The 72,089-nt window shown below is 34.9% G+C and overlaps 1 protein-coding gene across 1 annotated transcript; it reads left to right on the plus strand.

Annotated features, from left to right (window-relative positions):
• Positions 1–26,897: 26,897 nt before the first annotated feature.
• LOC146440153 (uncharacterized) lies at positions 26,898–43,802 on the plus strand. Its single transcript, XM_085056574.1, has 5 exons — positions 26,898–27,004; positions 27,106–27,265; positions 42,913–43,017; positions 43,287–43,426; positions 43,675–43,802. Exons 2-5 carry the CDS (start codon positions 27,208–27,210, stop codon positions 43,681–43,683), a joined length of 312 nt encoding a protein of 103 aa, XP_084912700.1. The 5' UTR covers positions 26,898–27,004; positions 27,106–27,207; the 3' UTR covers positions 43,684–43,802.
• The last annotated feature ends 28,287 nt before the right edge of the window (positions 43,803–72,089 follow it).

Here is a 72,089-nt window from a genome sequence, read left to right on the forward strand (position 1 = left end):
AATTCTTGAAAATACTACTGCCAAAATAATGGATAATAGCAATTTTCATAATCACAACTAAAAGCCTCTGAATATTTTTACACTTCTTAAACGTTTACATTTATTATGTCATAGTCATGATTGCTGAATATTGCTCCATAATACAGGCATTTTACAGCCACTTCTTAAAAGCTTTTTATGGAACCTTCAGTTGCATGTCAGTTTCTTTATTTTTCTCTCAATAGGTATTAGCTTAATGCTTTTGGTGTCCAAATATTTAATTCTACTCATGATCTGATGACTTCCACTCTGAAGGAATAAAATATGAGGAATTTGACAAATCTACCTAATATATCAATGCATTATATCTACATCAGTCCAACATCTTTTATACGATTTCTTCTGATTTACACTAGATTATGTGAGGTGCCATTGAGATAAATCATAATTAAACACAATCATGAGTCCCCCAAAAAATGGGAGGCATGTCATTTTGCACAGCTTAATTAAGAATAGTGCAACAAATATCACTTTGCCAAAGAAAAGTGTGTCAAGAAAGCACTCATAACAAATTACTATGCAAAGTAAATCTGTTAGCACAGATTTAACAGTAAGTTTTCAAAAATATATGGTGGTCGTATGTATTCTACCTTCTAAAATTTTTGTTTATCAACCTATTTTAGTTTGGAATCACAGAGACTTTTTTATTTTAATGAAGAAAACTCTTAGTATAGTCCTACTTAGCATATTGACTTGATCTGTTTTCATTTAGGATTTTAATAGGAAGTGTGTTTCCCATTCATACCTTTAGAAACCATGTTGGGAAGCCTCATGCATGATGCTAGTCCATTAATTCCAGGTGAGACCTCATCTCTAAGAGGTGTAATCCTTCAGAATTTGGAAGTATTGAGTTTCTCACAGAACTTTCTGAACCATCAGGAGCATGCTTTAAATTTGAGTATAGAAAACATCTTAACATTAGACAAGCAGCTGAGGAATTGAACAATTACTTTCTGAAGAAACAGTTGGCTCAGAGAAAGGAATGTTTAATCATTACATTTTTAAAACCACCTTTCCAAAAGGTGTTTGGAAAGAACACATATCATTTTTATTGTAGTAAAACCCATGAAGTATTAGTGAATTCATTGTTATTTGACACGTTTAGATTTTCTTTTGTGTGGTGAACACCAGCAGCTGGCTGCAAAGAGAAAGACAATTTTAAATCTAGACATTTTCTGAGTAGGCAACACTGGTGTTCTTAACAAAAGTCACAACTGTCAATCTGAACATTATGGCTATTATCCCAATGCCCCTAGCAGCCATTTGAACACCCCTTTCTGCAACAAACTGAGGCAATAGGAAGTGATTTTAGGAGAGGAATAGTATATGATCTCTTACACTCAGGGTGATGCCCTGCTCTTGCTCCAGGGGAATAACAGCCTTCCAGAAGCAGGGACAGGTTATGCACACTGCCTTGGCAGTAGCTGGGGTGGCATCAGCTCAGGATCAGCCCACATCTGTTAGCTTACACTATTTTTTCAACGCTGTGCTTAGCCAAGATAAGAAGTAAAACTAAAAGTTTACAAGGACACTTGAAGAGTTTTTCCAGCAGTACTGTAATTTTCTCTCTAATAGGCTTCCCTCTGATGGAAGTCAATGTTCTTCCCATTCATTTACTTCTAAAATGTCTATTTGCAAGTATGCTGATTGGAGCTTTTCTAAACAGCTCAGCAGTGAGCTTTGATGTTGCCTATTTGGTCTAAAATTAAGATTATAGCCCTTATAATCTTTCATGGAGATTTGCACTCCATGTAAGAGCTAGATTTACAGCGCCTAAAGTAGATTTCATTTTGATTCATACTTTACTGAAACTTCATGTACAAGGAAAAAAAGGTATCATTTGTTTTGATTAGAAATGTATATGAAAATGCAAATACTGTATTAGTATTTAAAAGATTAATGATCTTAGTGCACTAATAGAAATATTGGTCTATTTCATGGTCTAGATATATAAGACAAGAACTTGTGATTCAGTGATGTGTTTAAACAGAAAACATAAAATAATTCCACAGAAGCAACTTTTAAAAACACCTTTCAGTTTTACATTTAAATGGAAGGACATCTGACTGAGTTCATGAAGGTAAAAACAAAGAGTGGACTGGAATGGACTAATTTTAATGAATCGTTAAAGGAGCTATACTGATAGGGATTAGTTAATAGTAGAACTTTTTTCACAACTGAATCAACTGAAATCTGATGGTCAGATTAAAAGAGTCATGTTTACTAATTTGTTTTAAGATAATAAGGGTGTTCTGTTGCCTAATACATATTAATGACACACATAAGAAGGACATTATGTGGGTTTCTATGATTCTAGATGTGAAACTGAACATATTAAAATATTTATAAGGGTTTAAACAAATAAATTTTCATACTTGTCTTCATACTCAGCCTTTATTCTGTTTACTGCCTATTGTGTATCTTGGTCCTTGATTGTATCAATTGGCAGTCACGTGCTTCATTTACACTGAAAATTAATCTCTCTCCCTCTAAATACTTCATTTTTTATCCTAACCCTGAAATATTTTTGCTCCATTCTGACACAAATACAAATAATTGACTGTAATATATGCTGTTTCCTGAACCAGTCTACTCTGCCTTAAAACTTTTCTAAAAAATACTGACTTTTCATTAGAGGAACAACAAAACAAAATACTTACATCATATTAAATGTAGTATGCTAATATGATCTTCAACATATTTTGCTGCTTGGGAAGAGAAATGTTTGCATAAATCTGAAGTCCAGAAATACTGCAATTAAAAATAGAAACTACTTATTTTGATCAGTAACCTCAGATATTTATATAAATGTCACTATGTGGTATCTTAACAAATTGAGTGATGTTTGTCAATGATGTCAGGAATGTCCTTTGTCTTAAATGGATTATCATTACAACATGGCAGTGAAACCACAGAAAACTAGATGGTATACAGTTAAATCGAACAAGGAAGAGCAGGGGTTCTGTAATTTGTTTTGGTTTCGTGAAGGGTGTTGTTCTTTTAATGTGTAAAAATAACAGAAAATGTTGGAAATAAGGTTCAGTTCCTTAAACTAAAATTCATATTGGTCTATCAGATAATCTTTATTAATTTTCTCCTGCTTTTTAATCTTCCATAATTTTTATTTTATTGAAGTAAACCAAATGAGAATTCATTATATTGAAAGACGAAGATGAGCTGATTTTACTGATGATGTTTTCAGTTTCTTGGATTTTCATCTTAACCAGGGTATTCAATCAAACTGCTAACTATTTCTTTTCATATTGAAGTTTCCGGAATCAGCCATCTCCCATTAGAAAATGGTTTCCACATTTACCTCCCTGAGAATTTGAACAAGTTTTGAGTAGCTGATTATTCATCAGTAAGCACTAATGGGACTTCAGTATTTTCAGCAAATGTCTTTTTGGGTCTGGCTGAGGGAAAAATTACTTCTGTTGAAATTGTTGGCAACAGAAATGCACAGCCTCTAGGACATGTACTATGCCTATAATATTTTTATATTGATATCAATGTAAAATAGCAGGTGATGTATCAAATCTATACAGTTAAGACAATTTGCTTTGCACTTTCAAGAAATTTTTAAATTTAAGTGTCAGGTCTTCAGAACAGGTACAAACATTTCAAATATGCATGTGCAAGTTGGACTGATGCACTGATCCCAGGTGCATTGTTCATTGCTTAACCATTGCCCTCTCTCTGGGGCTTGCATTTGATATCAGATTACAAAAATCTATTTTTATTCTAGTCCCTCTTTACCATGCTTCTAACCACAACATTCAAGAGGTCAGTAAATGTTAGTGTGAATATGAATTTAAGTATTTATTTAAAACTGTCTGAACAAGAGATACTGATAATGACAAAAACGTACATTTTATAATAGAAATTTAGAAATAATTTCTGATTTACACAGCTTTTAAAAGGGTTTGTATACATCTTGATTCAAAATAGATACATAGATTTGCAAGTTTAGAGCACCAGTCATTCACCTCTTCTGACCAAAGCTTTTTGTATTTCATAAGCCGTCTTGTGTATGGTTGTCTTCTTGTATATAGTTAAAGAAGTATTTTTCAAAATACATTGATGTGAAGACATCAGCAACTGTAGAGTTCAATTCTTTCATGGTAGTCAGGTAAAGACATCTTTCTGGTAAAAATATGTGAGGTGTTTCTCACGTTATATTGTTCTGCTTCTCTCTTCAATCATTTGCTTTCCTTGCACTCTTCTCTCTGAATTAATGATCCCTTTAGTGCTTAATATTTTCCCCATCCAAGAGCTATAATCAAGTAACCTTTTAATCTTATTTAGCAAATAGATTGAGTGTGACATAGGTTGGGGAATGATAGAATAAAAATCTCAAACCACTAATCCTCCAGAATTCCATTTATTGACATGATTTGTCAAAATCAGCAGGCATGGATGTTTAGGTGAAAGAATGCTGCTCTTGTTCTTCACACAAGATGCTGAATACAATTAATTATTTAGTAGAGGAATATCAAAGATATTATCAATGCCAATGATTAAAGGAATGTTCCAGCTCAAGACTGAATTCTTCCTAAAAGATATAGGTAGATATGTTTTACAAAATGAGTCATTATCTTCATGTAAATGAATACCCCTCCACCTGGAAATAGGCTACCAATTTCCACTAAATGCGCTGTTTTTGCCAAAACATCAAAAATATGTTTTTTGCTCCCTTTACAAGATGCCAAGGAGAAAAGGAGTAATAGTTTTGTTTGGTTTTTTTGCCATCCTTGAAGCATACATTTTTCCTTGATACATCTCTCTCATGGTGTGATTGACAATATTTGCTTAACTGCTTTCAGCTTTTTCTGCATTCTGCTTCTAGCTACTTTAGTCTTCCCTTAAAATTAGAATGTTGCACTATCACTCTGTATTTTTTTGGCAGAACAGTACCCTTTTCCTAGTTTTGTTACAAATGAGCATAACATTACCAAAGGCACTTCTTTCACCTGGTCTTCCCCACTGGCCTTCATTTTTATGTCCTATTTTGTTCATTTAGTCTTTCTGTGTTCCAATAATCCCATTGAGAGCCATTTTTTAACAAAAGGCTAAGAAATGCTTGGTAATGGTGGCACAAAAAATGGGCAGGAGCAAATGGACTCAGGGGTAGAAACAACGGCAGGAAAAGCTCATTATTGCATTCAGCCAGTGAGACTACACTTTCAGGCATTCCTTTGGGTAGACCAAATGGGGTCACTGTTTTGCTCATTTTCCTTCTTCTGGTTATTAATATGGATGGCACAGGAGCACCCATTCTTGTCAAATGTGACTAATAATGGAGAAAAAATAGGCTTTGCATTGATACATAACCTCATCTATGAGTACTGCTGGGGTATAATGTTACACTGAAGTAGAACAGGACAGCTAGATAGTAAATTGAATAATAAGAAATAATTTACCAACCCCCTCACTTCGCGTTGCAAATGTTCTCTTATATACGCATTAATATACCAATCAATGGTTTTGTTCTGAGGAATGGCCTTCTTAATTTTTCCTATTAGCAAGCCCAAACATCTGGAAGTTGCAATATACTGTAATTTGGTTACTATGGTGATGATGGATAGAAAAAAATTTGCGAAAGGTTCTTTGAATGTCCTCTGATGCTAAAGAGAAGTGAATAATCTATCATAAAAGATAGATCCAATTCAATTTGACTTTTTGGAATAACTATTTTTACTGAACTGAATGATAAAAAAGAAAATGTGTTTTGACCCTTTTTCTGTTAATGGGATTTTCTTGTACAGTGTTTGTTGCATTAGCTGTTCTGGTATATAATAGAGAGAGAATGTGATATTTCAATCTCCTGGTAAATGTTGTTCCACATACTCACAGTTGCTTTAGATAGCTAGTATATTCATAATGAAATTATTAGAAGTTCACATACTTATCTATTAAGTAGTTCATAATTAATTAGTTTTGTTTATCCTGCAGTTTACAATTTGAGTTTAAAGTATTCTGTTTACCATTTCAAAATTATAAGTATTTTTGTAAAATATAATATATTCTTTTATGAATGTCTATTTTTAATTCAGTGGATTCAAGTGACTAACAGAATGTTGAATCAATACATATCACTACTTCAGAAGGGATTTATTACAAAGTTAATGTTGTTTGCTACAGCAAATTGCTAAAACTTTTTTCTAATATAATTTGTAATTATGTATCAGGGAGGTGGTTTGAATCAGAGCACCAAAGTACAAAATATGTAAAAAGCATATTTGATAAATAATTTTCCAGAATTAAATGGAAAAAAAAATCATAACTGTTATAATTCTTCTTTACCTTTGATATCACAGTATCAAAAAGAGTTAATTGTCCAAAACACTTAAACAGTTAATAAATTTTAAGGTATGCAGACAGATCAGTAAAGTCCTGCCTAAGGTTACAAGAATTTAAGAGAACATGGGATGCTACTGAACATACTGTGAGAAACAGCTGAGTTTAAGAATAACAAGGTAAGTGGCTGACAAATGTTGCAGAGACCACCATGAGCAAGGACTGGATTTCATAGACAGTAAAAGGAGAATTTTGTTAGAGACATAAGAACTTCACAGATACTTAAAGAAGATGACTTGGGGAAATTTTACAGATTATTTTCTTTCAAGGCAAACAGAGCTTGGGTAATAGTCTCTTTTCTTTGCTACTTCTGTGTGAACACCTCTCCTGGTGGGGACCAATGGACCTTTAAACTAGACTAGCCAACAACCAGAATGACATCCAGATCTGGAATGGCTCCAACTCTGAGCCAGCAAGTCAGCAAGAGGTTCAGGATCTGGATTTTGACATCAGACAGACTTGAAATCTATGCTGATTCTTCAGGAATCCACTAATGAGGGTTAATCTTCGTATTTAGAAAATGAGAGAGTGTGTATGTTCATTCTTGAACATCAACTAACTAGAGATGAAGAAAATTTTGAGCCATCATTGCTGTTTTTGCTCCTGTGACTGCTGTTGGTGTTTATATAAGGGAAAAGACACCATTCTTCATGCTGTTACACACGGCCAACATGCTTGTAGGGCTTGTGTGTGTGATTGTGTGTTTGCTTACATTCAGGTTCAGTACTGGCTGAATCTACAAATAGGAATAAGAGGAACCTTCCTGGTCTGGGAGTCCACTGGATTTAGCTTCACTTACTAGTAACTGTTTCCAGATGTTCAGTGACTGTTCCACATCTTGTGGGGTTATGGCACTACTTCATATCCTTCCTTTGCTACAGTTCAGACTAGTCACTCACAGAGATTCCTACAAAATGTTAATTCACAAAAACAAACAAAGCATACAGGAATATGTTAAGTTCTTTGCTTTTTAAATGGTGATAGCTTACAGATGTCCCAGTCAGTAACTAGAGCTTCACAGCATAAAAAATTTTAGAAAAACTCAATTAATAAAAGCCTCTTAATCCCTTAACAAAATTAAAAAAAAAAAGAAATAGGGAAACACAACACAGTAAAAAACCCACAGTCAAAGAGCACTTCAAGCATCACTCCAACAATCTGTAATTTTTTTATGTTTATTTCTTTAGGTCCATTTTGTGAGGAACCTGGTGATCCTTGTGTCTCTCAGCCATGCAAGAATGGGGGTATATGCCAGTATAACCAGTCTGGATATGTTTGCAATTGCCCTTCTGGTTTCCTTGGTCACAACTGTGAAATTGACATCAATGAATGTTCTTCAAGGCCATGTCAGAACAGAGGTACATGTATTGATTTGCCAAATGTAAGTATAAATGTTAGAGATCCCTATCTGAACAGTGAATCATAGAATTGCAGCATCATAGAATGATTTCGGCTGGAAGAGATTTTTAAATATAATCTATTTCCAACTTCTCTGCAGTGGGCAGAGACCTCTTACACAAGATCACGTTGCTGAAAGTTGCATCAAACCTGACCTTGAGCACTTCCAGGAATGGAGCATTTATATCTTTCCCCCTATCTCATCAATTTAGCAACAATGATGATGTGTGGGATGATGTCTGAGGCCTTACAGAAGTCAAGGCAAATGGTATCAGTTGCTCTTCCCTTACCCATCAACACAGCTACTACACCATTTAAAGCCATCATTAGTCAGACATAATTTACCCTTTTTGAGGCCATGCTGTCTGTTTCTAGTCATCTTCCCATCATCCACATGCCTTGACACACCTTCCAGGAGGATCTGTTCCATGGAAATGTCAAAACATTTAATTCTAAAGTAATTTTTGTTATTAGTTTTGCATGATTCATGAAGAGACAGCATTTTCTGAATGTATCTGTTTAAATTTTTGTGGTAAAGACCCCCAGATTCCCCCTTTCACGTTACTTGCTTGGTGATCACCTAAGGAAATACCCATGCTATTTCCTTTCTTTTTTCCTCCGTAATAAAATCTTCTAACATAAACATAAGGCATCATGTGATCTTTACTAACTAGTGACTGTCTCTTGTTCTTGCTTTTCATTCAGTATAAGTTTTTTAACTCCCTTTCTTTTCTTCCTTTTTTCTTTTTGTAAAATAAATTCATGCCGACTCACAAAGTTTGGAAAATACAGTCATACCTAGTTGCATGTCAAAATAAATTGTTGATGTTCTTCCATCAGCATGACTATTGCAAATAACAGTGATTATACAGCGTCAAAACAGTAAGAGTTCAAAAGCTATCACATACCATTGATACATACTCAGAGAAAAAAGACATCTAGATTGCTGAAAAATTTAAAGATTTTTAAGTTGTGCAACCTTTCTAAATATTTTGTCTACTGCATATACTAGCACATGCTCTTTCATAAAGTAGACAAATAGATGCAGCAGTTTCACACATGTAAAAATCCCTCAATAGAAGTTGAAGTTTCCTGATTATACCTTTAAGACCTATTTTAAAGAAACACCTAGGCACTTCCAATTTCACTAGGAGAACAAACTCCTTTATTTTTTCCTTTACTTTCTGACTTCAAAAGGCCTATAAAGAGCATAGAAGAATAAGGGTGGGAATGTCAGCTCTAAGAAATATTTCGTTCTGTAAAGTAACTGACTTTTCTTGCTGTTCAAATTAGAGATTGCAGTAACTGAGAGATGCCTTTCACTGTTAAAGAGAAGCATTGACTGTAATTTATACTGAAGGGGGAAAAGGATTCACATTTTTTTCTTTCCTCCTCTAGTTAGTGACATTATTTGGTGTCTGATGTACCTTGTGTATTGTTAATGTTTCATGGATATAAACATTACATTGGAATAAAACCAGAAATGAGAAAAAAAAGTAAATTAGTTATAAAACTCTGTCTTGATTCAGTTATAAGATCACAAAACTGCCAATTTTAAAGTTGGTATGTTTCCAGCTAGCAAACTTAAATCTGGTATAATCTGTGCTGGAAGGCCTGTTCTACTTGTCCTAAATTAAGATTGTAATTTATCTGAGACTAGAACAGCTTTTTGTTCTGTCTTTGTGACGGCTCTATTTGATGAAAAATTGTTCTAGTTAGGGCCTCTCTAGTAGTGCATGTAAACACTATAAACACTAAATTTTGTATTGTCTTGGGTACAACAAATAATTATTTCTAATTTCCGTCTCTTCTATAGGATGTGGCATGCATCTGTATGCCAATATTTACCGGCAAGTTCTGTGAGAGAATACTGAATCCCTGTGAATTATTGCCTTGCTTAAATAATGCAACTTGCATAGCTCAACAGCAAAACTATAACTGCCGGTAAGACTGGAAATTAATTTCTTTCAGAACTTTGTTGGCTTGCTTGATTTCAGAAAGAAAAGACTTCATCATTCAGAGAGAACATAGAAAACTATACAGTTTTTAAGAGAATTATTTATTTTTTCTGCATTGCTCTGTTAGGCTTCTCGAAAACTCTGGAAGTAATACAAAAATATTTAAAGCATTTAAAGGCTATAAATTGCTTCATTATTAATACCGTAAGATAAAATATATAAATCATGATACATTGGTGAAAACTGAGACAGTCATGCTCCAGGTGCCGCTATATACTATATATACACTATATACAAATGAGACAGTCATACTACTTTCACTGCTAACAGGTGTATGAAGTGTCTGTTGTTTATGAAAAGATAAGAAAACCTCTTTACATTCTAGTTCACAGACATACATTAGTAGACCTTAATCTGATCCTTCATGCAGCATATGAAAAACAGTTTTATTCAGAAAGACCACACTAAAAATTATCCATTTGAAAATTACAGAAGAGGCCCAACACATAATTTAATTTAATTTTTAAATAGGTTTTTAGATTTCTTTATATTTTACATACTCTAAGGTGTACAATTTATCCTCTTCTCCTTTGCTTGTCTTTTATCTGGCTACCTGAGTAACTTCTCACAAGCATTACTGAAGCAAAAAAATTTCAAATTTTAGGATGTTCATAAAAGCAGAGAATTGAAATCTGTGATACAAAAAAGCCTGACAACGTATTATGAATGAAGTTAGAAATTGCAAAAAATACAACAGAAGTATAGAACACAAAGTTATAGTGCATCAGCAGAGATTCAAAAGAAGACTTGAAATTTAAGTAGAACTATGTTTACAATTTTCCCAAAGAAGAAAATCATAACCATTTTATTCATACACATTCCTAAGTACAGATGTACATACAAACATGTGCAAGCCCATATACAGTTAGATCTTCTCATATAGATATGTATAGCACAGAAAAATAGTGTTATCATTCATTTTCCAATTCTTCAAACCAAGATATAAGCAATTTATTATTATATAACCAGTCTTTCACAAAATATGTCAGCGCATGTGTTAGTATGCAACAATGTGTTGAAGTTTATATGCAGAAACATGCATAACATGAGCAATTAATATCCAGATGTAGATTGCTTTTATTAAAGACAATAAAACAAAACAAAAGTAATAAAATATTGTCCTGGCCCTGTTACGTGTATTGAATAACTTACAATTTCACAAATTAGTAGAAATTATCTGTAACATGAACCACATTGTACCACTGAAGTTGTTTAATAAAAATATCTATGGGAAGACACTGAGGTTTAACTGTCTTTCCTTTGATAATATTATGTGAGAATAAACATGGAAGTCATTATTTAGATCAATATAACAGAAAATAAAAATGGTCAATTAAGAACCCATTTTACATTGTTGTAGATTGTAAACTCATTAACACTAAGAATGCTCTAAAAGGCAACTAAAAACCTAGAGACAACACAGTGAATAGAGTTCAATCCACATAGTTTCCCCTAGCAACCAGTCTGTACACCAGATATTCTTGATGAAGGAGGAAAACTCCAGAAAATTACTCATATCTTCCAGAGACAAATACCCAGGACAGGTGACATGACATATCTTGCACAAGTTCCTGGTTTTCTTTGTACATGTACGGGGTTACCATACAATAATAGAATATTAGAACTCAATAAATTTATAATATTATCAGAGAATCATAGAATAGCCCAAGTTGGAAGAGACCTTGAAGTCTCTTGGTCCTTTCATGGAAAAGGGAGCTTAGATGAGATTTTCTAGTATGCCGTCCAGTTGCATATTGAAAATCTGTCGTATTCATCCCTAATTATTGCAATAATTTTTATTATTATTGTTAATAAATAAAAATATCCTATTTTTTGTGAAATTTAAGTCAGTTTTCTACCACTTAATCTGAAATAGTTAATAAATATAAATTCTGTGCATATTTATGCCTCTGTACTTGAAAGGAGGCATTTAGGTGAGAGAAAGCATTTTGAGATAGTATGAATTACATATTTTTTGCAAGGAGATTACATTCAGTAGTTTCGTTTGTGAGAGCTGCAATCCTGACAGGGTGCTGAAATGCAGAGGAGGTGTTGACTGATAGAGAGGTCCAGCAGTCAGCAGGCTTTACTACTTTTGGGATTCAAAATTTTCTTTTTAAATATATGTCCTGCATTCACTACTTGACTAACAGAGGATTTCAGAAGAGCTATAGGAACAGTGGTTAGACAGTTTCAGGTTTCTAAAGTCACAGACTTGGAGGCTTTCTGACTGGAATTCATGTTTTAATTTACTTTACTCAAAAGAAATCTACCATTAACTATGTTGCTTTATTTGGGAGATTTGTAGTTGGTCTTCAAAATTTTAAGGGAAGATTTGATTCATTTTTGGTAATCATTGTCAAATACTGTATATTATGTCTCTGTGTAGTCTCTCCACAATAAACTGCTTGTGTTTCATATTACATTCGGTGTAATACTACATGTCATAATTGATTCACTTTTATAGCATTTTAACATAATAAATAAATATAATGGTGTTTAGGTCAGATGTATATACAAGTTCAAATAATGGCTGAATTTACATCTTTCCTTAATTACAGATTATGTTGCTTGCTCCTATGTTATGTGGTTCTCCTTATGCCCAAGCTACACTCTTATGTCCAACACAATCTCAGCTTCTTTTCAAAATATCCTTCCTTCTTTGGGAAAGCAGTTGTTTTCCATTCTAAACATACAATCAAACAAAATCAATTTCATTTTCTCCACTTCAGTTAAGATGTATGACTACCTTGTATCCTAATTCCATCTTTTCAGTCTTGATGTCATATATAACTTTGTGCATTTTTTCTAAAATGTCAGAATTTAAGGTGAATTCAAATAGGCAGTGAACAAAGATATCCATCACAATAAACTATGATTGTTTGATTTCTATCTTCTTCTTCTATTATCCATATTCTTTAGGACAACAAAAATTCAGAAAAAATGTGTGAGGGGGCTCTGAGAAAATATGTTCTGTTGGTGCCTTCTTTGAAACTTTACTGTTAACTTTTTTCTTTTAGCTTATACTTCCCTTCCCTGACATTGGTATGTTTATTGCAAAGCAATGATAAAAACAAAAACAGAAAAAATGAGCAAATATAAAAATTAGAAGAAGTAGCTTCTAAAACTGGCTTACTAGATTATCTGGCTAATGAAACAATCATAGGTTGAAGCAAAAAAGCTATGAACTCTTTCACTTCAGAATATTAATAAAAAGAAAATCAGTAAAATAAACATTGTAATTGAATTGTTCTAATTAATTTTAGATGTTATTTAAAAATTAAATTATAAGAAAATATACAAAAACTTTTTTATTATTAATTTGTAATCCTTTCACATGTAAATTGTATTCTGAAAAACTCCTTTTAGCTACAATATATGAACTAGAAATCTGCTAAGAATTGAATTTGTAAGAATTTTGAAGTCAACTACTTGAAATGGTAGAAATATAACTGCATGCAACACCCTTTTCAAGAGGAGGGTGAGATTTATGTGGTCCATTGCTACTTGCATGGAGTGTCCTCATGTGGTTGTGTCTATAACAGCCTCAAAGCATACAACCATTTACAGAAGGTTTTCCATAATTATCTACCTCTTTCCAAATGGTCCTATACATGAATTGTGGTTGGTTTCCAGGGATTTTTGGTTAAATCCGTCAGTTTAAAAATTAAATAAGGTTAATAAGTGACTTAAGCTTCTGGACATGCTAGATGTGTCTGTGCATTGCTCAGACTCAGAGCTATACCCACTGATAAACAACTTTAACTGGTTTAGAAAGTATGGTGAACTCAGATATTTTCTGTTGAATATTGTTGCCAGAGAAGTTGTTTTTGAAAATACATCCGTTACTTTAGTATGCTTCATAACTGTGAGAAGTTTCATCCATTTTGAAACAAGGGATAGGATTGTTTTCTTTTTGTCAAATGAGAAAACATAAGCAACACATCTGGATCTCATATCTATTAGGAGCAAGAATATAGGAAAACCACAAGCAATTCTGTATAATCTCCATAATTTCCAGCTTCTGGACTGAATAATTTCAAAAACTAACCCTTTGAAATAGATAAAGAAATGTCCCATCTATTATTTTGGATTCCTTCACAAACAAAAATGTTCAGTTAACTGGTCATTTCCTTTCTCTTCTTAAATATTTTCTTTCCACAATACCAGAAATAGCTTTTAGACAGAGGAATATGTCATGTCTGTAAGAACATGGCAAGAGAGTTTGACAAGGGTTATGGATCTATCAAGATATAAATATTCAAATATTTTTCTAGATTGTTCCATTATTGCTTTTGAATAAGGCATCTTGACTATCCATTTGAATCTCATCTATTTTATTTGTGTATATGAGATTTTTTTTTGACATTGGAAAGCTACAGGAAAGGATTTTCTTCTACTAATAATAAGTGCTGACATGAAACAGAAGAAATTTCTGCAGTTCTTTTTACTACACATGAGTTATCCGTCATTCCATTGGGGTCACATGGAACTAACAAACAATCACAAGAATTGAATGTTAATTTTCTTCTTTAAAGAAAATGGTGAAATTACTGAAAATACTGAATTACAATTAAGCAAACACAAAACCAGCTATGCATTGTTCTCTCTATATTGTTCCTTACATAACTGAGCATGTCATTATTTACGGCTCTTTAATCATTAGCAGTGATTGATGGTAATTACTTATCATATTTTTTTTCCTCTCTGATGCTTTAATTGACCTATCCTTTCTAATACTTTTCCAAAACCTTGTTACCTTGTCCATAGCTGTTTATTAAACATTACTTCTTTGTAGATTTTTTTTTCCTGGAAGATCAAATGAAATATTGGTGTAAAATACTTTAGTCAAAAAAAGAAATTATTTACAAAAAAGCAAAATTATCCAGAATCCTGCAACAGATTTTTATTGCTTGAAAATGTATTCTGTGTATTTTAAATAACATAAGAGATCTGTTTTGTTACTGAAAGAACATTATTTAATAGAATAATGGAACATAATTAAATACAATTAATTTTTAAAATGCAAGTTCTCTAAAATACACTGGTGTATTTGCAGCTGCATGCCAGGATTCACTGGAAAGAACTGTGAGGAAGTAATTGACTACTGCAGGCTGCTCAGCATCAACTGTCTGAATGAAGGATTGTGTCTTAATATAATTGGAGGATTCACTGTAAGTAATTTAATACATGTTAAACTAATTCAGTGTTTCAAAGTATAAAAGCTTCAGACAAGCAGAACTTGAAATGCACTCATTACTCTAAGAGACAAGAGTGGCACAATTTTATAGGTTTTATTTATTATAATCAATAACGCAAGGGCAATTCACTTGGGTAATATGGATTTTTGTATTACTTTTCTACTGAGACCATGTTTAGTACTTTATCAAGTAAGATAACTGAAGGATATTTTTATACTAAAAAGGATATACAACTAATTGTGGTCCAATGTCATTACCCACAAAGATGATAATCCCAGCTGTGTTGCAGCCTTTAGAAATACATTGTTTGAATTAAAGATCATCTGTTGCCATTATTTTAGCCAGAATCAAATTACTTATCTACACATAAACGTGCAAAATTAATACAAACTTAAAATTTGATGATAAAACTGTAGTGGGCTGACATTCATTTCTACTGACAGTTTGGGAAAAAAAAAATTAAATCTGCACCTTTTAACTCTCTAAATCACTCCTGAAAATGTTAAGCAAGGTGCAGAATCTGGCACTTATCCTTGTTAAATTCTCTATGGCTGGTGATTCCCATCCCTGTAATTTGTCAAGGTCTCTCTACAGGGCATCTCTGTCCTTGAAGGAGTCTAAAGCTCCTCCCACCTTAATGTCATCAAAAACTTAGTATTCTTTTAAGTCCTTTGTCCAAGCAGTTTAGGAAGATATTGAAGAGCACAGGGCTGAGGATGGAGCCCTGTGGAACCCCACCAGTGACAGGTCACCAGCCTGGTGTCACCCCATTCACTATAACTCTTTGTGCCTGACCTATGAGCCAGTTGCCCACCCATCATGTAACTTGGTTGTTAACATTTTGTCCAGAAGGATCCTGTATGAGACAGTATCGAAAGCTTTGCTGAAAAGATTACATCTACTTGTTTTCCTGGAAAAACTAAGTGGGTTTCCCCGCCATAGAAGGAAATCAGGTTTGAGAAGCAGGACTTCCCCCTCATGAAGCTGTGCTGGCTGTCATCGATGAATGTGTTGGTCCTCCAGGTGTTTTTCAATACTTCCCAGAATAATATTTTTCATAATTTCACTGGTCACTGAAGTGAGACTGACAGGCTTATAGTTTCTGGGGTCCTCCTTCTTCTGTGTGTGCAGATGATCATGGAAAATGGTAGAGTAGTTAATAATAAACAAATATGATAACTATTTCTTCATGAGCTGATTACTTTAGAAAACGTGTGTTCTAGGAGAGGCAAATTCAATGCTGTATACATAGGAAAAAAGAATATGAATTACACAGTAGTGACTGTTTCTGATAGTCAGTGACAAGGCAAATTTTGGCTCAAAGTGAATACTAAAACATGACATCACACCATCGGTGAAGACAGAAAGACAATCCCTGTAGTCAAAAATAAGCACTTGTATATATAGAAGCATTTTTCAGTAGTCAAACTCCTTTGACTGCCAGTGAAGAGTCATCTTAGGCAGCTAACAATCTAAATTGTTTTAAGAAGGTTGCAAATGAGGAAATCTCTATTAACAATGAGGTTTATGAAATAAAATAAATCAATAATTTAAAATTATATTCTTAAACGTACATACAGATTCACAGTGTTAAGACAGTCCACAGTCTATCAGTTTTTCTCAGAAGAAAAAGGAACAATTGTATTTAAATATTCAACTGCTGGTACCAAAAATTTTGAAGCCACATTAACAATGGGGTGATAAAAGTATTGTTCATGGTTCTGAGCAGCTGCTTCTTCCATGCACTATTGATTATATCAGGAGCATTTTAAAAAACTTTCTAGGTAATATGGCGCAATGCTCTGTTTCAGCAGTTTCCCATGAGATCAATGCCAGGTCACATCTGTCCTGTCCTAGTGAATAATTTCACCAGACATTAAATTTCATGAGGATCTTCTGTGGGATCCAAACCACATAATTCCCACAGAAGGCTGAAGGCCTTATTGCAGATTGCTTCTAGTAGTCAATGCAGCAAACTCATTTCACTGATATTAAAAGGTTAGGAAAAGGATTGTATTTTCCAGAGTTGCCATGAATAGTGAAAACATAAATCCCCCCATTTTATTTGGGCTCTGTAGAAGGTCAAAGATATGACATCTAGTTTGTTAGTTTCTAAAACACAAAAAGAGAACACTGCAGCTTTGATTCAATTTAATAAATACAGATATCATTTGGACATATAATTTTAACAAGTCACAAACAAAATTTTTGAACATGTACAGATCTTCCACTCTCAAAAAATACTGATATTTTCTGGTAATTTATCGATAAAATTCTATTATTTTTACTTTTCTATTACTTTTACTTTTTACTTTACTATTGATTTATCAATTATAGCAAGAAATCTGCTATTGAATTTCTCCTGTTTTGCAGCTGCAATGTTGGAATCACTTCTAAAAAGAAATATAATCACTGTAAAAGTTCTGAAGAAAATAGAACATAGATTTTTTTTTTAATATCCAAACAATAGAAAAGTATTTAATTAATGTTGTACTGATTTGTCAATTTTATAATAAACAATACAATTCCACCTACTTGGAAGACAGGGCACACTGTTTCAAAAAAACAATTAAATTAAAACAGTTTGAACATAAACCATACTTATACAATTACTGAAGTGTGAACAAATTTCAGATTTCAGCAGAGTTTTATTCAATAAAAATATTTATGAACATTATTCTGATGATATGATAACCTGCTTCTTAAAAATAACTTTTAAAAATCTGCCCACAGAAACACTTTTCAATAGATTTTTCCATTTTAATGGCAACTTTTATTTTTCTTAAAAGGATTTTATAAGTGAAAAGTCAGTATTCTTGTTTTGCAGCTGATAGCATTTTCTCATTGCTTTTAATCTGATTGTCATAAACAATTTATGGCTGTAGGTACCTCTTTTCCTTATCTTTACCTGAAGACAGGGAAAAGATGAGCAATGCCCCAAAGACAAGTGACAGGGAAGAAAGAGCTGTTGTTTGTTTCATGCTAATCATCCTGCTGCCACATGCAAACCACCTCAGGGTATGGAGTGGTTTGAGTAGAGTTCTCCCAGTGATTTAGAATGGCTCCAGCACAGCCTCTGGCACAAGACTGGGCGGTAAAAGCCGATCAAGAGAGCACACAAGCAAGAAATCACTTGGGGATGTAAAGCTTTGCCCCAGGTCCCAAGGGTGGATCAAGAATCTAACTATCTATTTATCCACAGCAAGTAGTTTAGATCATGGCAAGTATTATGTCTGCTTAAGATCCCCTGTTTCTTCCTGAATCATTGGCATTAAACTGAAAAAATCTCAAGACCAAGACCAAACAAACAAAATAAACTGAAAAAATATACTAAACTAATCCAGTGCAAATTCTGAGGGTAACAGAACTGTGATTTAGTGGATTTTGGAAGCCTGGAAAGGAGCAGAGTTTTGAAAACACAATAATGGAAAAGTTGAGGGCATGAAAACTGTCAAGTCTTTGGCATACTACCTTTTCTTTCTAGCAAGAAACCACTGAGTTCCATAAAATTTACAGAATTTAGAGGTTACCTACAGAAGTGCATTTAAAGGACAAGAAAGTGCAGCTCTACAGTGGCTGCAGCACACTCACCCATTTGTGATCTGCCAAACACTTCCTCTGGAAGGGCATGCAGATTAAAAATGCTTTCCAATTCTTGTAGGGTGTAAAAATTCTTTTTTTTTTTTTTTTTTTTTTTTTTTTTGCCTAACAGCTACTTACCATGCTACAAGAAGCTACCTTTCAACTTATGTGGTCTGCATAGTCTTTCCAGGTCTATTTTGTCAATATGGCTTTCTCCCATCATCCTGAAAAACCACTGATTCATGCAAAGCTATGTGCTTACAGCTAACAAAGACACGGAGTTATGTAGACACAAAAACTGAATCTGAGAGATGAAAACAATGTCACTGTAAGGCCCATTTCCATTTGCCAGCACTACATGTGAGACAAGGTCTAAACAAATTATACATATTGCTTGAAAAGCAGAGCTGTGTTGGCAAGCAAACACACACTACAGCAGCATTAAAGAAAGATAAAATAATCTCTGGTATTCTGAGTTTTAGCCCTACACCTACTGTTGTCATTCAAAAAAAATGCTTGAAATTTCTCTGAGAAGCTGTACTGGCACTTGCATGTGAAATTTTATGTTGGAATCATTGTCAATGGATGTCCTGGTGCCTTCAAAAAGAGCAGCAGGAAAAGCTTTCGATTTCTGACTAGAGTTCCTACAGTGCAGTGGAAGTAGACTGTGCTGTTAAGGGAGAGTGAAGCTAAGAAAAAAGAGGTAATGGTTTTAACCTCTGCAAATAATTTGTCTGAGGAGCACTGATTAATGAGAAGAGGTACACAAGTGCATTCCCTTCAGAAAATTGTTCCCCATTAACCAGAATTTTGTTTTCTTATATGGAGGTACATTTAATACTGTTTATCTAATAGTATAATTCACTGTAAGGTAGAAAAGTTAATAAAATAGAAAAGACTGGTATCTGAAATCTTGCCCTGCAGATGGCTCTGTGGTTGCTCATGTTGTACTCTTTCGATTTTCTTCTCATATCCACATAACAAAGCCATAGCTTTTATATTTGGAGCTTTATGGTGAATCTGAGATATTTCATCAACAAAGTGTGCATCAAGAGGATATGTGGTTGATAAAGTAAAATTATGAATGTACTTTAATAATTAGTAACACCTCATTTCATTCACACTGTTGTAGTTTAAGTTAAAAACCCCAGCAAATATGTTCTGCCCGAAGACTAGTCTGTTATCTAGAAAAGCAGGAGACTTGTATATTAACAGAGAAAATGGTCTTCACCAAAGCTAATACAATCCTTCTGGGGCAATGAGAGAAGGAGGAGAGAGAAGGGAGTGATTTTTCCCCATGTCAAGCTGGTATGTGGCCCTCATTCAGCAGAATTTGTACAGAAATTACAAGCAGGCAGACAGAGGTCCAAGTTTTATCCCTTCCAGATTAGGTTTGCCTTTGTGGGTGCAGAACCAGGCCCATCAGCCAGCTGTCAGGCTGGGAATCAATCTACTGCTTTGCAGAAGAGCAGAAGAGCAGTGCCAAGCCCCACAGGCCTGTCTGAACAACCCTATGCCAGCCTGAAGAACCTTTCTGGAAATTCTGCTGCTCTGGTCCCCTTGGTAAGCTCTTCCCTGAGGAGACACTCTCAGTCCTAATGCCTTTTGATGATACTTTATCCCCAGAAGTCTGGCTGAATATATAACCCAGAAGCAAAGCATCTCTATGAGGAATTAGCAATAATCTCCAAAATGGAGCTCTGTCACACTGCTTAGATCTCATAGCCCTAAGAAGGCCTCCAACTTATTCTTAAGAGAAGCCATTTTTATGTATTGCATGAGAGGAGAAATAACTTCTAGATCACATATCCAGAACTGAAAGGCAGTATAGCTGAGAGAAAATATTAACTTGTTCAATAAATTCAGTTCTTTAAAAAAAAGGTATTAGGGCTTTTTTAAAGCCCTCTGCACTGTGTCAATCACCATTTGTTTTCTGAGTATCCAAAAGCCATAAGGAAAGAAACATTTAATATATCTGGCATATTATATATTAAAGTAGTTGGTTAGAGTGATAAAATTGTTATGAATATTTATAATAGCTCTACTACCAATGCTAGAAGCAATGAAAATTGGCATTGCAAAATCTACTGCTCTCAATGCAACTTTTATAATTATGTATAACATGTAAAGTAGATTATTGTCATTTTCCTTTTAAGAAAATCTACGGTCTCTCCTACTGTTTCTCCCCATGGACTATATGAACATTATAGTCTCATCTCTGTGAAGCCACTTTGCCACTATCATTAATTCTATTGATGTGTCTCTTGTGTTTGTCCTTCCAGCTGAGTGTTCAAAACAGCAGTAGCTCAAAGTCAGATACTTCCATTAGGGGCTAGTTTTACACAAGTTAATTAGTCAATTTTCTTTCACACAGTAGCAGTAATTCTACAGAAGAGTTCACATAAATTTTAAAATGTCCTAAACAGTTTTTTCTTCTTCAGTGTTTAATTTGGACTGTATCAAAATACATTTTCGTGCTTTCTTATTCTATTGAAATAAACACCATCAAAGGACCCAAGGTACATTTCATATGTGCTGCTAATTATCTCTGAGCTGTATAGAAGTTAATAAAAGTAGAAATCTTCATGTAATAAACTAAATATCCTTCTTTTGAAGAGTTAATTTAAATGAAAAATATTTAATTAAACCTGTGATCATGTAGTACTTTTATATGTCTTTATACAAAGCATCTTAATTTATAGACTAGAATATCATATAATTAAACATAAATGGACAGCACAACACCGTTGATATAACCAACAGAAATGTTCTGATTTATTTTTAAATTAAACTTCTGTGAAGTTAAAAGCAAGCCTGTGCTCAAGTTTAAACCACTTTTCAAAGATACAGAAATCCCCCAAATTTCTTCCTTACTGACTTCTCTATGTAATAAGGGGCTGGCCCCTTGAGATAAGGAGAATGTCTGTAGAAAGAGTCCATAAAATTTCACTGAGCCAACTCAGCACTGTGTATTTCTGAAGTACATAACTTATAATAATTTTTTTTTACCTGTTTATTAATGCCAGTAAGATCAGACACACATTCTCCATGTGCTGTATAAATTTTGCAGTGCCCTTGGCAGCTGTTTCTAATACTATACAGTAAGTTTCTAGCTTGAGCTTCTTGATGATTATTTTTCATTGTTCATATTTTCCCTTTTGTCATCTACTACCAAAACCTTAAAAATGCACATTCTTAATTTGCCTTTAAAAGTTATAATTAAATATTAATAAAATTTCTTTATTTTATGAAGTCATATGTAAAGAGCGATGGCACCTGCTCAAACCACACAAAAGATAATTTAATTTTCCCCTTTTCTATATGAGATGTGTGTGGATAGAATTCCAGTTTCTGTTTTGCCTATATGTTCACCTGAGGAATGAAAGAATATAATCCTTGCTAAAATTTATCAATTAATTCAAGCAATGACATATTTCTGCCCAGACCCCTACCTGTTTTACCTACAATCAGGATTTCATATGAAGGAGCATATCATATCATTACATATCAATCATATCGTATCATATCATATCCTATCATAGATCACAGTACCATAGAAAGGTTTGGGTTTGAAGTGACTTTTAGAGGTCATTAAGTCCAACTCCCCTGCAATGAGCAGGGATAACATCTACTACGTCAGATTACTCAAAGCCCCATTTAACCTGACCTTCAGAGTTTCCAGAGATGGAGCATCTACCACCTCTCTGAGCAACTTACTCTAGTGCTTCACAATTCTCATTGTGAAAAATTTCTTTCTCCTATCTAATCTAAGTCTACCCTGCAAGGGTTTCAAGAGACCCTGGCTGTGGTTCCTCCACGCTGCTCCACCCTCCATTCCATTCTCCTTAGCAGGTGCTTATATTTCCAGACCAAGTGTATCAGGAATGATAGTGGAATAGGTTTTGGGCATGTCAACTGCATTCCACCCAGGGAGCAGCAACTCTATTTTACCCCATAATTTCCATACCTAACTTCTATTAGGATGGGATATAACTTCTCAGTTTCCTCTAATTTTACTGCCAGTTATCTTTCCACAGACCTCTTTAATGAAAGGTCACAGGAAGATCTCCCCAAAATCTTTTTTGCTCCAGGCTGAATGACCCAAACTCTCTCAGCCTGTCTTCATAGGAAAGCTGCTCCAGCCCTCTGTGGCCCCATCAGGCCCACTCCTATAGGTCAATGTCTTTCTTATAATGAGGATCCCAGAGGTGGGTGCAGCACTGCAGGTGAGGTATCACCAGAGCAGAGCAAAGGGGCAGAATCCCCTCCATTGACATGCTGCTCATGCTGTTTTTGATGCAGCCCAGGATACAGTTGGCTTTCTGGGCTGCAAGCACACATTGCTGGCTTATGCACAGCTTTTTATCCACCACTACCTTCAACCCTCTCTACTGGACTATTCTCAACCCCTTTCCCACAGCCCGTGTTGGTACCAGGGGTTTCCTCAACTGATGTGCAGGACCTCACATTTGGCTTTGTTGAACCTTGTTGTGGGTTCCTGTGGACCCACTTCTCAAGCTTGTTCAGGTCCCTCTGGTTGGCATCCCATACTTCAGGTGTGTCACCTGCACTGCTCAGCTTGGTGTTGTCTGAAAATTTGGCACATATAGTAAGTTAGGACCAATTAATTATCTTTTTTAATGTTAAAAGTCACTTTTGTGCCATGGTATATTGTAGCTTATTGATCAATATTGTAAAGTTTTAAGACCTATCAATTGGAATAATGAAATGAGTGAAAGGTTCTCCCCAGATAAGTTCCTCGTGACTTCTAGAATTTCAGTTAGGAATGTACTTTACAAACAAAAAAGTAACCAGAATTTTAATTCCTTTTAAGCTAAGGATTTTGTTTTCTTCCAATTTTCCATCAGTGCAGAAAAATAAAAATACTGGGGGGGGTTTTGTCATTTGACCAAACAGCATGTTCTGAGTTCTTGAAACCTTTTTGTCATAAACCATTCACTCCAGTTCCTAATCTGTAGAAAAATTTGAAAATTTAAACCCCTGTAAGGATGTACACATAACTCAGATTGTATTTGTGCAATGGGGTGCAGCAGGGATGGATGGGAAAAGAAGAAAATCTGAACATAGGAATAAACAACATAACAGAATAATGTAAGATAAATCAAAAATTGATAGCATTCCTACCCAGTTTGGGTATGAATGCCTTGAGTTTGGGTTGAGTTGGAATTTTCTCCATGCACTTTAAAAGTGGCAGAGCAGCCTAACACATGAACATCCTCATTTTTCAAGCCATCTTTCCAGGTAATTTAAAACCAAGAAGGAGAGAAAGAAAGGTTATTGTACCAGTATGCTGTTGAGATAATTAAAATTAAGTTTTAAAAAATTGCTTAATGTTTGTGGAAAGTGCTGGCTTAAGCATTCCCAAGACTTGTCCTTCAATTATCCTCAAAATGATTCAGGCATAGTCTGGAAATAGTAGTTCAATTCCTGAATGCTGTCTTGCCAGCCATACATTTCACCCCAGGTGAAGAAAAGTCACTTTTCTAGATGAAAAGTAAATGTAGTTTTCACATCTACAGTCACATTTCCATCTCTGAGAACCTATTTTTTTAAGTTAACATGTATCCACTAGAAATAGGGTTAGACTTCAGTGAAGTTATTTGAAGTGTTTTCTTGCAGAATGGACTTAAGATATGTAAAGAAAGAAAATACTATCCTCATGAAAAATAATCATAAAGGAGAAAATATCTTATAAATCCCACTTGTAAGTACAGTGGCAGAAAAAAATGAGACAAAGGAAAAGGTATGCCCACTGCTGAATGATGTGGATGACATTCAGTTAGTTTGCTCTCTTTTGTACTTACAACAATATCTGCTTTCAAATTTCCCAAGTCCCTATGCCAAGTGGTGAAATTTAGAGGAATGAAATACTATCAATGAAAGAGGAATGCCAAACTAGGAACAACATAGGCAAAGAGGATATTTATAAATGCCCAAAGTGCTTGACAGCATACATCTATAGAAGATGAGGGAGCAAGTCAATGCAAACAGACCATGATAAAGGATAGGTAGCTTCAACAAATACTGCCTTGCATTAGTAAAAACGTAGATAGCAGATCAAGTAAAGTCATATGTCCCTTCTGCTCAGCACTTGATAAGCTACGTGTGGAATAATCTATGAGGTGTAGAATTTCAATGCACAAAAACTAAAACTGACTGACAAAATTGTAACAAGTCTTGTAGAGAGCCATCAACATTGTGAAAAGTTTGCAGCATATGATGTATGGGGAAAGGCTGAAAGATTTGTCTTTGTTAAGCCTTGAAAACAGAAAGCTCAATGGGGACATAATTCTTTTCTTCAGCTCCTCATTGGGTGATCATAAACAAGACGGAGCAAATTTTTTTCTCAGAAGTGCACGACACTGGAGTAAGAGGCAACTGGCAGAAGTTGCAGTAAAGAAAATTATGGCTAGGTATTAAGAAGAAATCATTCAAAGTGTAGTGTGAGTGTACTTAAGCACTGCAACAAGTTGCCCAGAAAGGCTATGGAATTGTCATCGTTGGAGATATTCAGACCTCAAGTAGACAAGATCCTGAGGAACCAGCTTGCATTTAAAATTTGACTGGCTCTGAACAAGGAGTAAGACTATACGACCTTCATAGGCTCTCTCAACCTAAATCATTCTGTAGTAGTATGAATGTAAAATATATTGACATACAGAATAAATCATGTTTTTATAGGTTTGTCTGGGGTAAGCTTTATGTACTGACAAACAAAGTTAGTCAGTACACAAAGATAGACAAACACATAGATACAGTTACCTTAAACATGCCACCTTGTTTTTACCTTTTATTACCTTTTACCTGGTAGTGTCAAATTTAATCAAACATATCATCAAGGACAAGGGCAGGACATAGCAGTGAAAGATATTCCTGGAGACTGAGGGGGAGGAAATCAGGAAATCACAGGGACATGTATAGGTATAGTTACAGCAGATTGATGCAGGGATAGAAATGCAGAAAATACAAAAGAATATACAGCTGCTGGAGAACATTGTGTTCTTCCAGGCTTTGGAAGGTAAGTCATGCTATTTCTGTAGGCTATCATGCTCCTCTTATACCTATGTCACTTTGGAGATGGCAGTCTACTCCAGTTATCTGCTGTTTCAATAGCTGAATGCAGAGATTCACAGTAAGGGATTCTCATCAGTGCATTTTTCTTAAAGCCTTCTCTTGACCACCTAAGTACTACTCATTTTTACAAAATGTATATGTCAGCTAGGGAATCAAAGATCACTGTAATGGGAATGTTTAGAAGACTGAGAGGTCAAACCAGTTTTAAACTTTAAAACAAACCTGAATGAATTCACAAACAGCATAGTTAATGCTAGTAGTTTTCAAGATTGTTAGGCATTGTCAGTACACCTGCGTACTGTTACTCTGTAACACATTCTAAATTCTCTGTGATCACGCAATGCTGTGGAACTGACGCTGTAGAGTTACTGCTTATGGCTGTGGTCCCTGGTGATTCTTAACAATCAAGGTCAAGGTAATCTGTCTTGTGAGCTCTTTGATGAGAGAAGTCATTACTGAACTGAGCTTGTCTTCTGTCTCCATCCTTCCTCTTTATATTTGATGATTTATGATATTTTATCTCCCCCCCAAACACTCCTCCTGCCCTTCAAAAAATTATGGTCCCCTCCTGGTATTACTTGCCTTGGGGCTTTTTGTGTCTTTACAGTATTTTTTTCTCTGTAGTCAGCAATAGTCTGACTATTTTTTGTATCTCATGCTAATCTTCTTCTTGGACAGCTTTCTTTTTAATTGCATGAGTCACTAGGACCCACTTCTCTGCCTTTGGTGGTCACATGTGAACAAACTCAGGTGAAATGTTTATGCCTTGTGAGACAGGTACACCACTGCAGTGTTCTAAAATACTTTCATGCTACTGTTGGGTACACTGCTTTACTGCCCTTGTAGTGGGATTCAAGGCAAGCCACTGTTGACTATATTTGATCAGGGCACTTATGTATGTTTCACAAGACTCTTTTGAGAAGTTAATATAAGCTTCAGATTTTCTCCTTTCCTCTAAATAAATAATTTTAATTTATTTTATTTAAGAGGTAGGGTCTGCATGTATAACAGAAATACTGGTTGGTGACAGTGTTTCTCTTGCAGGCTTTGTTAGCACTGACCAATTCCTCCCTCACCTCTAGACCTTTAAAATCCTTTTTGCACACTCAGTTCTTCTGCTCCTGCTGGCATTTTTTTCCCTTACAGCCAGTAATTTTCTCACCAATTCCTCCAACTCATGTGTCCTTTTTCCCTACAATTTTTCAACAGACATGGTAGATGAGCTCTGACTCTCTCAACTGGTTTATCATCTGTAACTACAGGCATGAAGAATAGTCTCAGCTGGATGCAACACTCTACATAAAATTTTACTTGGTAGTGAAATACAAGACCCTAAGAAAATTTTACAAACTCTCACATTGTATTTTCATTTTGGGTCTTCTGTGTGTGCTTGTTTGTGTGTTTGTTATATCTAGTGCCTCTGTGCACCTGGATGGACGGGAGAATTTTGCCAATTTGCTGAAAATGCATGTTTAATTTACCCAAAGAATTGTTCTGATGGAGCAACTTGCATTGATATGAGTCAACAGAGAGAACAGCCTTTGTTTCAGTGTCTGTGCCCTCGTGATTTTACAGGTAAGGCATATACAAATCATGTAGAAATTTGTTTTTTCATTTCCTTTTAAACATTCAAATATAAGAATGCTGGATTAAAAAAGAAAAATGAAGGATAAAGAGTATTTGGAGGAGCAATCACACCTTTCTGCATTTTCTGCCCTCTGCTGTGATGCCTATAAATCTAAATGGAATTTAAAGATTACTTTTGAATCTTCCAATTAAGGTTACAGTAAGAATAGAAGAATAGACCTAGAATAAGCTTCAGCTTCAGTTTAAGAGACTAAGTGTCTGTCTATGTATAAAAGTTCTGCATGTGAAGTATATGTCTGATGTCTAAGTATAGTTCCTGGATATCTAATTAATGAGAGAAATGGAATTCAGGAAGTTTGTTAGTTTGTATCAACCTGTATTTACTCAGGAAACTTTACCTACTTTTTGAGAGCTGAATTCCACCTCCTATTTAAATTCCTTAGTGGACCACCAGTGATTTATGAAATTAAATTTTGTGTGGGATTAACTGATTCATTTCACTTGACTAAAGTCTAGTCTTTGAGGCTTTCTGTATTATCAGTAAGTCAGTCTTTCAGAGGGGGATTACAACCACTCTGTCAGATATTTGTTATTCAGTGACACAATTTCTTCAGCAGTGTTTCTCTTTTAATTAGATAAAAAAGAAGCCTGAAAAAGCAGCTTACATTAACCACACTGGGTTTTTTAAGAGGCAAAGAAAATAATTTTTGATGCTTTCCTCCAGTCTTATCCTTTAAAGGAAGCTCATTGAAGTTGGATTCTAAAATCCTTCACTAATCTTTGGCTAGAGAGGGAACCAAAAGAGAAGATTCAAATGTGATTCACTGCAGGTTTAGATAATATTATGGAAAGAGATATTAACCATATGTACTTCAATTTAAAGTGCCAAAATTATTAACAGAACTTAAAAAAAACCCAGTTGAAATATAAAAACAATATTTATTACCCAAAGAATGAAAATTAATTTAATCTAAAGAACTGATGGCAATACACAGAGAAAACAGACTTTAAATCTACTATCATTAAAAAAAGAAGTAACAGAATAATAACCCAGAGTTTTAACTATCAACCTTTCTTTTCACTTCTCCGTTATCCCCTCCCTTTAGGGTTTTATTTTTTTAATCTATGCTTGACTTTTTTTTTTTTTAATTTGTGTTACACATAAAATTAAAGGTTTGTTAATAAAAGTAATATTTCGCTAAAACACCTTAAGGCTTTTGAGATAATTCAAGGTCTTTAGTGGACAATATGATCATGAAACAAAAGCTAAACATGTCACAATAAATGGCAATAAATATATGCACTTAATAGAATTAAACCTTACTAAAGACTGAATTATGACCGAATTCAAGTAGAAACAACTTTCTTGTCCAGGGACATCTTGCTATGAGGCCAAGATTCTTTCTTTTGTGGATTCTAATTGTATGGGGTTTTATATATTGCAATAGGCTTTTTTTTTTTACTTTTTCTGCTTTTAAACAACCAGTTACTTCTTCACTTTTGATCTTGAGAAATTTTCATTTATACCTGTTCATTTATGGGTTTGGAAAGGAAAAGAGGGAAAGGAAATGCAGCAGCAATTTTGGCTCATTTACTTACTCTGAATTACATAGTTTCTGCAACCAGAAAAGCTGTTGTAGTTTCACATCTATTGGTTCTGATTTGTGTTTTAAGTTATAAACACTACAGCTGTAGCTTTTACATTAATATTTAAGTCGTGCTTGGAACAGACATCTTAGGGAACACGAAATATGACATGATGTAATATCCTCAGCTGTGAAAAGAAGAACTTTGATTTAAAAAATAATAAACCCACTTTAATTTGGTTCCACTCCTTAACAAAACCTGGTAGAAACTTAACATATACCCATGCAATTTTAAACTATAGATTTTGTTTCAGTTTATATGTAAAAAAATATTTTCGGTCATTTACTCAGAAAAATATACCCATGTTTTGTTTAAATTCTCAAAGGAGAATAAAGAGTTATAAAATATAGTTATTTTTGTGGGATAGGTGTCATTCTTTTTATGCTTTCAATTTGCTTCTACAGTTAGTTCCTTATTTTCATTTTCATTTTTCTCTTCTCTGAAAGTGGATAAAAACCTTTGAATTTTCAGCAGTGCTTGTAAGTAACACGGCTTATGACATTGAAACAATCCATATCAGCAGTTTCTCAGGTCCTGCACAGTAGACCAATTGTCCTTGAATAAGCTTCCTCTAATTTATTGCTATCTTTCCTTGTATGTAGAGCAATCATATTGGCAGGAATTGATTGGACATGTTAGACACTTCATTCTCACTTCACAGAATAGTCCTTTAATTAAAATAATCTTACTACTGCTAAAATGAACTGAATCCAAAGAAAACTCACCAACCAGAATTTAAAATACTACTTCAATTACATACTTTTTCCTCATCTTCAAACTATCTTCTTATAACAGTCATTAAGATTGTTCACATTGTCATTACACAAAATCATTAAGATTTTTCCAAATTTTTTTTTCTCTTTGATTGTTTTATTGAGACAGATCTGCTAATTTTTACAGGTATATGGGAAATGTATATAGATGTACTTTGATGGAGATTGCACCATTGAACTGTGTAGGATACTTGAAACTGTATTCTGTAGAAAATATCTCTTGTGCCACAATAATTAATGTCCCAGAGAAGGAGATATGGGGTATAAAAGTTCCTATATCTTTCACAGTCTAGTTAACACAACGTTAATACTAATGAACAAAGAAATGACATGGCCTAATTTAAATCACTCTCTCTGGTTAAATCCACATTTTTAAATTCTTTTGTTCTCAAGGATAGAGCCTTGACATATTTTAACCCTGGTGGGCAGCTAAATACCACATACCAGGTTGCTCACTCTTCCCCAGTGGGGTAGTAGAGAGAATCAGAAGCATAAAAGTTGGAAAACTTGAGATAAAGTTAAATCATTTGGTCAAGCAAAAGCTTGAAGGTGGAGCATTAGGTGAAGCAAAATAAGGAATTAATTCAGTACTTGCTGTTAGCAGGCAGAAGTCAAGCCATTTCTAGAATATTTGGGGAAGGACTCTATTTCACATTGAAGTACAGTGGTAATGTCAGAAGTCTTAAAACTCAAATAGATTTAAAAAGTAATATTTTTTTCCACAGCTTTAATCCCTGTAGTAAAGGTGAGCAAGTAAAGGAATTTTTGAAGCATCATGGGAGGTCCCTATATCACAGGAGTGTCACTGGAATTACACAGCAGTATCTGTCTTAGCAACAGATGCTGCCATTTTAAGCTTTGTCCATTGCACTTTATATGTTATTGCCATTGTCACCTCTGAAAGAGAAATGGTTAGTGCACATAGATCCCAAACATCAACGACCATGCAGTGAAATAATGGAATAAAAGAAATCACTCTTTAAGTACTGCTACAGGAATTCTCTCAGAATACTTACATTTGCAGGTGAATAAAGAGAACACCTTGTTGCTTTTCAGAGGGCTCAGTTTTTTATTACAGAAGAGCTTTCAGAGATAACTGACAGAATGCAATAATAAAAACTGAAGTAATTCTCTTTCTAATCCTCTTCAGCAGATGCCCAGAAACATTACCTGCTGTTTAAAATGCCTTTTAGGAGGTCTGTACATATACCATTGACCAGGGTGAAAGTAAAATGGTTTTAGCTAGTCTGTTCCTTTAACTTTGCTCCCAGTGCAGGTCTCTCCCAATGCCAGTAAAAGTCCAAGAAAAAACATGAGTTACACACACTCTACCAGTCAGAATCATTGCATTTACTGAGTTGGAAGGGATCCACAAAGATCACCATGTCCAAGCCCTGTCTCAGCACAGGACCATGCCAAAAATCCCACCATGTGGCTGAGAACATGGTACAAACACTTCTTGCACTCTGTCAGGTTTGGTGCTGTGATCACTTTTCTGGGGAGACTGTTCCAGTGTCCAACCACCCTCTGGGGGAAGAACCTTCTCCTGATATTCAAACTAAACCTTGCTTGACTCAGCTTTATGCCATTTCATCGAGTCCTGTCACTGTCACCACAGAGAAGAGATCAGGGCCTGACCCTCCTCTTCCCCTTGTGAGGACGTTGAAGACCATAATGAGGTCTCCCCTCAGTCTTGTCTTCTGAACAGAACCAGTGCTCTCAGCTGCTCTTCATTTGGTTTCCCTTCTAGGCCCTCTCACCTCTTTGTGGCGCTTCTTTGGATGCTCTCCAATAGCTTTATATCCATCTCATATTGTGGTGCTCAAAAGTGCACACAGGGCTCGAGGTGACGCCTCACCAAGGAAGGTGTGTTGTAAGGACACTGATCCTTACAAAGACCTCTCACCTAAGTTGGCAAATTTAATTACAGGAAAACCCAACAGTGTCACCCCATCTAGGGCATTTGACTGTACTAATTGCAATGAAAGGATAGAGAAGTAAGTAATTATAAAATAAAAAGGACTGAGTAAACCATACTGGCATAATATTTAATTTGAAGTGGATGAAATCCTGAACAAGAAGTGAGGGCGAGGGCCGATGTCTGATGTTGTAGCATTCTTGTAGTTACACCAATCAGACAGTGATCTACAGTAGTTCAAGTCAGCAATTTTTTCTCAGGCCTTGATTTCCAGACAAAATACTAAGGTTATTGAAATTTTCCTGCTGGAAAGACTTCTATTATTTTGGTATGCAGCAATTATATGAAAATTCAAAATATATAAATATATATATTTATATATATAATGTGGAATATATATAAAAATATTGTACATGATAATTAAAAGAGAAAGGTCACATCAGTATTTAAGCTCCACCTGCTTTTAAAATGGAACTAAGTGTTCCCAGTACAGGGGGATATTTATGAGTATGCTCATATTTCTCAATATTTCAGTTTCTGGTTTAATTTGCTCTGCACAATATATTTTGCCCATTTGAATAGGAAAGAATTTTGATAGAGTTTTTGTTCTTAAAGAATTGTTATGGTTACCTTAAAGTTATCTTGAAGTCATATTTAAGTTATGGTTAACTTAAAGATGCTGTTCTTTGCTGAGAAGCATAGATGTATCAATATGTCAGTGGATTTCTAAGCATATAATTAGTAAAGTTCTCAACTGGAAGGCAAGCTTTAAAATGACATACTCTTAAACTTGGCATATGGAATCCTCCAAATTGCTACCTCTGCTCATGAGCTCAAAAAATGACTTTCACCTACCTCTTTAAAACTTGTGTTTTTTAAGAGAAATACAAGCCACTTGACCTTCTGGGACTATTAGCCCAGAACTCAAACTAAACAGGCGTTTCACATCATTAACTGAATATTTAAAAAGTAACTAAGTTTCAGAGACATAGCAGGAGTATATCCTATTCACAACGTGTTCCTGTGAAAGTCTGACCTCAAGTCTAGGTGCATATAAAACAACCTACCATTTTATTCTCCCGCTTCCCACTTCCAACCAATGTACCTTGCCTCATTTTATTAAGGCACACAACTCTCATATTTCCCTGTCAGGGAGTTAGAACTATACTAATTTGCTTTAGTTTGTCTGACTCTTCTGGGTTTACAGCTATTGATGTCTATCCTTTCCTTTTTTACTCATTCAGAGTAAAACTTAAAAGCTTTTTCTTTGTGAACAGTTTGTAAGTCTCATAGAGAACATTATTCATTCTCATTCCCAAATATATAAATCTGCTGCTAGTGACAAGGGAAACTAAGGATTTTTAGCTTTCTCTAAGCATTCAGAGAAGTAACTGGATAGACAGTGAACATTCAAATAGCTATAAATCACCCCCACAAAACCTCACATCATCAATATGAAATATGAGGTATTTACACCTTTTATGTAAATTCAGTCAAAATGTCTTCTGAACAAGTTGAAGGGGTTAAAAAAGTAAATAATCTATAATAACCATAGAGACTTTCTTTTCTGATTCTCAGCTGAACCTGTGTTGATTAACCCAGCCAAGTACATTTCAGATCTTACCAAGGTACAAAAATTGTCATCAGTGTTATAAATCACCTACCACACTAATGGGTTTAAAACATGCTAAGGTATGTGGTGTAGTTAAAATTATAGCATGTTTAAACATATGTAATGCATTGGAAAAGGTGGATAACACTATAGTGTAGATCTAGTGACTGTTTTCATTAGAGACTAATCCCTGTAGGTCTGTTCTACTTCTTTAAAAAGACCACAGACTTAAATCTTCTAGCTCTGAACATCAACTTTCCTCTTTAAAGTATGGATAATAAGGCTAGCCACATATTGTTCACATTTTCTCAGACACAATGTACAACATCATTAGCTGACATGGTCTACTCTATCTCCACTGAAGCTGGAAAAATGCTAATATATTAACAAAATATTCTAGACTTTCTTATGCTATATCTCAACATTTGTGCTCAGTAGTTGTTTCTTTTATTAAAAAACCCCAGACCCCAACCCCATTCTGTTGATATATGGTACACAACACCACATTGTTACAGACTTAAAGCATGACTTCACCTGCATTAATGATGTCTCTTGTTGATATATACCTATTTTTGTCACATAAGCAGCCTTCTTAAGAACTTCAAGACCTATTTTGTTTTGTTTTTTTTAGATTTTGAGATGTATGACATCAGAAACATACATTCAGCAGCAACTTCTGGACTTTGGTCTTCACTCTGGGACTCTCTGAATAGCATAGGTTTACTTTTTCTGCAATATACTTGCTTCAGTTTGTATTTACTGGGACATATCTCCCTTTAGACACGTTCCTTCAAAATATTTGACTTCTTAGATCCAATTTCATTATACCTTTCTCCTCAGCATTTGCCACCAATTTAGTATAAACTCTGTATCAGAGGTTTAATTTACTTTTCAGATCAGAACATTTCAGATAAAAACATTAAATAATATTAGAACTGACATCAGGGTTTTGCATCCAGCCCTTTAGCCCTCAGTACAGGAAAGACATGGAGCCAGTGCAGAGGTCTAGAAAAAATCTCCTCTGAGGAAACGCTGAGAGAGTTGGAGTTGCTCACCTTGGGGAAGAGAAGATTCCCTAGACATTTTATTGAGTCTTTGCAATACTCCAGCTTATAAGAAAACTGAAAACTTTTTACAAGGAACTTTTTACAAGGGTCTGTAGCAATAGGAGAAGGGGTAATGGCTTTAAATTGAGAATAAATTTACACTAGATGTTCAGAACAAGAGTTGAGAAACACAAGACCAGGTTGCCCTGTATGCATAGAGATGGCATAGATGCCTCATCTCTGGCAACATTCAAGCACAAGTTGGACTGGACTCTGAGCAACCTGAGTTAAAGAAGTCCCTGCCCATTGCATGGACTAAATGATCTTTAAATGTCTCTTCCAACCCAATCTATTCTATTATCCCATGATCAATCCTTGTGTCACCCACTCAATTTTGAACTGCTGCCTCAGTACACTGACATTTACCTTTGCTCTAGGCTCATAATCCATTATCTTGTTCTCAATCCAGAATCCTTGTGTCTAAATAATTAGACTCAATTTGCCAAGAAATTTTTATAAAACTTTTAAAAACCCACCTTCTCTCTGGAACATCTCCCCAGCTGTGATGTTCAAGACTCTTCCAGAGAGCAGAGAAACTTGCAAGTATGGTGCTTTTCATCCAGGCTGGGTAGGATGCTCTCTCTGGAATTTTCCCTCTCTCTTTGAGTCTCTGTGAAAGTTTTTTCTGTATTATTTCATTATTTCACATGTGATGAGGGAAAATGGATCAAGCTAGAGGAAATTTCTGTGTTCCAGACATGAAAACTGTTTTGCATATTCTTCTAGTATCCTGTGTGGTTTTGGTATGAACCAGATCTTTAAGTGAGACATATAAAAGACACTTTGACCAACAACAAAACAAACAAACAAAGTCCTCGCAAGAGCATAAGTGAGTCTTTGAAAGAGAGGTCTATAAAAGACTTTGCCAAGGGATAAATCTTTACAACCAGATTTCCAGCTAAATCCTGAATGCAGCTAAGATAAAGGACAGATAATCTATTAAATGGTCAAACGTCTAATTGTATGTTCCAGAATAATGAGTTCATTTAAGAGCCAAGGTTATTAAAATACATCTCAAACAAATTTAAAGACATTCTATAAAAAGTAGCTCAACTAAAGACAGTGCTTAAACAACAGTTGCAGAGGAACTTTCAGGAAGGACTGTTCCTAAGTGCCCTTAAATGATTAATTACATTCTAAACCAGGGGAAGGTAAAATTTTAACTGCATATTTAACATTTGAGAATATCTGACCATGTTTATAATAAGAACAACTGCACTAAGTCATAAGCTGACTGTGGCCAGTGGAAGTCTGTTTGATAATTTCAAAAAGCTTTAAATTCTACTCCATGTACGTAAATTATGATAGCCGGTAAAATTTGAAAATAAGCATAATAATGTTCACTTGAATTGGAAAATGTTCATAATAAAGTTTGGATCCCCTTAGTCTGTGAAACTGGGACAGCACTTAATGAACATATATGTTTGACTTTGGCTGCTTTACTGTGGCTTCTCCCTTTCGAGTTCAGGCAGCACGCCCCGAAGCCACACAGAAAGGGCGAGCCGCCACGCCGCGCACCTGCCGGGTGTGCCCTGGCAGAGAGGCTCACTGACAGGTCTGCTGAGTCCCTGGGGAATGGAGGTGAGCAGGAACCGAGGTGGGGCAGAAGAATGTATGACACAGAGTCTGCAGGCTTCCAGGGATTTATTTGAATGTCTTTGGGTGAGGGTCCAGGGACGGCGAGAAGGGACGGAGAGACGGGTATGGGCTGAGGGCTGGAAGTCCGGAGGCTGCGAGCCCCAAACAGTCAGTGACAAAGGGTTATATGGGGAAGGGAAAGGGGAGTGGTTTGGTGCGCAGACCAACCGGGACAGTCAGAGGGAAGAGGGACAGGGACACAATTCAAATGAACCAATGATACACAACTCAAGAGGGAACAAAGGAGAAGTCTCTAGAAATAATTTCTTCAACCGCAGGGGCTCATGGTTGGTTTCCACAGGTCTCCATGACCTAAACAGTCCAGGCTGTCACAGCCCCCTGCGGCTGGTCTCTTGAGCACTAGAATTTGCAGGCATGCACTGCAACACTTTACCTATTGGGACATGTATACCTTTATCTTGTAAAGATTATGTTGCTTTCCTAAAAAAAGAAATAGTTTTCTGGAATATTGGTCCATGGTATGGTGTAAATGTGCCTAACTACTTACACTTAATAAAAATTTAATCAGAATTAGTGCATGATGAGTTCCAGTCTTGCAATTGTTACCTCCAACCCCAGTGAATTCTTGTTTTTCATGAGTTAATGGAAACTATCCCCTTTATATGTTGATTAGAAAAGCTGCATCATTAGAAAATTAGTGTTGCATTTTTCTTGGGTATACCTTAATTTCTTCATCTCAGAAGAATAACTTCTTCATAGGAATTTGTGAATCACCATTCTAAAAGAGAGATACAAAGGAACTTTGGAAGTAAAATAACTGAAAAAAATATAATTAGACCTGAAAATTTTGACAAATTAACATTTTTAGATATTTTTCAAATACTATTGTAGATAAATATGTTCATTCTGATGCCGGCTGCCATTTCAGATGGCTGTATCTTTTTTTTTTTCATTAAATACAGGGATACGGTAGTGATAATCAATGAATGAGCTACTTCAGTATGATGTAATTTAGAAGTTTAAAGTTTAATAATTTAGTCTAAACAAGTTGTCTAGATTCCATCTACAGCTAGTGAAGATTGTTCAGTTTCAAGTTCCCTCAACCCACCTATAGCAAAAATGCCTCCACTAATGAGAGCAATAACATGGTCCCTTTTATGTTTAACTATAGATAGTCAAGAATAACTCTTTTTTATCAGTATGAAATTATATTTTGTTCTGACTGAAACCCACATATATTATTCTTAAATAAATCCCCATTTGAATATTTATGCTAACTAGTTTATAAAAGACAATTTTTTCTAATGTCAAAACCAAGTCATTTAAACGTGATTGTTCAACTGTCAGGCAGAACTCTGAAGACCTACATATGTGAATGTAAGATCACTTCTTTATTTCTGCTTTTTTTTATTCTTTTCTCATTCACTGAAATTAGTTTACTTTTAAAACCACAAAAATGTATCACTATAATTAGATTTATGTAAGAATACATGCACTGCACAGTTCTACAGAACTCCAACAGAAAATGAGAAAATATTCAGAATCCATGAAAACCTATCTTGAACTTCTAGTGGTCCCAATAAGTACTACTGTAAGTGGATTTAGTGTATTTCTAAATAAATAAATGTAGACTTTCAGGAAGTGGGACAAAATGTGTAATTTTTAAGTGCTTACCATGTCTGTATCAGGCCTGTCACACTGTGATTTCTTTAGGATATGTGGAAAGAATTGAGGCTTTTAGAGGGCTCTACTCATATGACCTTTTTTGGACCAAATTCAGGATGAGACAAATCATACTACAAAAGTGGAATTTTTCATGACGTTAAGTGTAACACTATGGATGTAAAGGTTGACATTTCAGAGAGTAAACCTTAACTGTCCATGCTCTGCCAAAGAGCATGTATTTTAAAGCTCCTAGGAGCTTCTTGGTATAAATGGTTGAAAAGTAATGGGTGTGTGAGTATTTCCCGCACATGCACATGTGTGTACATGTGCACTAAATTTAATTGGGTGTTATAACTACCTTCAAAGACAGGGAATGAAAAACCACTTAAAAAAATAGGCTCGAGTTGTAGCTTTATAAAATTGATTTAAAGAAAAATAATTTTAAAAATAATTTTAAAAATAATTATGATACAATTCAGTCTTTGTGCACTGAAGAGAATTGTTAGGTCATGTATTATATTTTGTTTCATAAACTTGTTGCCATATGGAATAGCAAATAGAAAATGTTTCGTGTAGATCATCTTTATGTACTCTTTATTAGCATACTGGTTGTTACGTACATAGATTCTGAAAAAAAAGATAATATTAAATTGAGAGCGGAAGTACAAAAATAGACTAAAGGAGATCACATAATACTAAAAATATCTCTAGCAACTACAAGTGCAGCTAAAGTCCTGAGGAATGCAAATTCTAGTTTTTTAGCTTAAAATGTTTGGTTCAGTTAAAAATAAAACACACTAGAAGTGCTGGCTTTACTACACTGTGCAATATGGAAGGCAACTGTGAGTTATATTCTTTATAAGAAACCCCAGGAGGTTATATGGTAAAGTCAGACTTAATGGTACATAACCCTCTTGAAGATTCTGTTGAAAATCTTGGATATGTGCAGGGTAGAAGCGCACCATATATGCACATAAATCCAAAATTTTATTCATAATGTAACTGAAATATTAAAATTAAAATAATTATCAGGGCAAATCTATGTGCTGCAGAAAATGAGTGAAAATGCAGCTTTAACACAATTTTTAGTTTCTGTCCATTTTTATGATATTACACTCACCCTTTTCCCTCCTGCAGATCTTAAGGTCAGTGGTTTCATAGTGCTGCTGTTGGGAGCAGTGTTGCAGTACCTATAGTCCTTCACTGGAAGGAATGTGACATTCATACTGGTGGTTTCTTCTTCATCTCTAGGATCTGCTTAGGGCCACTTACACTTTCTCTTCATTGCACTCCAGCTCTATTTTGGATCTTAATTTACATTTTATGGTGGGTCTAAAGTATATTAGCTGCAATTTCTTTGTTCTTTTTGTTACTCTTAAGACCAGTTTTGTCACCCTTAAGACCAGTTTTGTCCAGCTACAGGTCTTCATGCTTTAACTGGGCACTGGTGACTTCTCTATCATTATGGGGTTTCCGATCTCTGATCATCCCAGTGTTCCTCATATCACATCCTATGGCTGTACTACTCAAGGTCTCTTGCTATGGTACCAGCCCTGTATTTGTATACAGCATCGCATTAGACTAGTAAATACAATCGTACTTATAATGTCTACTTGTCCCTATTGTCTATTTAAAACTATGGTAATTCCATGCAAGTTTTTGGTATATTCCATGCAAATATTATGGTCTATTGCTAGAAGAGGCAGTGTTGTTTTGCAGGCCTATGGGGGAAAAACCCCTTAGTTTATTTCTAAAATTTTTACTTTGCCGCTGTGGCTAGCACAGGTCTTTCCCATGAGAATTCTTTTTGTGTTTCATAAACAAAGATAAAGTTTGGATCTTTTTTAAAACAGTGTCCCAAGATTTGGACAGCTCAGGCCTGGCCAATCAGGCCTAGGGGGAGGTCTCAGGCTGACCAATCGGGGCGACCTCTGAAAAAACTATATACATATTGAAATCAAAACAATAAAGGCCATTTTCCTTCTTGCCACTGAGAACTGGGTTCTTTTCTCTGCTAGCGGCTCAACAGCAACATGCCACCTTTCCTTCTTCTGGTCCCAAAGTCCATTTAAAAGATTCCTCACTCTACTGATGTTACATCAGCAATGTCACACTTTAGTCTCTTTAGAATTCTTTAGTGAACTTTACCTAGATTGGGTTATTTAGGGTTATTTATTTAAATAAACTAGTATGTTTATTATCAGATGCAAACATAAGTATGATAATTTATCTTTTTCTTAACTGGCTGGTACCAACCCCAGAGCTATATAATTGGTTTAGTTCATCATGGATTCCAAGCTAACAAACATACAGATGAGAAGCAAAGTATATTCTTTCAGGTGTAGTGTGTTAATGCAATTAATTGTCTTATTCCACAGTAATCAAAAAGTGGAAGTTGGAAGCTGCATAAAAGGAACATAGAGAAATTCATTTTGTGTGTATGGATGTAGTAACAAAACTTAAAGCTAAGCTGGAAATTAAAAGAGAAAGAATCTGGGAGGACAAGAAAGTTTTCTTTAAATATATTGGTAGCAAAAGAAAAGGAAACAAATAATCTATTTTATTAGTAAGGAAACTAATAAAACTATTTAACATTTAAGAACACATCCTCAGATAAAATATGTGTAAGGTCATTTATAAAAATAAACAGTGAAACAGTATCTTTAATCAAAATTTTCCCCTCATAGTTTTGTAAAATTTCTTTCTTTTTCACTTTGATCCTTGTGCCTGCTGAACTTATTTCTGATAGAAGAATAACACGCTTAATTGTGCACAAAAATCTTGTTTGAGTTCTCTAAGTACTGCAATTCTCAATTACTCAGCCCTTACTCACTATGAAGTGATAATTAGACATTAAAAGCTAAGTGGATTACTGTGGAGATCTCTCCTGATATCCATTTATCACTTAATCAGACTTTAATACCATAAATTATGCATTTCTCAACAGTATTCAGATTCCAATAAATTTTATAACAGTTTGGAGTTACTAGGTTTTCTTGACCTCATTGTGGCAGGGAAAAGTCATAAAGTTTGCTTAAAGGATACAGCCACTATAAGAATTTCAGATTTATAGCAAAATAATTCTCAAAGCCTGTTGGGTTGCACTAATATTTATTCATAAGGGTTTCTTGGACAAGACAATTTCATCCTCATGAATAAACATGAAAAAAGAATGATCCAACATACATATTGAGTTGAAACTTTTTCCTTGCTTTTTTTTTCCTCCTGATTTTACTTTCCAAACCTCATTAGAAAAAACCCCAAGAAAACAAAAAAAAACAAAACCCCTCAGTTCCTAGGAGATTGCAACTTCCTCAGCACATTCAGTTGATTTTGGAATTAAAATATCTATTTATGTGTTAGCATGCCTTTTTGCCAGCCACTATTACAGAGAGTGGCTTTCTAAAAGTATTAATCATGATGGAATTTCCCCAGAAATACAGACACTTTGGGTTACCATTAGAGTCAATACAAAAAGAGCAAATGAGAGTCTTGTAAATTTAAGGTCAGTCTACCCATAGTTTCTCATGTAATATTGTATATAATAATAATAATAAACAGCAAGAAGTATCTAATTTCCTATTTTCCTATGTTCACTATTATTTACATATTACTTAAAAAATACTTTTAACTCAATAAGCTTCATAAATGACAGTAAAACATAATCTTGGCTGTTTAAAAATTGATAGATGTTATCTTTATTTTTTTTTCAATTTGGAGAAATTTGGGAAATTTTTGACTGAGGAGTGAAAGGATAAAATAAATATTAGAAATCATTAGAAAGATGCTGGTCAACCTCTCTGTAAATACATGAGATTGCACTTGTGGTTCAGTACCTGTTGGCCCCAAATAAAAATTTCTGGCCAACAAATCACAGCATATTCTTGTTCGTATTTACAGAAGTCCATAAAAATCAGTTTTTAGGTCTCAGTTTGGCATTCCATTCCAGCGTATTAAAAGGGAATGAAATTGGCAAAAAATACTGAGAGACAGTCATTTCCTTACCAAATTTTATCCTATTAATTTATATTCTCCTGATGTCTCTAGCTTTAGATCCAAATGAGAGATGAGTAAAAATTTTAAAACTATTTTATTATTTGAAGTAAATTTATTTTTTTTTAACATATGAAGAATTGAAAATAAAATACTAACTTCTGACTCAACATTTGACAAACATTGTCTCATTTGAGAAATTATCCACAGTTCTAGTATATTCCTTCCAAACATTTTTCTCCTGTACAGCTGTCTATGTTTTGTGCTTAAGCCATAGAGTGAAGTAACACTGATTACAAACAATTTGGTGGTAAAAAACAAGTTGGTGGTAAAAACATCAGTAACCTACACTTACTGTGTTTTCTCAATTTTCAAAACATCCCAAAACTTCTGCATCTTCTAGTTTTTCTCAGCAGTGAAGACTTTTTCACTTTTTTCTGTTCCTTGTCTTTCTAAATTTGGAAATAAAAAACAAACCTGAACTCCTGCTGTAGAAATGGTAAATTAAAAAAAAATAAAATCAAAGAAAAAGAAACAAAGCACTTCAATAACAGGGAAAATAAAATCAAGAACGTATACACAGAATTCATTAAATTGTTTTCACTATCAAAAAGAATAAGAATAAAAAGTGAAAGTGTTTTGGTTTTGTCAAATCTTCTTGGTTTCCAAGACTAATTGTAAACCTGATGGTCTTCCTTATTGATTCATATCACATTTCCAGAGATATATTTATCTTCAATACATTTTTAGAACCATCTAGTCATAAGTTCAATTATTTCTTCCTGCTGGGCTAAAAACAGTTCTCAGCTAAATGAGCAAGTTGTTCAGTGAATGACACTAAAGGTTACCTCAGATGAATGTGGGCCAGTCTTTTCCTTGCCAAAACAGAGATCAGAAAAGACATAATGAAGTATGTACACAATAAATTCAAAAGTCTTGAAAAGATATTGAAATTGACTCATGCAGTAGGAAAAAGAACAAAATACAAAGGCATTACTTCCATTTCAGTGAATTATTTCGAGGAAAAATCAGCCCTCTTCAGCTCTGTATCCCCATGCAAATTGGATGCATTCTAAAATTGTTTCAAATGCTGACGAAGTATTGATTTGAGCTCTTTTTTTAAGACACTGAGATTTGTTTTTTGTATGTATAAGTGGAGAGAAAAAGAGTCCAAAAACTTACACAAGATTTTTAACCAGTATTCCAGATATCTTACTTAAAGCAAGTTATTCTATAAATATTACCATTATGACTTATGGTGTTTCTTCAAGAATGTGATAATAATTCCTAACATTTTTAGGATTTTTTTTTTCCTAACTCAGGAGAATTCTGTGAGGTGCAAATTAATAACTGTGGTTCCAATTCATGTGAAAATGGAGGAACATGTATTGGCTATGAAGATCATTTTAAGTGCATTTGCCCTATAGGTGAGCCATTGGAAATTTATTGTATTTTCTAAACAGAAAAAATAAAATGTCATCCAAATATTTATGTTAAGAAATAGCAACATAAAAACAGCAATGTATCTCAACTAATGCAGTGAACATTTTTATGAAGAAACCCAGTTTTTCTCTTTGTTTAGGAAATAAAACTGCCAAATAACTCTACTTGAATGGTGTTAACTGCTAACACCCTGAACAGACATAATGTCAATATTCTGAATGAACTGTGATTAAACATTCTCTTTGTGGTGCAGGTTTTGAAGGTGAAAGATGTGAACTCGATATTGATGCCTGCCTATTCAACAATATAAGCTGTGCCCCAGGAGCACTGTGTATGGATAAATCTCATGGATTTAATTACACGTGTTTATCACCATGTATTGGAAACACGGAGGTAGGATAAAGAGATATTTTCTCCCCAGTGTTTTTTGGGAAATCACACATCTTTTTCTAATAGCAGTGCCCTGATGAAGCCTCATTTCCTATGGGTTTCCTAAACATAGTACTCATTCTTGATATATTCTCATGCTAACATTCCTTTTTCCTGTTTAACATATGCATATAAGTGCCTGATGTGACTAGTCTGGTCATTGTCCAACAAACTGTGTAATGCCTGAGCTCTGCATTTCTTGTTCTTTATAGGTTTATTGACTGATGTCTGCTTCTTCCCCTACTTGCTGCTGCTATATTACGAAACTTGAATAACATTAGAAAAAATCTCTTTGCAAAAGTTACCAGATAGAAGGCTGATGGTACAGCAATGCACAGAAAGAATGACAAAATTTTCATTTCCATTACAAAAAAAAACCAAACCAATATTCAACAACAACAAAAAAAACAATTCTCATTGCACTTCAATGGGAGATGAAAGTGCAGTTAGAAAAAAATCTAAATTCTCCTAGCAAGTTATTCTTCAATGCTCACAGCATATTGCAATGAATATTACTTTTGCACTTTCAAAGTTTTCTTGAAAAAATGTATTTGTTGTATCCCTCTTAGTTCCTTTAGTGACTTTTTCAAGTAAATTTGGGTAGGATTCATTCACATCAGGGTGGACTACAAGATTTCAGCATGGGTTAAACTAAAATACTGTTGCATTATTCTATTATGATAGTTATTTTAAAAGCTATGTACATAACAATAGCCCTTTCAAACAACGACACAAACATGATAATGAGTGTTTTAAAGGCTTTATCAATTCTTTTATTGAAATATATGCACCATAAAAATATACTATGCATAGTAGGCAATATGCTTACAAAGAACAATCAATATTTATGTCACTTTGAAGTCCATGGCTAGACACTTATCAGTGAATATGAAATACAGCACTGAAATACTCAATGTCTCAAAGGTTTATACTTAAATTGTTCAGCATCTGGTAAATTTTAACATTTTTATGATTAAAAGTGTCATACTGAGTGCAAATATATTGTACATGGCATAGTACCATAATGGTTCAATCATGATTATGGCTAGTTAGTATGGGAAGTGATGGTGTGCCCAGGATGCTGATGGGAGCTAGTAAAACATTTCACTGTAATATTTGCTTAAAAGCCCTCAGACATATTTAATTTATTTACACAAACATTTCATAGACTATCATAAATGTCATGTGGGAAAAAAGGTAATTACATATATATTTACATCAATATACACTCACTGTATGAGATGCTTGATTTAGGCATAATGTGAACAATGAGTAGATTTTCTAATGGGAAAAGGAAGAGAAAATAAAACTAGGGAATTATATACCTGACTTTTACCTGTTTTCTTACCTTACAGACCATTAAAATGATATAATTTCCTTATTGGAAAAAAATAAAGGCTGTATTCAAACAAATATTTTCAGATTTTTCTGAAGTAGCGTAAGCAATCATTCAAAATTAAGGATTAGTATTAGTCAATAAGTTGCATTATTCAGCATTTAATTCCTAATTTATTTGTTGTGGCTAGAAAATAAGTATGTATTTTTGCATCCTTTAGTTTCTTTTACATTTCCAATAGTACCTCAGTTATGCTGAACTGAATATTCAGCCAAATAGATTGAAAAGAATGCTACTATTTTTGATATTTTTTAATGAACAAAAAATAAATGTAATTATTTGGGGCTCTTTTATCTCTGTATAAATATATAATGAAATTAATGCCTTGGGGTTTGTTTTTTTCTTTGTCAGCAAAACAATTAATTCACTAGGGTTGTTTTTAGTGTAATTTTTATTTTTATTTTTTTCAAACAGATATTAAAAAGAAAATTGAGATGAACAGATTAAGCCAGGGGACATCTTCCTTTAAACTTCAAAATCTAATCTTAACTTTGTAATTAGGACGATGCCTGCTTTGTCTGGACCAGGAATTATGAAGGACCTCTAAATAAATCAAATTTTTTTCATCTTTAAATTAGCGACCTTCAATAGGACCAAATTTTGCCACTTTGTGTTATAATGCCTTTTCTTCTGTAATGTCCATAGGTAGACATGAAAAAGAATAAAGAAAGTATCTCTTTTCGCATTTGAATACTCAATGTATGCTACAAATTCTAATATTTTTATTAGAAAAATAAAAACCAGGAGCTCATAGAGAATTGTTAAGACCACTCATAATAACAAATAATTGTAGTGCAACGTGATAGGCCTAGGCAATAGAATCATAGAACCAGTGAACAGCTTAGGGATGTAACAACAGATCTCATATGACCATCTAGTCCAAATTTTCATGGAAAAATGAGCCTAGGTAAGGTTATAAATCATATTTTGAAAACCCCCAGTGATGAAGGTATCACATCCCTGAATAGTTTACATACTTTGAAAGTCCACCTGTGACCCAAACAATCACAAATGTGGAGGCATTCTAATACATTCTGGGCCCCTCACTTCAAGAAAGGTACTGAGGTGTTGGAGTGTGTCCAGAAAAAGGCAATGGGGCTGGTGAAGGTTCTGGAACACATGTCCTGTGAGGGGTGGCTGAGGGAGGTGGCATTCTTTTGTCTGGGGAGAGAGAGACTCAAGGGAGACCTTTTTGCTCTCTACAGCTGCCTGAAAGGAGGTTGCAGTCAGGTGAGGGTCAGCTTCTTCTCCCAAGCAACTAGTAATGGGACAAGAGGACAAAGCCTCAAGCTGTGCCAGGGGAGATTAAGGCTGGACAGCAGGAAGATTTTCCTTTCTAAAAGAATTGCTAAAATTTAGGGTAGACCACACAGGGAGGTGGTGGAGTCACCATCCCTGGAGGTATTCAAGAAATGACTGGATGTGAGACTTAGGGCTATGGTTTAGCTGCCACGGTCATGTTTGTTCAAGGGTTGGACTCAATGATCTTGGAGGTCTTTTCCAGCCCTAATTATTCTATGATTGTATATGTGATTATTTTTAATAATCAATGGCTATATCTTAGTGATATATCTTATTAATATGTATGTACTGATATCTTATTAATATATATATAAATGGCTATATCTTACTGAAGAATTTTATTGCTTCCCTTAAAATACTTCCTTTTTAAAATTCTTTCAGCAAGCTTAAAAAAATATTGTTTCCTTTAGCACTTCCTAAGCAAAATTTGAAAATGTGACTGTAAACTACAGGAACTGCAAGATTTTGACCAATAGTTATTGTTTTTTGACAGGAAGCATAGGAATTAAAAAGTACTTTTCAATTATTTTTCATTCTCTTTTCAGTTTTAAAATCTAAAGAGGCACGGTTAGCAGGCATCAACTTGGTTTGTCAAAAATAATTCCTGCATGAGTTAGAAACTGAACCACATCTGAAAGTTCCTCTTAGTGTCTACCTACAACTTTATAATACTGAAGTTTATTGAACTCCAGTTGTATATTTTACTTGAAAGTTTTCTTCTTTTATGAGCCAAAGATCCCATGTTACCTCGTTGCACTTGCAGTCAAGACCATAGTTCTAAGCTTTTCAATGGAAATATCTATATTCTCAATATATATTTAGTGCTTAGAGGAGCTGTCACTTTCATGTTAGTTCTGGTCCTTATGTGTTGTGCAACTTTACAAAATTTCCTCATCTGTAAAAGTAAGGCAATTTCTATGTTCAATATTTTTGAGATGAACATTTTATCCACTTGCTTAGTGTACCACCAGTTTAGGAAAGACCATAGGGCAGATTAACTAAAATTACGCTTCTGGAAAAATTTAAATACTCAGGTACAATTGCCTTTGCAGTAATAAAACCTGAATACTATAGTAAAATTATATGCCAGGGGAAAAATATACCTCTGTGTGTGTGTGTGTATGCATGTGTGTTTATATATATATATATATATATATAATGCAGTTCCATTCAACCTGCAGAGAATTCCATGAAATGTAAGATGAAAGAAGCATTTGGAAATAATGACTGCAGTCTTATCTCAAGCAATTGACAACACATGATACTTAGAGAAATGACATATATAGTAGGGTTATATCCCTCAATTCCTGCAAAGGGAAGATAGGAGAAGAATAAAATCCTCTAAGGACTAATTATATTTCCTAGCTGAAATAAAATCTCCTGATTGATATCAGAAGAAAGTGATTCTTACATTTTATCATGACAACATAAAAAGGCAGATTTGTGTTAAAGTACTTGCCAAAAAACAGAAGTATGATGGTCAGACTGACGAGAATAGACCTATTTATGGTCTGCTGAAACATAAGGTTTGTATTTAAATAAATTCCATAGCTTTTATTTCAATTTTAATCTACTTTAGATTGCACTAACATCTTAAAGGATAGCACCTTTCTTCACAGTACAAATTATCAAAATGATATAAGAATATATTGAACATAATATTGTGGCACTATTGAAATATTTGTCTTAATTGCCTAAGTGTTTTCTTGACAGTTTTCTTGAGTATAAGCTTATTTGACATATTTGAGCTCTGAGAAAATAGTAAGCATCAGGACAAAATCCAGCAAAAACATATAAATACAAAAGTAAGAAAACACAAAAATAGTAAAAAAAGAAGATAACAATTCCCATACCATACACATAGAAGGGGTGGGGGTTTTCATATTTATGGTGAACTGTCCTTTTCTTCAAGATGTTGTCATATTGACTAAGTATCCCAAGGTAAGCATAAAATTCAGCACTGAGGGTGTAACAAAAATCTCTTAATTTTAAGGTCAATTTAAAACTTAATCAAAGACAAATGAATATTGGAATATTTCTGCCAAGGACCGTTATTATTACAAATCTTAATGACATTATAAAGAGATTCAAACTCAATCAAACTGAAGTAGTAGTGCATTAACTCACCTTCTAGACACGATTTAAAAAAAAAACCCAATTGATTAGAAGGAGGGGTCTTAATTGCTTTGAAATGAATATGTAGTTATTTGTCTTCATACCAGCAAAATTTTCACAGAAATGAAAAGAGCACCTGAAAGTAAAATGAGGAAAGGAGCATTCATTCAGACTTAAAACTTTCTGTAATTTTTGAAGAATACAGGAAATACTGGTTTAGCAAGCAACATTAGCAATTAAAAACAATAAGGAAAAAGCCATTCCAGTCTAAATTTACCAATCTTTCAATATCTGAAAACTGAAAAGAAAGAAGATTCTGTTTTTCCCACAGCATAAATGTAATTTATAAACATATAAAAGTTGCAAGGATAAATTGAATCAGCATTATAATTGCAATAAAAAAATGGTCTTTTTTTTCCTGACAGCCACATATTCAGCTAAATTATACAGCATAGAAATAGTTGTTCTACTCTTTCAATGGAAAAATAACAGTCTAGTTTACTATCGTCCCTCCTAAAAGAAGTGCACTGTAAGGGCAGTTATGAAAAGGGTACTGTTAAATTAAAACATAAATGCCTCTTTCCAACTAAACAATAAATTGATATATCGATTCAATTACATGCAGTATTTCAGGTTCTTGGGGATGTATTTTTTTTAATATGACAACATAAAAAGATTCAATAACCATATTTATTACCAATGGCTTATGCCATTAAACTCTTGGGGAAAAAATTCAACCTGTAAACAATGTGTATGTATGTGGTGGGTTGATTCAGGCTAGATGCCAAATGCCCATCAAAGACACTCTATCAGTGCCCTCTGCAATTGGACAGGGGAGAGAAAATGGATTACCAGTTGAGATAAGGGCAGGGAGAGATCACTTAAAAATTACCATCATAAGCAAAACAGACTTAGGGAAACTAGCTGAATTTATTACTAACAAAATCAGAGGAGGAAAATTACAACTAAAACAAATCTTAAAAGTACCTTTGTCCACTCCCTCCCCCCTTCCCAGGTAAACTGGGTTTAATTTCATTCCCAATTTTCTGCCTCCTCCTTTCCAGCAGTGCAGGGATATGCAGACTGGGGGCTATGGTCAGTTCATCACATGCTGTTTTTGCCACTGCTTCCTCCTTAGGGGAGGAGGAAGCAGTGCTTTCCCCTGCTCCAAAATGGGTTCCTTCCCATGGAAGAGAGTCCTCCACAACGTTTTCCAGTGTGAGTCCTTCCCATGGGTTACATTTCTTCCTGAACTGTTACAGCGTGAGTCTCTTCCACAGCATGCAGTCCCTCAAGAAAAGGCTGCTCCAGCAAGGGTGTCCCACAGGGTCACAACCTCCTCTCAGGCATCCACCTGCTCCGGTGTGAGTCTCCCCCATGGACTGCAGGTGGATCTCTGCATCCCCGTGGTCCTCCATGGGCTGCAGGGGCACAGCTCTCACCATGGGCTGCACCATGGGTTACAGGGGAATCTCAGCTCTGGTGCCTGGAGCACCTCCTTCCTCTCTTTCTGCACTGACCTTGGCATCTACAGAGCTGTTCCCCTTACATATTCTCAGTCATCTCTTCTCTGGCTGCAACTACTTCTGTGAAATAACCTTTTTCCTTCTTCTTAACTGTGTTATCACAGAGGCTCTACCACTGTCACTGATGGGCTTGAGTTCGGCCAGTAGTGTGCCCCTCCTGGAGCAGGCTGGCATCTGTCAGACATGGGAGAAGCTTCTGGCAGCTTCTCAGAGAAACCACCTCTGTAGCACCCTCCTGCTACCGGAACTTGGCCATGCAAACCTAATACAATGTATTTGTAATTCTCATATTCAGGTATGTGCAAATGGAGGTAGTTGTTTCTACGATGAAGAAAGTCAGAGATCTCGCTGTGTCTGTGCTCTTGGATGGACCGGAAACACATGCCTAGAGAAGATTAATGACTGTGAGATAAACAAGTGCCAACACGGAGGCACATGTGAAGTCGGAAATGATAAGTACAGGTACTAATATGTCGTTTTCTATACAAGCCTTCATAAAATATTTTATACCATATGAAGATATTTTTCCTTTCAGAAAGAATTACAAAGGTGTTTTAATGCAGTAATATAATTTTCATATAATAAAATGCCAGGGAATACTAATTTTCAATATGGATGTGCATTCAGTAAAACTGTGTTTTCTGAAGTTTTGCACAGGAAGGAATCACAAATGTTCCTCTTTGCTGGTCAAAGAAGTTAAACCAACAATGTAAAATCTCACAAAAACAAATAATCTATTTTATTAAATGGCAAAAGCTTTATGAGCCTGGACTGTGTCATAGAGTGTCTTATTAAAATTTGAAAGATAATTTATTATCATTTCAGTTATTGACAAAACCATAAAGTGCGTGGTCTCCTTAGTGAGCTGTAAACAGCTGTAGATATTTGAAAATGAGATTTTATAAAATATGGTGAAGAAATAAAGGGGAAATGTTTTCTTCAATAAGCAGAGTTCAGCTGTTCTCATCAGACTTGAATTATTTATTTTTCCTCTACAAAATCCAGAATAAATAAAATTACTCCATAATGTCTGTGAATGTATTTTGAAAGATATAATTCTGTGCTGTGCCATGCCCTACTTAGAAGCACTTTAATTAGTATGCTTTAGTGTTTCTATTTAGAAAAGGTTTCAATAAGGGGAAAAATTAAAATAGAAGCAATTAAAAATTTGTCTGTCTTTATATTATCATTGTAAAAATAATGAAATCACCAAATAAGCACACAAATGGAGACAAGTGATTGATTCTCAGTATACAAGAGTTAAAAGAATTTTTGTCAAAGAATCCTTACAAAGTATACATCCTTCCTTTTTCCCAGCTTGCAAACAACTTTTGTATCAAATTACTGGACCATATTTTGTCACTTTATTTTACTGATAGATCTGTGGCTTTCCTTTCTGTATCAGGAAAATATTTCTGATAGAAGTACAAAGGCATATTTATGTTACAAAGTCCAGTAGCATTTATTGAGAAATCAGTAGTTCTGAAGATGTCTAGTAAAAAAAAAATAAACTTTTGATTTATCTCGCTAATCCAGACTTGGTTTACTAACAGAAAATACTTAATTCTTACTTTTTTCAGTCTTTGAAAGACAAATTAAATTGACAGATCAGTCTGTTTATCTAAGGAACAAGAAAACATGCCATTAAGGTCTGAATCCTAGATAGTCGGTTTTGGTAGCAGAGAACTTGACCCCAGAAGAACGCAACTGGTTATTTTGGCAAGACAAACTGTAGCATGTTTACTTTATAATACTTGCTCTCTTGAAAGAGCATGGCTGTTTCTCAATGGTAGTGAGGCATTTTTTAAGGTAACTAAACTATGTCTGCCTTAAAACCAATGATGTTTGCCAAGTTATCGTTAGCAAGGGAAACAAAAATCATTTTCCCCGTCAAATATACAATTAAAACCAAAAGAACACAACAGGAAATGCTGAATGTAAGTGCACCCACTTTTAAAAAAAATTTAAAGACTTGTAATTTTCATTCCTATCCTAAAATGGGTATCATTTTTTATTAAGGTAGTTATCAAAACTGTCTGTAATGCAAAATAGTTTCAGGAAGACATAAGAAAACTGTCAGCAGAATATATGGAGAATCAGATGTATAAGTGCCATTAAGAAACCTACAGAGATACATTTTTAAAACTATTACAGTCATTCAAAACTTCACTTAATAAGTGCAGAAGATAAAGATATGCCAAAAATTTATATATCAGGTTTTTAGTTACATAAAATTAGTGTAAGATTATAGACTCTTCTCCTAGTTAAAAAAGCTTAAATTCTAAACTATTAAGCTTTGGTCATAGTGTATTGTTCTAGTGGTAGTTTGATATAGTAATGCTAACACAAGGAAAGCATGGAAAATATCCAGCTTTAATTCAAGGACGTCCCTCTCTTTTAAGCTCTCACATTTTGCAAGCCATCAGTTTTTTCCAGATAGGAAGTAGGCCCTCAATTGAATGAAATGTTTCTAACTTTCTCTCTCCTTACCATGGCATGTTCTTTTTCTCCTCCCATATTGAAATTACTGTTCCAGACTGTAGCATCACCTAGATGTATATTTTTATATATATATGAAGATAATTTCCTTTGAGTACAAGATGAGAAATTGCCCTAAGTGAAGGAGGGGGAGTTTTAAACTTTTATATAGTTGAGTTTTCATCAAGGCTACATACTAAGAGCCACATAATTACAGTAAGAAGTCTTAGGAGTTTTATTCCTTTGGTTTAGTGAGCCTTCTCTTACAACTAAAGTAGCCTCAATCACACTGACACAAAACCTGTAATTAATTCAAATTAATTGTTGCACTTCCAGCTGAGTCTGTGCTGTTTGAGATATCATAAAGTCAATCAGCATATATTTAAAATGATAGCATCAAAGAATTACTGCTCCTGCCACTGGGTTGATGGTGTAGCTCTAGATATGAATCTGCCACATACCATGCAATACACTAACTGCATCCATATGCCAGGAAAATTTCTTGACCTTTGGTCATATACACCTGAGAGAAAAAAAAAATATGAGATCCATTACCTCAGTAAATAGAGAGTGTTTCTACATTAAAAAGAAAAAAATCCTTTCAAAAAACCTGTATTGTTTGATTATGTTCTGTGTAGAAGAAGAGAGAGAACTGATTTAATATGGCTCAATGAGAAGCATTTAATGAATAATTAAAGCGAAAGAGATCTTCAAGGCGTATAACCTCCTGTTTTGAAATCCAAGGGGGAATTTATTCCTCTGTTTTCTTCACCCTTGGAAACTTTTTTCTTGTCACTGTTACATTTTATACAATCAAGATCGTAACTGAAATAAGTTCATAATACAGATATTTTACTATAGTATATTCAGTGAAAAGGAGCAACAGAGTGAAAAGACAGAATTTAAAATTTGGTGTCATTTCCATTACCTGTCCTATTTCCCATCTCTTCAGTAGAGTCTGTTCAGATTAAGTCCTACACTTACCACAATCCCAGGAAAGCCTAGCAAAAAGGACTGAGAACTGTTAGATTAAGACTTTTGAAGAAGCTGTCTTGTAGAATTTACCACTATTTAAAAGGTCATGATGAACTAATATATTTGAAAAATGTATTTTACTCAATAGCTATAGTTCTGATGTCAGCATTTCATTAGTTTTTATGCAGGAAAACATTTAATTAAGAAATTAGGTTTGGTGTATCGGAAAAGTTGAATTGCCAACACATTCTTCAGTATTTAATATACAAGTTTCTGTGAATACAGTTAAATAATGAATTAGTCTCAGTACGAAACAGTAAAGTGACACATTGTAGAGTGAAATGCTTTAAAATATGAAACACTTCTTGGCATGATGCCAGCAAGATTGTGAAAAGTAAACATAATTTAGATAACTTCTAAAGAATGACAAAATTTAAAGCTTCTATTATTTCACTCATCCTTGACTTTTTCCATTTTCTTCCTGCTGAGTAAATTCAGCTGTTTGATTAGATTTTTTTATGTATCTAATTTTCTTTTTTCAAGTTTTTTCATCCTATACTATATATGCAATTTGACTGCAGGACCTAGTTGACAGTGCCATATAAAGTTAGTATTGTAATATACACAGTTTTCTGCAGCAATAATAGGCTTCTTCCATAGAGAAAGAGGAGAAATACTTTTCCTCCCTTTTCTACATCTCCAGAAGATAGGAGAATATATGTCACAATTTCTTGGGGAATATCTCTGCAATAAGTTATACAATAACTTTTCTCCAGGGAATACAAAGTCAAAGTGAAACTAAATAACCTTTTTGAACATTTATGAATGTGTGTACAGTTCACACTTCAATTGCAAAAAATATAATTAATACTGAATAAATGCAGCTAATATGCCTAGACTAATACTAATAAACATATATATAAATAAGAACAATAAATATCAAGAAAAGAAAGTGGAGGGATTCTGAGAAGTCTTTGCTAATGCCAGGCTTCAGTGCTCCTATATGTTTCTTGTATCAATATAGAAAATAGCTAGGCCATCTCCTAGCATAGATTAGCATAAACACATCTTCAGTCTGGTCTTTGGCTTTTTGCAGTCATTTCAAAGATTAATTTGGTGTTCATGGTTATTTACTCAATGTCAGAAGTTACATGACATCTTTAGTGCAGGCAGTCTGTGACGACACCTTGACAGCTGCATTGCCTGGACTAACCAGCACCAGCTTGCTTACCCACACATCTGCTGTTTGAGTCTTTCAATGATAAAAAATTGGTAACAACACATTGCATCTATGCTGTAACCACAGGCATTTTAGCAACACATTCCTTCTTAGACTACATTCCATGCCTGACTTCTCTGATTCTCCATTTAACATTCATTTTGCAAGCATATCAAATTATTGTGCAACATTAACTAGGTTTAGGCACGGGAGTAGTAACATGCAATCATCTGCGTGATATGTGTGGGAGCACAGCAGTCCTCAAATGACTTGTGTTTGACTACTCACTGATAAAATCATGTTTGTAGCAAAAGCAGTAAGGTATTTGTTTTCTCTCATAGTATCTTCACCCTCAAAATCTTGCTGTGGATGAAAGAGGACATATGGGAAGCTAAGAAAGTATTGTTATTCCCATTAATGTTAATACAAAATCTTTTCATATGCATTTCCCTGGTGCCATGCTTCTGCTTTCAATGTTCCCCAGTTTGTAAGGCTGAAATTTTAGCCCTCCTTAAGAAAGAGGCTGGGGAGGTGTCATTAACATCTGCTGTCTCTGATGGGAGATCTCCCACACACACACCACAGAGGCCACCCCAGAGCTCAAGCTGGAGCAGGAGAAGCAGCAATTCCTGACTCCAGCACAGGGGTGAAACCAATGACACCCAGACCAGACCATGGAGAGCCTCAGTCCTCGTGCTGAGATGGCAGTGCACAGCCAGGTCGTCCCTCTGACAAGGGCAAAACACATGCTCCCTGCGGTAGAAATACGCTTACAAATGGAAATTCTGGTATTGTCTATATCTTTTATATATATTTTTTTTTAAATTTATTGTAGAGAACCAGCTTCAAAACAAATGACTGAAAATCAAGTCATGCCTCAAAGCTTTTGATATTATGTTCAGTGTTTTAGTACTGCTGAAGATAATAATAAGAAATGTAATAATAATAATAAAGCACTTAATTACACTGTCGCAGAAGATGAACCATACTAAATTAAAAGACATCCAGTCATAATTTCACCAGGAAAAACAAAGCACAAATTCTTGGTTGATTTCTTCAGACACCAAAGCATTGAAAAATAAGACAGTCATGGCATCATTGCTTGTAGTATAGAATCAGAAGTATGAAACTGAAACCAGAAGATTCTACATCACATCTGTTTCTGTATAGTTTTCTGTGGTCTCTGAAGATAAGCCATGCAACTAGTAATAGGAAGGAAATGACAGAACATTATTTATCCTCCTTTTCTGGTTAAGGAGAGCTCTAAGTTAATATTCTATTCAATGTTAATGGTAATAGCTACATTTTCAAAGAATTATTTAATAGTTGCATTTTTAACAGTGCACACACTAATTGTTACTGAAAAAAACTTTAAGAAAATAAAGTGATTAACTGCACCAGAAAGATTAATATGGCTCGTTGTTTACCATATTATTGTACGTGGATTCAGAAAATGTGCAACTAAAGGTAACTAAAAGCACACCTGCTTTCAATGTTTATGTACAATGAAATTTTATGCAAGTCAAAATTTATATTTAGCTGTAAATGTAATTGTCTAACACCACCTGCAGCAAGCCCAATGCAGCCACTCAATCCCACACTAGCAGGATGGCAAAGATAATTGGAAGGGTAAAATGTAGAAAACTCATGGGCTGAGATAAAGACAGTTTAATAGGAAATGCAAAAAGCCATGCACACAAGCAAAGCAAAACAAGGCATTAATTCACTGCCTTCTGTGGGCAGGCAGGTGTTCAGCCATACCTGGGTGAGCAGGCCCCATCACACATAACAGGTACTTGGGAAGACAAATGCCATCAGTCAAAATGGCCCTCCCTTTTTTCTTCTTCTTTCCTCACTTTATATACTGAGTATGATGTCATGTGATATGGAATATCCCTCTGGTCAGTTGGGGTCACCTGTCCCAGCTGTGTCTCCTCCCAACCGCCCAAGCACCCCCAACTTCCTCACCAGCGTGGCAGTGTGAAAAGCAGAAAAAGCCTTGACTTTCTGTAAGCCCTGCTCAACAATAACAGAAATGTCTCTATATTATTAACCCTGTTTCCAGCACAAATCCAAAACAGTGGACTAAAGCCAAAAGAATAGCCTCTGTAAAGAAAATTAACTCTACCCCATCAAAAACCAGCACAGTAAAGTAACTGTATAAGAATTTTTTTGTGAACCCCATTCCTTTAAAAAATGAGAAACAGAAACTCTCAAGAGGAGGCAAAATTTCTCGTGTCCTAAGAAGTGACTGAGGTGTGAAGGGAGAAAACACAGCAGCTATATCTTCTGCAGTAGCAATGGATCTGTAAAGCAAAAATGATGGTGCTGAAAAGCTCACAACCACACTACATGAAATATGGAGGGCTTACTTCAAGCAAGCTCTATTTTGGTCCATGGGCTTTCAGTCCATTAACAGTTGGTGTACATTAGCTGTACTCCGAAGTGCACAGCTACTGATTTAGTTTCCATATGTCTACCATAAAAAAATGCAGGCATGATAAGCAAGGACAGAAGCAAAGAGCCACATGAGCATTCACTTCTGTTAAAAATAAAGGGGAAAATACTCTTTCTGCCAGATGGATCAGTAGAGAAAATTACTATAATCAAGGCTTCTGTATCTTGTTAGTTCTTTCCATCTTCTGGATAGCATCTCTATGGATCAAGAATATGTAAGATTATTGTAAAATTATCTCTTTCTGCGTGAGGAGACCTCTAGACATGATAAGGAGAAGATCAATCAAGAAATATATTGCCAAGTACAGGGGATTTTCTAATTTTATGAGATGTGGGTCAGCTATGAGATAATCCGGATTTATTTTTATTCATACAGCAAAAGAAAACAAAAAGGCAGAAAGGGAAGCATGAAAAAGTAATCTCCAGTCTTATACAATTCAGATGTCTGCCTGCATTTTGGAAAAAGATTTTCTGAACAATTTCTATAAAATATATTAAGCAATATCTATAGATTTCTCTGGATTCATTTTTTTTTTTGTTAGAAATTGTAATTTTGTTGCTAATGATAAAGCACTTTTATACAGATTTTATATCCAAACAGGTTGTAATATTGTTTCTTCCTAGGGATTTTGTAGCAAGTAATTCTTTTCAGAAAAAACCCTCTAAAATACATAATACTCATAAGAGTGTTCTCTTTCAATATTTTGATTTGATGCTTAATATTAATATAGCTCCTAGTTTGTCTTATGTAAATAGCTAAGATTTTAATTTAATTATTGCTAGCAGTGCATGTGAAATGAAGTTACTTAGCGAATAATTAAAGGTAAAGAAGGAAGAGTGAAAAAAAATTGTGATTCATTTGTGGGTAATTCAAAGAGAGAGTACTAATATTATTAGCAATTATTGACCTATATATTCCAGACTAGTGATTTTTTTCTCCTCTCATTTCAATAACAGATGCATATGTCCCCTTGGTTACACTGGCACATTTTGTGAACATGATATAGACAACTGCATTGGAAACCAGTGCTCTCAATATGGATTCTGCCAGGACCACTTGTATAATTACAGCTGCTACTGTATGCCTGGATATGAAGGACCCTTCTGTGAAATTGAAATTAATGAATGCTCAAGTTCACCTTGCAAAAATGGAGCTACTTGTATGGATTTAAGTGGCCGCTTTTCCTGTCATTGTTCTGCTGGGTTCAAAGGTAAGTTTTGTCTTTGGAAGTGCCTTTTGTTACAGATGTGGTTTGCCCACTCTATGTAAACAATGTTTATACTGTTTAATTGCAATTATACATAAATATAAATATAAATATACATGCCTTTGCATTTGTGTGATTTACAAGTGTTTTAACTGAATTAGCATTGAAATTCTTATGTTGCGTCTCCTAACCGTTCCTCAGCTGTCCTTTCCTCCACTAAATGCACAATTCTGAGCAATAGCCTTCATTCTGTTGGCAAAAAAATTATGAAGTTCCAGACCACAATTTTAATTGTATTATATTAATTTCACTGTTACACAGTCTCAGTTATTGTGGCTTCAGTCATACACAGGCTGATAAGAACAAATGTTTTGGTACAGAACAGGAAGATCTAAGCTTGAGGAGGACTGAGATCAGCAGTGTTATCTCTCTGCATGTATAGAATATCATCAGATATATTTGAATGAGTTGTTCAAACATCCCTCCTATACACTGAAGATAGGACATCTGCCTGTCCTAGACATCTTTTCTAGGAAGAGATGGGCTGTAGATTTCCGCATTGCCTTACATAAATCCTACACAACCCAACAACATGATTCTTTTTTGTACTAATTTGTTTTGTGTGAATACTAATTCTGAATCCAGCAATACTAATTTTGAATCCAGCAATACTAAAGTGTTGCCTTTTCAGTCTTTAGTTTATATCATCAAGAACAAGCAATTAATGATTAAAATGCTTCTCTATTTTTCTTGATATAAACATCAGTCTTTTATAATCTGCGGTATACTAGGCAAAAATAAATAGCATAGTATGCACAGTGTAATTTGTACTAAGTAAACACTAACTTATAGCTTCTTCTTCCAAGCTGCTGAGGGCTTTTGCACCAATCCAGGGAGTGTGTGTAGTACTAGATTTTTAAGTCCTGGTTAAACCACTGGGATGTATAACACATGTATTTGGATCTTTGTGGGTTGCTGCCAAAGTGTTGAATTACTAATTATAACTTCACTGTTATTTTTTCATTATACATTCTGGCTAGATATGCATGCTTTTAAAATTTAAGCACGAATATTTTTAATTTCAAATATGTTTATATTCATTTACACATTTCATTTACATGTATTCATTTACACATTTATATTTGTGATATACACTTGCAGATTTGTTGTCCTCAAGTTTAATTGAGTATATAATCTCTTGGTCATTCGCTTGCACATTTAATAAAAGATGTTACTTCCTGTTCATACTCATTTATTATTAAATGTGCAGAAAAATTAAGGATTGTCCCTGAAGTGACTTAAATTCCTTTATGACAGCAGAACTGCATGTCTGAATACAAGTAAAGGAAACAATACCTGGCTCACCTGTGCAAAATCTAGCAAAATATGTTTCCATCTTGCTGCTTAAACTTCAAGCTTTATTTCACACTTTACTGGACTTCATCGGGAACTTCAACCACCTCAGTGTCTTCTACAGGCATAATACAGTGGGGTATAAGATCTTCTTGGAAGAGTCCCAAAGGATAAAACCCTCGAAGGAAGAAGGGCCTAAGAAAATCTATCACCACATCCAAGCTCAAGAGCAATTTGTCTCAAAGAGGAGACAAAAAATATCAGGAGGCCTGTATGGATGAACTCCCGGCCAAATTCAAGCAAAAAAAAAAGGAAATATGCAAAGGTTGGAAGCAAGGACAGGTAACCTGGTAGGAAATACAGAGATACTGTGTGAGCATGCAGCAAAAAGTTTAGGAAGGTCAAAGGTCAAGTGCATATCAGCTGGTATGTAGCTTTGCAGAGAAGAACCTAGTGGGTTTGGTGGACATCAGGCTGAATGTGAGACAGCAGTGTTCCCTTGTTCATAGAAGGCATATGCCTGGGCTGCATTATGACGTGTTTTGTCAGCAGGTCAAGGAAAGTGATGCTTTCCCTCCATTTAGCTCTGGTACTGAGGCTATACCTGTAGGACTGTGTTGAGTTCTGGGCTCTAATACAGAGGGACTGGTGGGGTGGAATAGGCCTCTGCCTTTACCGAAAGTGTCTCGAAGGCTCAGAGAAATCATTTCGGCCAGTACAGCTTGGTAATGTGCAAGCACACCCTTCTCTCACCCCTGCCGGTGGAAGGCACACACACACACACACTCACCCAGGGAGCTTTGGATAGCTCATGCGTTTTACCAGAGACAAAGAACTCAGAGGGCTCAGTCACGTGGAATTCTGGAGATACTTTTGCTCCTGAAGTTGTCAGCAGTGAGAGAGGGCGAGTAACCCAGAGTGACCATTGATATAGAGATACAGGGCCAATAGTCTGAGGGCAGAGGGGTGGGGAGAAGGCAGGGGATACAATGACCAATGAGGAGAAGGGAGGGGCAGAGTGAGGGATCAGGTTAAGGCCAACCAACATAGGAGGATTTACATAGTCTAGGGAGGGAACATTCAACACGCGGGGGGAATTTCAAACTTCGGAGCTTTCCCACCATTGTGTTTCTGCTGCCCTGGGACCCCTTGGCTCCCTAGCAGCTCACGAGGTGATCTCATCTGCTGCAACAGGGCTCCCCAGTGAGAGAAACATGGACACACTGGAGACAGGACAGTAAGGAGCCACCAAGATGAGGAAAGCACTGGAGCACTTCTCCTATAAGGAAAGGCTGAGGAAGCCGAAGCTCTTCGGCATGAAGAAGATAAGCTCAGACGGGGATGTCATCAATGTATATAAATACCTGAAGGGATGGTGTACAGAAGATGGAGTCAGGCTCTTTTCAGTATTACTCAGTGACAGGAGCAGAGGCAATGGGCACACACAAAAACACAGAAGTTGGTGTCTGAACATCAGGAAATATTTTCTTACCATGAGGGTGACCGAGCACTGGCACAGGTTGATCATGGGGCTTATGGAGTATCCATTCTTGGAGATATTCAAATCCATCTATACATGGTCCTGTGAAAATGGCTCTAGGTGCTCCTGCTTGAACAGGGGGAGTGGACAAAATGGCCTTCAGAGGTCACTTCCAATCTCAACCATTCTGTGACTGTTACTGTGAGGACTTGCTTATATAAATGATATATATTACTGGAAAACAGTTAAAAATCTTTATCACACATTGAGGTATTACATAACAGCATTTTCATAGACAAATTTAAAGAAAAAAGAAATGTCATAGTATTACCCATTAAGTGTGTACATTACCACATATACTGAATATATTGAGTTTTGATTTTTCAGAGTATAAACCAAAAACAATTAATAAAAGTCTGTTTAAACTTAGAAAAATGTTATCACTACCCTAGCAATTCCATTTGCGTAGTCTCTGAGGGTTTATGACCCTGGGATATTTTCCAGTACAAAACAGATTTTAAGTTCAGTCATAACTGCATGTTATGAATCAGCAATTTGTATCTCAGTGTAAAACTAAAAGCCCCACATTTATTCTTATTTTTGTGTGTTTGTTATGTTGTTTCTCTGTAATTTAGCTTTTTAACATATCCAGATGTACTCCATTTTTCTTCATAAATAGGAAATTCACTTTCAGATGAAATATCAAAGGCAATAGTAAATAAGCTAAAGAGTAAAACAAGTTATTGTTGCTCAGTAGTCTGTACGTATTTGTAGAACTATCATACTTTGCATACTAAGATGCATAGATATTGCAAATAACATCACACTTATTAGGTGGGAGGCAACTTGATGCCTCTCCTGCTACTAAATTAATCCCTGTGTTATTTTTAATATAACATTAGAATCAGGGTTTTTTTCAGAAGTAAAACTTTAAATAGACAATCCATATCTACCCCTTGTGTTCAGTTGATTGATCAATCTGATGTCTATCAACATTTCTCAAATGTTTTGCATTCTGTTAGTCAGGGACACCCTCAGGTAGTTTAATGGGATTTGTCAACATGAAAAACGTGATCTGATTTTTTAAAAATGAGTTCATAAAAAATCCAAGGCTTGGGTATTTGTACAATAAAACCAAATACTTTGTAAAATTGAAAACCACAGTCTTTTCTTTAAAACTACTAAAAGTAAAATCTACCTTTGATGGAAATTTTAATGTGGAGACATTGTGTTAATATCTGTTGTACTCTCCACTGCCTATAAGAGAACTTCACATATGTCAAACTGGAAGTTTGCAGTATGATTTTAAAAATTAAATTAATAACTTTCAATTTTTTTTTAAACTTTTGATCATGTGGTGACCCTGTCAGATGTACAATGTAATCCCATGGACACAGATGAGCTGGGCTCTGGACATTTTGTACTTAAACAGTCACAGACTTTCTCTCAGTTAAAACTCTTTCCTAGAAGCTAAAAGGGTAGAGTAGTTTGACACATCATAGAAATCACTTTCAATCTGTAATTAGTGTTCACAGAAAGAATAAAACTACATAAATAAATATTAGAGGTAAATAAAAAATAGATTTCTTTTAGATTTTAACTACTACAATATCTTACACAGAAAAGACCTCGAAAAAAAGAGAAAAATGGCCAAGTGTGTAGAACAACAAAGTTAAGAAAAAGAAATCTTTGTCAAATTCACTAAAGCCACACCTGGACCGTCTGTCTTGCTTTTTCATAACTGCATTTTCTGCAAAGTAAGCAGAAGCATTACTCAGCTTGATTCATCTCTTATCCAACAGAATAACTTATGTTGCTTAGCAAGCAAAGAAATTACACATTTTTTTAATTAGGTGCATGACTGGAATCCTTTATGTTTATCCACATTTTACAAAATGGTGGATAGTAAGAGAGGAATGTTGTGGAGACAATCCTTAAATACATTGTTCATATTTTTGATACTTCTTGAACTTTCTAAAATCCTTGTGGTTTGCTATTTTTTTTAGTAGTACTTCTTTAAGTTTGCATGAAGGAGAATTTTTAATCGTTGGTTTTTCATCTGATATCAGAATAGAAAGATTCATTTTATGTCTTGAATATCTCCTCAAGTGAGGAGTTTTACTTCAAAAAATATGTTCTTACATGTCATTTTCTTAATTCTGGTCATTGTGTTTGCCTTTGCATTGTCAAACTTTATATTTCATTTTGCCTATAAAACACAAGTTGGTTACAAACAGTATTTAAAAGAAAATTTGTATTTTGATCTTTTTGTATGTGTTTTGTGAATCAGACAGAAATGTTATAGTGGTGGTAGCACTTAATAAGAGGTACTTCAAATATAGTGTGTATTACATTAAGAAAATAAGCTCTCAAATTATTTCAGTTTTACTCTTATATCTGAATATTATATTTCAGAATGGTATGAAATAAATCTTATTTTAATATCAAAAAAACCCTCAGTTTTGTGGATATTCTGCAAAATCTAGCAGTCATTTGATAAGTTCAGATAAATTGCAAAGTTAAGCAATCTTTAAGTTAAGTAGGAAAAAAACATCCAAAGTTTGGAAAGTGCAAACTTTCAATCTAGGGATTGTTGCACCTCTGAAGGTAAGGAAGATTCAATGAGTCTTCATCCATTACACTTATGAAATGCAATTATTTGTTGTCTTTCATCTGCAGTTATATTTATCTGAGAACTTCAGAGTCTCTCCATTTGCGTAAATAGCATGACTATTTTAAACAGAGTAACAGATATCAGCAACACCGGAGGAGGATGAAATATCTTTGCTAACTTTTTTAGCATTCACCTACTCAGGTCCTTAGGTTCTTCTCAACACCTCTGTGCTCCTGCAGTCTTGTGTATCATCACTGTGCTGGTAGAAAATGCTGCTGTTAAAGATCAGGAAACGCAATTTGCAAGAGTGACAGACTTTCCTGAAATTGTGTGCTATATATTTTAGAACACTGCAGTTTTATACAACACAAAACATTCTATATCGTTAATAGAAGTAGAATTGGCTCATGGTAATTTTTAAAATTCTCTTTGTACTTCAGAATTTGGTAACATGATCCCTTTAAAGTGTATAGGAACTCAGACCGTAAGCTATGATTTATTAAATAGCTAATTAATATTATGTTTTACTAGTAATTATGTTTGGATGTGTTGTATTAATTTTAACCTTAAAAGCATAAACTGAAAAAATATTTATATTAGCATACTTTGATGCTGAAAGTAATTTGTAGCCAATTAATGATTTTTATCTGACTTTCAAAGAAGGTTCTCATCATACATTTTAAACGTGTAGTTGAGAGCAGCTGCATACTGAAAACAAAAAAGGCTTCTCTGTATCTGTCCAGCTATTTTTATGTCTCAAATGCTCAGAAAATATGGGCTCACAGTAGCTTCATAGATTCTTTGATTCTTTCTAAAATATTTTTAAAATACTGCCCATATATTACCTTTGTACTCTGAAGGCATGAATTCCTAAATTCCCCTTTCATGATATCATCAGTAAATGAGAATAATTTAATTCTATTATTTCCCTTAAAGTTGTATTTGATTTAACCTTTAGTAATTCAAGGGAGGTGAAAGACTCTATTTCAAGGAGTTTTTCTAGTACATGTTGCAGCTTACCCATGGCGTGTGGCCAGATAAGTTACTTCTAGAGGAAAGTGTGCTATTTGTGCTACTCCCCACCTGCCTATCCAGAGGAAGAGAACAGATGCTAATGCTTTTTTTTTTATCTTCCTCAAAAGAAACCCACCATAATCAGGAATCTCAACTAGAAAGCATAAGGCATGGAAAAGGTCAGAATTAGATCAGAAAGTTTGCATATAGTGCCATTACCTTATTAGCACTTCAAAGAAAATTCTTTAAAAAATTAAAGAACTTAGAAATTCATTTATATGTTGGTGAGTCCTCACTGTACTGCTCACTGGTGCCATGACACATGTTAGGCAGCACTCACCAGCTGCTCTTAAAAGAAATCTTTTTAGTTTACTGAGTTACCTGAACTCTCCCTGGACCACGTTTTTTCTCCCCCTTTTCATCCATATATCTTCAAATCTTCTGGAAAATGCAGAGCATGTTTGGAGGAAGAAAAAAAAAACAATAGGATCCCTTCTATCACAAGTTTATGTGTGGAACAGAATCTTGGTGCTTCATTTCTCCAATGAAGGCCTTTTGTATCTAGTAGATACAGGTTTGGGAGCAAACAGTCTTGTTTCATATGATTCTATGAGAGGGTGTGCACATGTGCTTCAGAGAAGAGAACAAATTATTTTCACCAAATTATTTAATCCTTTCATGGAAAGAATTCAATGATATGTCAGCATTTGGTTTCTTTTTATCTACTGTAAGATACCCAGAAAGCCCAGCATGCTTTCCACACTGCTGACCTGTTATAACTACTGAACATGATTTGCCTCCACATTCCTATGGCTGGATATGGTGAGTTGACCCTGACTGGACACCAGGCACCTGCCAAAGCCTCTCTTTCACTCCCCTCTGCAGCTGGACAGGGAGAGAAAATATAACAGAGCTCATATGTTGGGATAAGGACTGGGAGAGATCACTCACCAAATACCATCACAGGCAAAACAGACTCAAATTAGAGATATTAATTGAATTCATTACTTATAAAATCAGAGCAGGATAACGAGAAGTAGAATAAGACCTTTAAAAACACCTTCCCCCACCCATCCCCTCTTCCCAGCTCTACCTGCTCCCTGCCAGAAGCACAGGGAGACAGGGAGTGAGGGTTATGGTCAGTTCATCATCTGTGGCTTCTCCCACTGCTCAGGGAGAGGAGTTCTTCCCCTGCTCCATCATGGGGTCCTTCCAGTAGGAAATAGCTTTCCATGAACTTCTCTAATGGGAGTCCATCCCACAGGCAAGTTTGCCACAAACTACTTCAGCATGGGTCACTCTTCCATGGGATGCACTCCTTCAGGAATAGGCTTCTCCAGCATGGATACCCCACAAGTCCTACCAGGAACCCTGTTCCAGTGTGGGCTCCTCTCTCCATGCATCTTCAGGTTCCTGCCAGGACCCTGCTCCAGCTCAGGCCTCCTACAAGTTCACAGCCTCCTCTCAAGCATCCATCTACTCCACCATGGGTGTTTTCCATGGGATGCAGGTGTATCTCTGCATCCCTGTGGTCCTCCATGGTGCTGCAGGGGCACAGCTGCCTCACCACAGGGGAATCTCAGCTGTGGTGCCTGGAGCACCTCCTGCCTCTCCTTCTCCACTGACCTTGGCATCTGCAGAGCTGTTCCCCTCACATATTCTCACTTATTTCTTCTCTGGTTTCATTTACATCTCCACAAGATCTTTTTTCCCTTCTTCTTAATGTGTTATCACAGAGATGTTAGCACTACCTCATAGGTCCAGCCAACATTGGCCAGCAGCACATCCATCTTGGAGCCAGCTGGGATTGACTCTGTGGACATGAAGGAAGCTTCTGGTAGCTTCTAACAGAAGCAAGCCCTGTGTCCCTCCCTCTACCAAAACCTGGTCATGCAACCCCAATACACTGGAAATATCTTTTCCTGTTACATATAATAGCAACCCCTTTTGTAGATTACAAATCTGCATTTCACTATACTTTCTAGCTTTTCTCTAAATTATTTCATCCCCTCTTATCTGCATTTCGCCTCATTAAATATTCTTTAGTGATTTGATCATACTCCTGCTTTGTATTACATGGAGAAAGAGAAATGCCTGATATTACAGTACTGACAACTTGTTGTAGAACATAGGCTGAACGATACTATTATGCATAGCCGTCCATGAATTAGCATTGGCCTGATTTTCATATGCAATGGTATTTCACAATTCTTTTTCAAAGATGTCAGAGAACAAAATAAAAGAAAATCATTGACAAAACTGGGCAAAAATTGCTTGAGTGCCGTACATTTGTATAATGAAAAAAAAGTTTCAGGATTATGTAAAACCTCAGTAGGAAAGCTTTCTATTTTCCTGATTGCAATGCTTCCAACTTTGCCTGTCAAAATGTACTGCCCTGGAACCAATGAAGCAGAAAAATTCATGACACACAGGATGTCTATCAGTAGTCCTGTGTACTCAGCGTACCTTGGCCAGTGGGGTCAACATGTAGACTGTGATAATCCCATAGCCTTTTTTCATTACAAATATCTCTGTGATTTGAACAGGTCCTTTTTTTTGGTCCTTATTTGTCCTTTTTTTTAAAATTATTTAAATTTTCAGGAGAAACATGTTCTGTTCACATGAATGAGTGTCAAGACAGACCCTGTTGGAATGGAGGAACCTGTGAAGAGAACAAAAGGGGCTTCAAATGCAATTGTCCCTTTGGTAAGCATTTATTCTTTTTATACAATTGCTACGTAGCCATAGTATGGCACATGGGAGTGCCACATTTGCTACTCAAGTGCTATAAAGTCTTGTACAATGAAAACATTCTGTTTGCACTTTGAAAGATAAAGAGCTAGTTATTTAGACTAATAAAAAGAAAAATTTTCTCTTATTTGCCATAACAGATTTTTATAAATAATAGATTAATTAGATAAGAAAAGTACTTGTAGTTCTGGAACACAGTAGTAAGGAAATGGGACAGAACTGAAGATTTTAAATTATTTGGTGTATATTTGTATAGACACCTTATAGCAACACATTCTTTCAAAGAATGTAGGTTTTGGGCAGCGTAATATTGAAATTTGACAAACATATGAAATCCCAGTCTTTAAAATCTTATTCTACTGGCCACATTACTAATTCCTAAAAGAACTGAGCATTGCTCTAAAGTTTGTATGACCTCAGTCTGGTTGCCTGACCTTTGTGTCATCTGAAATGTCCTGAAGTAGTCAAGGTATTGTATAAGGCTGGAAGATATGCTAGAGGATATAAGGGAAACCCAAGATGCATCAGGTCAGGAGGCAAATTAATAAGAACAATGTAAAAAGACCAATCAAAATTGAAGGAAAAAGATATATAATCCTGAAGACTTTGTTTTGATAATTATATGTACACTGTTTAATTTGAGATTCTGCATGTTATTCTGTGTTGACTAAGAAAATATAGAAAAAGGTAGGTAAGAAAGTCCTAACCATAGACATCTTTTGACCAAAGGAGCCTGGGGTACAGATTTCACAAGTCATAAATTCATTCATAAATATGGATGATAAATTACTCATAAATTCTAAAATGGTTTTTGTTTTGACATGTGCATTTATAAGCGCATTAGTACTATGGAAAATAAGGTCAAGAAAACAAATTGTATAGTTTTGGACTAAGAAATACTTGTAGTACAGGAATGTTTTGAAGATAAACTGATGGTGACCAGTAAAGCCTGGAAATGTCAGAGTACTGGAATACAGGTCTCCAACAATCCTTCTCAACCTGAGAAACTGATTTAAAGAAACATTTATTGTATTTAATAACACAAGATCCTTAAGTGCCTTAAGGGTGGTATCTGCTGAGTTGGGAACTGAAGACAATACTGAGTTATTATCTTCAAAGGTAAGGTGATGCTTTCAAGTTTGTTGTTTTGCTGAGACAAATGTAAGCCTGTTAGGTGTTTCACTGAATACAGGTTGTCGCAAACATTAACACAAACATTATCTCCTTTGCTCTTCTGAGATAGAGATTTTCACATTCAATGCACTGCTTTGTTATCATGTGTTTGTCTCCTGTTGGTGTTCCGAAAAAATTTTATCTACAGTGGATTTTACACAGAAGCATCCTGCACCTCTTTCCACAGATCTGAAAGGAGATCTCTTTCATACAGCAGAACGCATGTCAGTGACAGGAAAGAAAATTGTTATGGCATTGTCTTAATAGATGGTCAGTGTTTCTTTCTTTAAAGAAAAGCCAGTCATTCTTCAAACTTTTTCTTCCCAATTAATTTATATGATAATTCTCAGTGTGTGTGTGTCATCTGGAACAAAGACATTTATGTAATGGACACATACATGAGAAATAATGAGTTTCATTCTATTGACTCTAATAAAATCGTGTGCCTAGCAGTGGTTCATCATCATTGGTCAAATGATCAAAGAAACCTCAAAGAGAACCAGGGGTTATCTGTAGAAATGACCAGTTATTTTTGAAGAGTTAAGACCTGCTTCATCACAATTTGCAGCTACACTATTAATATAATAGCAAACTGAATTAGAGAAGGGGAAAATTGTGTACTGATGTGAATAGCTAACAGTGAGCTGAAAAGAAGAGTATTTTAATCTAAATTTGGTACACATTCCATTTGTGCCCTTGGCTAAATTAATTGTTATCTCAGTTCATATTCTCTAGGTGAAAGTGCAGATAAACAAATGTAACCATCTCACATACATTTCCATGATTAAATAATGTCTGTGAATTGCCTGAAATCACAAGTTGCTACATTAATGGATATTTTTATTGCTAGCTCAGTTCTAACAAGTGTATCACTTCAAAAGATAACACAGATGACTTGAGCTAATCTTTAAGTGACAAATGAAAATTTATGCCTCCATACTTTCATTGACAGCCAGTGTCCTACTAGATTTCTGAAAAAAAAATATTTTTAATAGGAGCTGTCATTGCTGGCTTTTAGCAATTAACAGTAAATAAATAAAAATAAAAATATTGAATAAATCACATATATTCAATAGCAATAGACAAGGGAACACAGAGAGTTGGATATGCCCAAATTATCACGTTCTTGTAAATGAAAAAACTTGTATGTGTGACTAGACCAATAACATTTTTATGCATTAGGTTGGTTGCTGTTTTCTTGGCACTTTTCTGCTTTTCTGCTGTTGTGTAAAATAGTATCTGTACTTTATTTTAGGTGCATAATGATGACTTCTTAAATTTGATCTTTCAATATCAAATACACTATGAACAATAAACATAACGATTTTTTCTATATCTTCAGTGGAGGTTCTATTTATAATTTTATTTAAATCATTATTTTACAAGAAATTGTAAAATTTCTTGATAACTTTGTTGGGCAAGAAATATGTCAACATCTCTGCCATGTCAAAAGTGAGCAGAACTATTTTTTACCTTTGAGTAAAAATTCTGGGGTGATCACAGTTAGGACTTATATATACCTAAAGGGTGATCACAGTTAGGGGTTATATACATTAAAATTCATCGAATATTTTTTCTTCAAATTATGACATAACCATATTGCCATACATTTGCGTATAAGAGCATAAGTTTTCTTAAGGTAAAATTTAGAAGGAAAAGATTCATTTATTTAGAGTTTTCCATTCAGAAACATGAATGCTAAATGAAGGTAGATCTGGAAAGACTCAAAAATAGCTTTCCATTAACAGTGGGTGAAGATAGTTTAATGAATGATCTTGACATGGTCTAATAGCAAAGAAATGCTGTAAAACAGTAAACACAGAGTAAACCTATGTTTTGAAAGAGTGATTTTTATCTTCTTTTATCCTATAGAGTTTCTATATGAAAAGTGGATGAAAGAGTAGGACTTTTTATTGTAAAGACATATATTTTTCCAAAAGGTCACCTGGTTACCCATGATATTCAATGTTGCATCCAGAAATGCATAACTGGCTCACTGAGAACACAAACATGAAAAATGTAAAGCTGGATTCTTCACAGTACTGTGTGCTGTAGATATTTGGTTGTGTCTGAAGAAAGCAAGCTGATTAGCCTGATTAATAAACAAGGCTCATTAGCTCAACAATAAAGCTATGGCGATACTTTGGCTGCTTCTGATACTAAGTAGGATCTTTCAGATGCTGTGTCCTTATGAGGTAGAGTTTTTAAGTGCAGAGCAACTAGAACATTGCCATTGGCGGGAGTTAAGAGAATTCAGTTGTCCGAGAAGATTCATAGACTGATAAAACTGCTTTTGATTGAGAATTGTGGTCCCCCAGTTTTATTTTATTTAAAGATATTAAAGTGGAAAAAGCGCATAGAATGAGCAATGGGTCCTGTGCTATATTAAGGCAATCATCAATCTGACATATTTATGTCTGTATGAGCTTTCCAACAGTTTTTTATTCTAGACAGTTACGCAGATTTACCCCAAATCTGCAGCCTACAAAGTCCATTAAAATGACTCAAAAATTGAATTTTTTAGTTTAAGTTTTCAAACGTATAGATAGAATTACTTCACCCTTGAGAAGCACAATTGTTCTTCCTTGTTAAGAAATTAGAACTTCATAATTTATCAAATCTAAAATATATAGATTTAATTGCATGTGCTGATTTTATGAAAATATATTTTATGCTTTATTAATTACTGTCAAGAAATTCAATGTCTTAATATGTGGTCAATTTTAATACTCAAACTGTTATTTTTATATGACAAATCTCCTTTCAGCAGCTTTAAAAATAATCCATTAAAATTCTCTATAATACAGCTGAGATATTTCTGAGAAATTATTCCAGTACTCCATCCTGCTGTTGATAAGATATTGTCACTAAATAGGATGAAATGAGGTCATTTAATCATACAGATCATTAATTCACATAAATGTATCTCAGTATTGCTGGAAATCTGAAATAACTAGAGTCAAATTTTAAAAATAGATAACTAAAGAAAATTCTTTCCTTTTAAGCAATTTGGGTTGATGTTGGTTTGGAGGTTTTGTTGTCGGTGGTGGTGGTTGTTTGTTTTGTTTTGTTTCCTTTTGATTTTCTTTTTCTAATTCCCCTGTACTATATTCTAATTTTTATAACACAACCTAGGAAGCCCATGCATCAGAAGGTTTAGGTTACTGTAAGTAATGGACTCTTCTGGGTCTACTTTTGTGCACTTTTGTGACAGAGCATGATCTTTGTTTTCGCACCTCAAGATAAGGAAGAGTGATATACAAATAGATTAAATAGAATCAGATAATGGCTTTCAATATTGTAAGAAATCATTATGTAAGTCCTTTTCTCTCTGTGTAAAAGTAATGCATGGCTTTCAGGTGAGCATTGTAAACATCTTCTGAAAGTTGTTAACAGGAAAGTAATTGTATAATAATCTATCTATGGTGACAAGTTAGCGCTATATTCTGATGACCTTATACATGAGATTTTACAAACATTGTTGCTGAAATTTAGGTGGAGTGGGTCAGGTGGAACATGTTTTAGTTTTTGCTTTATTCCTCACTGTCCTGCTCTAGGTTTACTTG

Source organism: Lichenostomus cassidix, chromosome 3 (assembly GCF_008360975.1).
Source record: "Lichenostomus cassidix isolate B80296 chromosome 3, HeHo_3.0, whole genome shotgun sequence".
Lineage (NCBI taxonomy): Eukaryota > Metazoa > Chordata > Aves > Passeriformes > Meliphagidae > Lichenostomus > Lichenostomus cassidix.

Coding starts and splice junctions, on each gene's coding strand:
- LOC146440153 (XM_085056574.1), top strand. CDS start 27,208: ATGAGTCAACAGAGAGAACAGCCTTTGTTTCAGTGTCTGTGCCCTCGT. Junction 27,266..42,912: donor GTGCCCTCGTGATTTTACAG/GTAAGGCATATA, acceptor TTCCTAACTCAG/GAGAATTCTGTGAGGTGCAA. Junction 43,018..43,286: donor TAAGTGCATTTGCCCTATAG/GTGAGCCATTGG, acceptor TTTGTGGTGCAG/GTTTTGAAGGTGAAAGATGT.